This window comes from Thunnus albacares, chromosome 1 (assembly GCF_914725855.1).
Source record: "Thunnus albacares chromosome 1, fThuAlb1.1, whole genome shotgun sequence".
In the NCBI taxonomy this organism is placed as follows: domain Eukaryota; kingdom Metazoa; phylum Chordata; class Actinopteri; order Scombriformes; family Scombridae; genus Thunnus; species Thunnus albacares.
The window spans coordinates 33,138,557-33,210,645 of NC_058106.1; the positions used below are offsets into that span (position 1 = coordinate 33,138,557).

The following is a 72,089-nucleotide window of genomic DNA, read 5'->3' on the forward strand; positions in this document are numbered from 1 at the left end:
GGAGAAGAATGCAAGAGCGATTTTCTACGTTTAAAAATTAGGTTTGGACAAATCGGTTTGAACGAAGCTTAAAACAAAATAATTTTACTAGATTAATAAAAATAAAGGTTCTGTGAAAAATGAATTCTAAAAGTAAATAATATTTATTATATATTTTCTATATTTTCCTTGCCTCCCAGCTTATCCAGTTTTTTGTGTAAAGCCCTATAAAGGGGGTACTTGGTACTTACTACTTTCAAAAGACAGAATATACTTCATAATTAAAGCAGTGACTGTGTTTGAGTTCTTTATGGCAGCAAGCAGTACATGTTGAAAGTCTTACACAAATAATAATTTTATTATAATTACATAATTTTCTAAACATTTCCAAGACTTACACAACATTAAATGTTATGTGGACAAGCTGTCTTATTGTGTTAGTGTCCATGAACTTGTGAAGGAATGTCTCATGGCATATCTGGGTCAGGTTGAGGCCAGCACAAATCATTCTTAACTAGCAAGTAGCAGCAATACATTTCAGTTAAAGGAGAGAAAAAAAAACACCTAAAGCAAGGAAACCTTTTTTAAGATTGTCTGTCTATTAAAGTTAGGTCTCAGCATTGCACATGGAGATACACTAACACAAGATCAAATTTAAAGTTATAAATGAAGGTAGAGGCAGAACAGCCATCCCCCTCTGGACTCAAATTAATCATCTTTAAGTGACAGACTTGTGTTCTGAATTAGAGCGAACACTTGAAGGCCATTCTCAGCTCTTTCATCTATTTAAGGGGACAAGGATGCAATTAGTGAGACTGTCTTTCCAAGAAAAACAACACAAGCAGTCATTTCAACAAGTGCCTCAGAACTATATACAGTACGTTTATGTTCAAGTGACAAGGCCCTATAGTTGCTGTATTAATGAGGGGACCAAAAATGGGAAACTGTTTTTTGTATCTGATTTTTAACAACGAGTCAACATTATTTTTTCTTTTAAACCATGACCACAATCGTCCCCTAACCTTAACCTTGTGGTTGTTATAGTAACCATGACAACAAATTCCACAAACCTTAACACTTAAGTACTTATTTTAATCTAAACCATAATCTTTCCCTAAACCAAGTCGTTTTTGTGACCAAACCAAACCAGTCCTTAACCATAGCATTGTCACTTGTTTATTTTTCAAAAGTGCTTTGTGATGTGTAATGTATAATGTGTTTGGGAGGCACAGACAGATGATGTCCTGCTGATGGGCGTGTCAGATCAGAAAATGCTGTATTTCTGGAGTACATGGACCAATGACGTATTTAGTTGTTTAATTTGGAGAATTTAGAGACAAATATCAAGTATCTAAATGCCTGATACTGGTTTGTATATACAAAACGATCTCTTAACCACCAAGTAGTCTTTCTTCAGTTCAGTTCAATGTTCATTAACTTTTTTTTTTCCTTTTCCCATAAATCCAATTTAAACAAGTATAAACTGTAACAACTAACTTAAATGGCTATTATGATATTCACTTCTGGTTTGGTCAGGAACTGAATATTCCGTCACCCCCAGATGTCATTTTTAGAGCTGCAATGATGAGTTGATTGACAGAAAATTTATCAGCAATTACTTTGATTATCGAATAATTTTCATTTTAAGGAAAAATTTTAAATATTGGTTGGTTGTAGCCTCTCAAATGTGAGGATTTGAAACTTTTGTGTATCATATATGACAGTAAACTGTATATCTTTGGAATTTGAAGTGTTGAATGGACAAAATAAGACATTCAAATACATCACCTTGGGCTTGGGAAATTATACTGCAAATTCTGCACTATTTTCTGACATTTTATAGACAAAACAATTAATCGAGAAAATTCCTCCGATTGATCAGTAAACAAAGTAATTTTTAGTTGCAGCTCTTTTTATTTATTTAGAAATGCAGAATGGTCCAGATTACCTAATTAATTCAAGAAATGAGTCAGCACTGTTAAATTAGAGGAAATCTTTGCGTTGTTGACTACAGAAGAGGTGGGGAGTATACTGGAGTCAGTTGAGGTTTTAAAGTCACCAGACCAATAATTTAATATATTTCTAGCCATATTCATGATAACATGACTAACACAGTTCGCAAACATTATTTTATTGAAGCTTTTAGTTAGTATAGAGATTCAGATCTGGATTAAGATGGATGGGCAGCATGAGGAGGGAGACTTTAGACACTCATCCAATATCCAAATTTAAAGTGTTGGTGAATCCACTTTGCTACAGTTTATGGTGAACAAAAAAAGAGTGCCATATAGTTTCTATATGTTCCCCATAGATATAAAACACTAGATGCAATGTGTCATAATGACTGGCCATTCAGAGATGTAACATTGTGCCAGCCATCTTACCTGGGTCTCCAGTTTTAAACTTGCTGTAATTGGAATGTATGGTGAAAGAGGCTTATGTCCTTATCCTTGTATTTTTTTTTTTTTTACCAATACACAAATACTGTTTTATATTCAAAGTAATGAGTAATGAGACAACTGTGCCTGTCTAGAATGAACCAAACAACAAAGATTCTGGTAGAATTCTGATTATTATAGCTCCAAGAGAACAAATAATGCTTTCAATCATGAAGACAGTCTCATAATTGTGCATTTATATTGTCAACAATAATTTTATTTTTTTTCAATTTTGCCTGAACTTAATATGTAAGAACTGTCTTTCATGTGCTGAATGGCTAAGCAATATCTTTTATGTAGAAATGCTAAATAGATTCAGTATTATGGCCTATATTGGCAGGCAGTTACAATTAGAAACACACCTATTGTAATATATTAATATATTTATTAATGTCATGCCCCCCCCCCCACCACACTCACAAAAAAACTCGCACTCGCAAAAATGCCTCAAATGTTTCAAATTCATAGATAAATTCAGGAATAAATAAATAAATGAATAAATAAATAAATAAATAAATAAAAACAATTCTGTTGCTCTCGGGGAATGCCTCTCTCTGTTTGTCTGTCTCTCTCTCTCAGTGGTTCTTAAATTTTTGCCCCCTACCCACTCCAGCCCCGCCCCTTAAATCTTATTGCTGGAATGCTGTATACCTAATGACATGTGGAGCATTAATGTTTCTGAAGATAAACCATTAGGTTATATACTACCTCAAACAGAATGGTGATAAGAAGCAAATGTCTGGTGATCCTTCACAAACTGGCAGCATCAAAACTCCTACTTTAGATATTTGTAATATCATGTGACTTTTCCATACAAAGTCATGGCAACAGTAAACACCAGAACGTTACAGTTTTTTTTAAAAAACTGTCTCGACTCATGGTTGGAAACAAGAATCAAACAGTGGTCTCCTTTAGCAAAGTCCACTATTTTCCATCCATCTAACCATCCACCCAACCTGCCTCCTACTTGTAAGGCAAAATCATCTTATCAAATCATCTTTATTTTGACATCTTCTGAACAGTCACTTACCTGGGTCAAAATTACTAGTGCCACTAGATGACGTAAATATAACTATAGGTTGTTTTTGCCAGACTGAATTTTAGACCTAACCTGTCGTTTTTCTTGTGAAGACGGGCTTGATGGAACCACCAGCCCTACTCTGTTCTTCCTCTGTATGAGCAGTATGTCTCATTATACTGTGGGGCCTCTGTCGTTGTTAAGGCCCCTCGGCAGGTGTTACATGACAGGAGAGTGCTCACCTTCCTCACAACCCAGCCAGCAATGTATGTTGCACAGTTTTGGATAACAGCTGAAAACCCAGTGGGTACTGCTGTCTGGCTAGAATGCATCACGGTCATGGCAGCTGCTACACTGAGTGGTTCCCTAGTCTCCAGTGGGAGGGCATTACCAGCCTGGCCAGGGTCAAGCCTGCAGCGAACCAGGATCTCCTTGAAAATGCTCTGAAACTGGTTTGCATTGAGGTTGTTGTTCTAGCCTCCTGGGAATACAGATGTTTGTTTATTTAAAAATAAAATTACATTACTTGAACATTATATTGGCATTGAAGAAAAGCTCAAGATGGTCTTGGCAGAACTTGTATGTAAACTTTCGGTCTGCCTGCTTAGAAGATGCATCCTGGTCAATCGCAGGGATTGCAGAATTCTGTGGGGGGGTTGGGTGCAGAGTTAGTTCCCTCCACTGGGTTCAACTTCTGAATGCTGTTACTGCTGTTTAACTTCAGAGGTGCAACAAACTGGGCTTATGTAGCTGCTATCATTGCAATAACAGTGGTCACAAGTTAATCTAGCAGAGCTACTTTAAACTCATAATATATGTGGTTGTTTTTGCTTCAAAACAGGCTATGTGTTAGGGTGTATAACTTATTCTGAAAGCCACATGGCTCAGTGTTCTAGCACAATACACTGTAAGTTTTCCTTTAGATTTCATACCTGGTATTGAAACATGAGTGGGGAGTTTTTATTTTGAAGAAGATACAACAAAATATGGATAAGAATATTTCTGATCCCACAATTTCACTAAACTCCATAAACCATCTGTAAGCTAAATTAATCAGATGGATAGCCGAATCTATTAAATTATGGGTTATATAGAATTATAATCAGGTATTCGTGAGGTCAGCTACATTTCCTCTCTGTGGTTAGAACATCTGCTGTTCCCATGAGAAACACCTGACATTTACAAACAAAGGTAACCAGTTAACAGGAAAACCAGTGGATTTGTAACACCGGACCAGCTGTCACAACCAAGAAGAGATGCTTGGATTGCAGCACACACTCTCACACACTCTGTTTGCCTTGTATATGTTTCCCCTTGGACAGAGAATAAAACACTTAAAAGGTATTTCCTATCACTGCTACGCAGATGATATTCAGTTATATGTTTCATTTAAGACTCAAAACATAGCCAAATTGTCAGTTTTAAATAACTGTCTAAATGCTATAAAAAACTGGATGGTAGATCATTTCTTACAGCTAAATGCAGAAAAAACTGAAATGCTTATTTCTTCCCCTCCTAGTGTTGTCGCCAAGATAAGGGATGGTCTTGGGTCTCTAACCTCATCGATTAAACCCTCCGTAAGAAATCTAGGTGTCAATATGGATGGAGATGTTAATTAATGCATTTATATCATCCCATCTTCACTATTAAAACTCTCTTTTTACCTGCCTCATCAAAACATCCCTGGATTGTTAACAAGTGATCCAAAATGCTGCTGCTGCTGAACTCTTGAAAAGGTCTCATGTGACACCGTTCCTGATTATTCCTCACTGGCTTCCCATCAAATTCAGAATCCAATTCAAAGTTCTTGTAATCACCTGTAGAGCTCTGCATGGTCAGGCACCTGCCTACATTAGAGACCTGCTTGTGACATAAGGCTACAGGAGATCTCTAGGGTCCTCCGATCAGGGTTTTCTGGTTGTTCCTATAACTAGGCTTAAAACTAAAGGAACTGTGTTTTTGAGGTTGTAGCTCCTAAACTTTGGAACTCTCTCCCATTGGATTTAAGATGTGTGGACACTGTGGACACCTTTTAAAAAGCAGCTCAAGACCCATTTGTTCAGACTTACCTTTGTGTAATATTTCTATTTTCTATTTATTCTGTTTTTTATTGTGTATTATGTCTGTATACATGTTTTTGATTTATCTCTGTGAAGCACTTTGTGACATCTCTGCTCTTGAAAGGTGCTATATAAATAAAGTTACTTACTTACCTACTTATGTAATGTCATATCTAGTCTTTTATATCTATGGTGTTCCCGAGGAGTGCAGTGAGAATATTCAAATACTGATTTTGGCATTGATTACCATGGCAACAAACAAAAACAACAAACCAAAATTTGGGTCAGTCCTGGCAATGGCATCATCCTTCATTGGTACAGTAGGCTAGAACAGGCGTTGTGTGTGTACACATTATATACCAATTATTAATTGGCTGAGTTCTCTATGAGATAAAATACTGCCTTATGTGACCAGTAGTAATATGTATAATGAATGACTTCATCCTGAAATTGTGGTCTGCATTTATTTAAATGAAAAATATTATATCTACAGTAGAACTTTTGTTGATAAAATTCAATATATACTCTACCTGTAGTTTATCAACAAAATTACAAAACCAGTAATGATGCCTTTACCATTCAGATTTGATCTTAAGTCTTTTTTTTAATTTGAATGGAGAAGAAATTATAATCAAGAGTGACATGAAAAATTTTATATCATTGTCATCTTGGCTTTCATGCAAACTATTTCATGTTCCAGATAAGGTGTTTGCGCTGTTTGGGTCATTTCATTTTCAGAGTGTCAAATCAGTGCCAGAGGAAAAAAAAGGATCTGTCATAATATCACGATAATGCACATTCGCAAACAGGCTTTCAGGGACCCAGTATTCAGTCCACTGCATTAGGCAGGTCAATGAGAACAGAGCGCTTTAATTTCTCTTATCTCCATAATTACACATAATCTCCTAGTCTGTCAGTATATAAGATAAAAATAACAGGGTTTGATGGGTATCCTGCAGGGACAGAATGATTTAACTGGAAGGCTTTTCATTCCCTTTTAGTTCTTTTAGATAAGGCACGACTCTCTAATCTAGCATTTAGGACGTCTGTCACACGTAAATGAATCATCCCACAAGCACATTACTTGGCAGCCAGAGCAGAGGAACGATTCATGGAGGTACAGTGCTTCCATGAAATGACTGACAACTTGCCCTTGCTGACAAAAATGACAATCAAAAACACTTTAAAATGATTTCAGAGAAATTGTACATGTGTTTTCATTTTTTGTTGACACATGAATTTTGAAGTGCTGCCAACATTTAAGTGTAAGTTAAATAACACTTAAATCCATTGGCCTAGACATAGTAAATGTGGTCTTTATGCACCAAAAACCTATTTTGTAGTTTGACAAATAGTTTGACATTTTGGAAAACATGCTTTTTCACTTTCTTGCTGAGAGTTACTTGAAAAGATTGGTCCTGTCTGTGCATTAAAGTGAAATTATGTATTCTTTGCTGAACAGTGGCCACTGTGGATGCAAGTGGTAATTACAGGATAATAGTAAATGCTAAAAGAGAAGTCTGCCAAAAAGTAAACCTGGAGTCCGCCTGACTGCTGGAAACCAACCCAAAAAAAAGGGAGTAAACGCTCAAACATAGTGTGAGAATAGCAAAACTAGAGATGAGTCATAAAGTCAGTAAACTGACTAAGTAATATCTGTTACACAGCAATATCTATCTAAAGCTTGCTAACAGAGTCACCATTGGCTACTGGTCATACACGACCAAGTAAAGCTGTAGCAATGTTTTAGTGCTTATGAGTTTTAAGAGGAAGATTGTTTTGTTTTTGGGGTTAGGTTAGGTTAAATTATCGGTTAGTTTAGCATAAAGTCAGGGGACAGGGGTAAAGTTAAAAAATACCCCTACTAACAGCTCTAAAGCTCTTTAATTATCTTGTTTGATTAATGTGTACACAAAAAGAAATGTAAAAACAGCAATGTGTGTTTTTTTCAGGGAGTTAGGTGCTCTAACAAATTCTTTGATGAACAACAGCAGGAAGCAGACTTCCCTGAGTGTTGTCATCACAGTGATTATTGCCAGGCAACCAGTAGGGATGCTGTAGAGAAGTGCTAGGTTTGGCAACTGTTGTCATCAAGAAATACAGCACAACTCAAAAGTTTGGACACACCTTCCCATTCACCAAAATGAGAAAGCGTGTCCAGACTTTTGACCGGTACTGTCGTTACACTGCATAACTCCTTCTACCTCTTCATACTATGCTAAGCTAATTTTCTCCTGGCCCCAGTTCTGTATTTAACATATCTAACTCTCAGCAAGTAAATGAATGAAGTACTTTTCAAAATTTCAAGCTATTCCTGTACATGAATGTTCATTTCACTGTCAAGATTGCTGACAACATCCTGAGGATCACAGAGCACCTTCAAAGGGTAAAGCTGAGGGGAAATTCACTGACTTATTTTCACTCTTTGATTTACACTAATTGCTCAGTTTTCAGTGGCACTAAATGGTGACCTTATCTCATCTCAGACACAGGAATTACTGCATTTTAGTTTGTTTAAAATAATATAAAAATGTTATGTGACTGGGTCCACCTAAAAGACATATCTGAAGTCTTTGAACTTCTGCTTTTTATATTCTTTCATTTCTTCAAGTATGACTTTAGTGATTAATCTAAAATGAAAATCATGTTGACGTGCTTATTGTAAAATGTTGCAGTTTATTTATCAGTTGAGAGTGTGCTAGGGTGGGAAAATAATAAAACTTTCTGAGGTGTTTTGCTATGTTTTTGTATTATATATCTCTGTTGACAAAAGTTTTATTTAAATGTATTTGCCTATGCTAGTATTTTGCCATTTATTTTGAAGGATGTACTAACCTAGTTTACTGTCTGCTCCAGCTGCCATTCACCAGCCATCCAGCCAACAGATGTAGTCTACCACACAGCCAACCATCCAATGTTCAGCACACTAAATGATTAAGGACACAGGATAAGGATAAAGATGTGCCAGACTCATCTGAAGCTCACGTTAATCTGCTGTTGGCAGTGGAGTTTGCGCTGCATTAGCATTATTACAGTGTGTATCAGCTGGTTACAGGAGGTGGAGGTCTCCGTATCTTTGAGGACTGGAGCAGCAGTGGTATATGGTGAAGTGGGGCTAATGGAGACTTAACTCTATTAATTCCAACTTTAGAATTGGTTTAAATGCCTGGCAGTTTGGGACTGTAGAGGGATATTTAAATAAGTTAACTGAGCTGCAATGAAAAAACGCAGGATTTGTGACTTAGATAATTTTGTTGGCACATGGCCAGGATAAGGTTTTCACTAATGTCATGATTCAGAAATGTGCACCGGTCACGTCAAGTTGTTGATTGATAGCAGGTGACAATATCCCTTTAACCTTCATTAATTTATTCCTGGGCTCTTCAGTGATGTCATATTGTCTCTTCTCTAAGATCTACTACTGGAAGTCTAAACTTTATTTTAGTTACATGCTGAATATTACTGTTTTTACTGTGGAGGAGTGGTTGGATCTCTGATGTCCAGATGTCCTGCGGATTCTTCCAGATGTTTCCTGGGCCTGATGGAGTGAGTCATAGGATGCAACAATCATCTCAGTATCTGCTCTCACCCATATTACTGCGACATCCTTGCAAGTTTTTTACAACAATGCCAAAATAGCAAGATGGATAGTGGCATATCCTATTGAATAAACAAATATTTCAGTGTCAGCATGCATTAGCACCAACGTCATATGCACAAACACACACACATACAATGGAATGTGTCACTGATGAGCACACAGGCAACTTATCAACTTATGTTGTTTCCCTGGAGGCTTATCCTAACCATAACGGTTTTCTGCCAAACCTGGACACTATATTAATCCGAACGCTCACCCTAAACCCAAGTTTTAATCCTAAAACAAAACGGTAGTTCGTGGGGACCAAATTTGGATCCCAAGTTGGAAAGTGTGTGTAAAGATTTGTGGCCCCAAGATGTGATTAATGAAAGTCCCCATATGTACACACATGAACATATATGATCACATAAAGATCTATTTTTTGGTTGTTTGGAGGAAATTAATGTATGTAATCACTTAGAAGAACTATAGACATCATTAAAACCTCATATAATTTGAAAATGATTAATGATATACAGACTTGCTACATCATCAGTTATGCAATGTGTAAATGATTGATTGCTGTGCTGTACCACTTCTGAAAAAACTAAATCTGAATGTTATGTTAATTAGACTTGATCTTGCTTCACAGCACTTTACAACCACAATTGTCTTAAAAGTAAAGAGGTGTATTCTTTCATAAGTATAATTTGTTGTGATTTTGACAGTCACCTAAAATAGGTAGAAACTGACTTCCTAATGTGCTCCAGTGATAAAATGGTCCAATAATGTCATTGTAGTTGTATACGGTACACGGTTGTACAGTATACGGTATGTGTGTGTTCGTTTCTGTGTGTGTATACTTGCCTGTGTGTATGTTTCAAATGTCATATTGTTATATTTGTTGAGGCTATAAAGTCATTTATCAAATCTGTAACCCCATACATATGGATGCATGGAGAGAGGGGATATACAATGGCGTCTATTTGATTAAGGAGACCTTTGACAAAGCAGCCAGTACAGCAGAATGACAGCTGAAGCTCTGTGGGTTTACACTGTATAAAGCTCATCCTGAGGGACCAATGTCTAGTTGGAATTTCAAGCAGTGTGGAGCGCATACAGCAGTATTCTTGCTGCTGGAGAACTGACGAGATAGGTGCCTTTTCAGGTCACTTACATATTCAGTATAGGGCATGCATATTGGGCAGTTCTTGTTTGTGGTGCATACCAAACAGTAGCCTAAAACCTATTCTCTTCAACTGATCAGCATAAAGAAGCATGACAAACTCGTAGACCTGGCAAGATGCTATGCTGAGTAAGAAAAAGGAAAATCTTTCAGGCCTGTAGTTCTTTGGAAAATGAATGTAATTGCAAAGTAGGCACTTAGAGCTTTCCAAAAACTCTCCTTTTACTTACACATGCAGCAATTAGAACACTTTGTCCTGTTTTCCAAAACATACAGTAATTGCATCATCCGAATCACAAAACAGCCATGTAATTTGGTGGAAGTGTAATTGGAAACCACAACTGCAAACATTGAAAAAGTAATTTTTCATTAACTCTAATACTGCATTTTACTGCTTTAGGTAGATTATCAGACAGTCAAGCATTTCATTCATTTTTTTATGATGACCATTTCTTTATGAAATCCTAAAATATCCCTACAGTATAAACTAATCATGCTCCTGCTCCTGAGAATTAAATACGTCATTCCCTCATCATTTGACCACTTTAATACACATATGAAATATTATTCTACAGGATCTTTACTGTTGGATTTAAGAATCTATTTCTGTGAAATTTTCTGAAGTACTAATTATGATACTAACACTTATCATGAGATCAAACTTTCAACACTTTCTTTTTTGAAAGATAGTTGTGTATAGTCTGTGAGATTTTCAGTATAATGGATGCAATATGACAAGACACTTACCACAATAAGAGAGACAACATTTAAAAATGCCAGAAAGATAATTGATGGCATGTGATGGGATTCAGTTTCTTCTACAATAGTCAGGAATGTTTCCATAGATTATGTACAGCTCAATTAACAACGGTGTCCCACTCTGTCATTCAGAGTGGCTGCCTGAGACATCACTTTGCTATTGTCTGTTATCTCAAATTTTTATTTTTATTTTTTCAGGGACTGACAAGCTGGGCTTCTGTCTTGACTGCAGTGTATTATTTTTTCCAACTGGTCTAAAAGGCTTTTTGTTTGTTTGTTTGTGTTTTGTTTTTTTAAATTTTTTTAGCTTACCCGTGGTAGAATTTCCTCATCCAATAAAAGAAGATGTGATCTCACATTTTTATTTTAAAATTTGATGTTGGAGGTGCCTCTCTTTTACATTTATCTGTATTTCAGTGTATTGAGAAGTAGATACATCCAATATAGTAACAATAAATACTGTGAACACAATAAAGAATGTTATATTAAAAAGAAATGGCTGGCAGATGCTACAATAGCCGCAACATACTTTGAGATGCTCTGTGTTCTTCCTCCTCCTATTTTGTAAATAAGAACAAGACAATCCCTTGAAATCCTTGTGCACAGAGTTCCAACTTATGAATGAAAAATGCCAGACACAAAAACCCAGCTTCTGTCACCGTGTGCAGACTGGCATGAAGATGACGGAGAGAAGAACAAAGCCAGCTACCCCCCCTACACACACATTATTTAGCCTGGTGTGTTATGAATCTATTACAAATCCTTTTATAGCATGCTCAAGAAGAATAGTCTTATGTGATAATGCGCTGAAAGGCTATCGTGCTGTAGCAGATGCACAGCTTCAATGTGGGAGTGCGTCCCTTGACAAGGCTTCCACAAGCTGGGTTCATTGACATCAACGCTCTGGGGACAGCCATGGAATCAGAGCTGTATGGCTGCTGCCTCGCCAGCCTCCCTTTGGCACTGCTATAAACGCATCCAGGGGCCTTTCATCTGCAAGGTTAAGACAATACCCCAGCAACTTGAGGGAGCATCCAGGAAAGGGCAAATAAATGTGACTGTAAAGATGCACAAAGAGAGATGCAATCAAAGACCTGCTGGGGTGGACAAAAGCCTTTGATAGTGCATGTGATCTCTACAAATGAATAGTCTGCAAGGATGTCTTTTAGGGAAAAGGCTGTGTTGCCATCAAGAGAACAAGCGATAATTGGCATTGGTGGAAAGTAAATAAGTACATTTTCTTAAAGATCTCTTCCAGGCACATTATTGACATATCAAATCATATCATATTCTTTTGAAAAATAATTTGTATCTGATATGGATTTTACACAAAAAATTCAATTACCTCACTAAAATTTTGCTTAAATAATATCTCCTCCTTCTCATTGACAAATCCAGAATTTATGAATATGCAAGGATAGTTCACTTTAAAAGTTTAGCTGCTAGACACGATATGTCTCCTACCTCAGGGAAGAGTCCACACTCAGAGTTTTCACATCACACTTGTGTAAGTTGTGGTGGCACAAATCATGCTTATAGGTACACTCCTTATAACTCAGATTGTAGCTGAACAGAGAAATGCTCGCCCTTCAGCAGATGAATGTAAAAACAGCCTTCTTGTGTCAATCTCTGCACATACATCATTCTGCACAGTGAAGGTCAAACATCAAGTAAAGGAATTTCTGTTTTTCATTTTATTCACTACTTCCACTATACTATACTAGGAGGATGGGGTCAGAGGGAATGAATCCCCTCCAACTTCCACAAGACATGAAATTGTCCCCCAAATAACGTATTTCTGAATAATTTATGTAATTGAAAATATATATTTAATAGAAGCCGACTCCACTTTTGAAATAATTCACACATAAACACAACACTTTCCCTCTCTGTAGCACGTCAGAGTTGCATCTTCACTGAGTGGGTCTAGTGGCTGGTGACTGCTGAGACCAAGTAATTTCAGTCAAACAAAGATAAAGTCTACCCATCTGAGAACCCAACAGCCACCCAACAGAATAAAAGGTTTAAAAATGTAACCAAACTGTGTTTACCGCCTCAAGTGAATTAACTTATCCCCAGCCATATCCATATTTAGAAGTAGCTAGCTTGCTAGCTAATGTTACATTGATCATACCTGTAAAATTAGAAAATAAAATAGCCCAGGCATATATATATATATATGTTTGAATAGCATAATGCACCTTTATTAGAGATTATTTATTTTTTATTTATTTTTATTATTTATTATTATTTGAGACAGGTGTTTATATTGTAGTTATATTAATTTTAAAATTTGCATTCCGGTTTCTGATTGTTTGTGCCCCCCTCCCTAAGTTGTAATGAGATCTGCGCTGACCAGCTGAAACATTAAAATATGGCAATCTAACACCTTGAAATGACAAATTTTTGAAATTTTAAATCTCTAAAACACCAACCAAACACGAGCTAAGAAAAACAGGCCTGTTTTCAGCTTTTTGACAATGCTTTTAAAACAAATTATGTGGTTTATTTTCTCAGTCCATTAAGGGATATGTAGTCTTTCAATCTTAAATTTGGAGATACATGGTTTTCACTGGACAGCAACGTCACATGAATAAGATTTGCTGGATGATATTAATTATGTTATTGTTATGCTACTGCAACTAGACTGTGTGTTTGGCCGCTTCAAAATACAGTTTCCATTGACAGTCTAGAGTTATAATAAATATCTACAGCACCTAGTTTAAAAAGTTATTTGCAAGGCTCTAGAGCTGGTGAGTGAAGTCATCATCTCTAATCCACTCACCACGGTTTATTGATTGGTCCACCTTTCCACTGCTAGGCTCAATCTATTGTTATTAGAAGTTTTCCATACCCAAATCTTGTAGTAAAACTGAGAGTTAAGAAATTCACGTTGGCTTTGCAAAGCTCCTCGACATCTGTATGAAATAGTATTGGTGTCGTGTCAGCTATGACAGCTTGTCAACATCAAGAGCTTTCAGCATCCCAAGGTGAATCTTGGTATCACTGGAACCATGACACTTGAGAGCTTTTTAACTACCTCAGTGACCTCTGCCAGCGAAATGGGGAACCAACTCCCTTGAGCCCACCGTCATGATAGCCTGTCTGCTGTGAATCCAGCAAGGGAAAGTTCCTCAAAAATCCTCAGTATCCATGAGTCGCAAAGCCAGACTGTATCTCATGAGCTTAGTTTTTTCTGTGAGATTTTAGACTGTAAAAAAAAACAACAACTCAAGAATCGATTATGTGACAAAGAGAAACTCTGATGTAAAAGAATCAATATGTCACAATGAAAGGAAAGCATTAATGATTGTGGGTTTCTCACTTTTAAATAAACCATTTCATTTGCAGTTATTCATGATAATAAGGCATGGTTTTAATAATCAAGTCTGCAGCTGTAAGTGTTAATAAGCTGTCAGTAAATGAATTTTTGTCCACAACCTGACAACCCCAAAGTTGTTCTTATGAATGACTTATAACAGGTAGCCTATAAAGACACAAAATCATTAATTAATCACTCAAACCATGAATAAAACTATTGGTTATAAACCTTTATAAAGAGTACCTTATTAGAAGCAGTACCTTTCTATTAGTATACAGTACACATGTAGCGTGGAAATCACCCCACATCATTGCAGCCTAAACACATGATAACCATCTAATCAGTCAAAAACACATGCACATGGTTGTTATGCAATTAGACTGTGATGACATGTATTATTACTGATTTGTGCATTCATCTCGTCTCCCTTATTCTCTAAACCATTCTTTATCTTGCTTTTTGAGTCCTGTTTCCTTCAGACAGCGTGTTCTTTGCACACTCACATCATGTTCATTATCGGCCCACCCACTTCAGTAGGCTATCAATAACTGGGTTGCAGATGCCCTGGAGACGGGGCTTTGCAGAATCACAGAGCCCGAGGCGGTAATGCTGATGTGACGAGTTCACGTTAGAGAAACGTTCTGCCATGAAATCCCTCAAAACCGGCATGCTTGCTATTTTTTTTAAGCAGAATCAGAGTGAACTGAAATAAACTGTAGAGGGTACAGTATGTGGCTGTGGTTGATTGTCTCTCTCATTCCATTCATACAAGAAAAAAAAAAAACATAAGAAAACATGAAGTAGGCTACTCTCAGGTCTTTCATGTTGCGAAACAATCAAACATTTGCATACAATTCAAATTGAAAAAAGCTGATGGAATCGCTGTGAAGTCGCTGCCACACTGGCTGCGTGAAAAGAGCTGATTTGCTTGTGTGTGAAGGAGGGGGGGGGGGGTCTATGAGTGTGTGATGTGGCAGGCGAAAGACTGAGGATGATGATGATGATGATGGTGGTAATGTGTGTGTGTGTGTGTATGTGTGTGTGTGTATGTGTTAGAGAGAGAGCGAGAGAGAGAGAGAGAGAGAGAGAGAGGCAGGTGGAAAGGGGAGGGGTCTGGGGTGGTCCAGACAGTCGGTCCTTGTGTACCTCACACACTCGCAGCCTCTGCGCATCATTTAAGGGAAGCCCGGCTGTCGCTTTCCACGGTCAGTCTAACCGCCTGGCTGCCGAATAATAACACAACCGCTCCAGCGATACTCCACCACTTTTTTTTGTCCTTTTCTCTCTGTGTCCAAATCGTTCAACGTAAACCGGCTCTCACCGACGTTATATGGAAAATACGGGTCTGCCAGGCGCATTTATTCTCTGCTATCCGAGAAGAAGCGCACGGTGGAAAACGTTTATGAGGACTAAAAGAAACCAGCCGTGATTCATGGACGTCCATCATGAAAATACTACAGCTACCAACAAGGTATAAAGGAAAGAAGTGTTAATTTGCTCTATCATATTTGAAATATGATAAATATAATGACATTTTAGGTTTTATATTTTGTATAGAAAGGTTTTTGGACACTTGCTGGCTGGGTGGGATGCGTGTCATTTGTGCTGTGTTGTCTTATCGCACCATTGGTGAGGATGTCTGCATCGCGGAAAATCTCTGTCAGGAACCTGTTCACGCTGCAGTGTAGTCGGCTTTATCATTCACAATGCCTATGAGAAGAAAGCCTTGATGCTCTCTATAACCATAAGTCATCCATGATTCTATTCGTGGCCATAGAAGTCAGTATTTTGTATTGTTACAGCATAAAGGAAAAGCTCTCTCTCTCTCTATGCGTGTGATGTAGTCTCTCTGTGCAGTCAGAGAGGACATAGATTTTTATCAGCTCTTATAAAACAAGTCTGGTGTTTAATCTTTTTAAGTAGTATCACGCTACACTGTTCTTTTGGGTGAAAAGAGATACCCCGATGCATCATTTCTCTGTTGGACATCACAAATCTCATGTATGGCCTCTGATGTGATGCCGGTGAGCCTGTATGTTACTTACACCATCAAAGCTCCCTGCACCAGGCCCCAGTATATGATACTATTCTAAAAATCAATACTGAAATGGGACAAATTTCAGTGTGATTATCTAATTTTTCACTTGCAGCATCATTTCCCCTTGACATGACATTGGCAGCGAAGCTTTCTGCTACTGTTTACCTTTCTGGACTGGCTAAGACTTTTTTTTTCCCCTTGATGAACAAGTGGAATATAGTACAATGGTTAGACTCTCCAATCAGGCCAAATAAGGTCCTTGAATTAGATGCAGACATGTTGGAGTAGACTGAAAGACAGGGTGGATATGTAGAGAGTACTGCAGTATAATATAGTTTAGTGTACTTGGTGAAGTATTTTGTGTGTTCCTAAAAATATTTGAATGGTAACTTTTGGTGCATTTTGTGTGCATAGAGACAGACAAGTTGACCAGAACAGTTTTTACTATTCAGCCAAACTATTTTGAACATTGGTACAAGTTTAAAAAAAAAAGTCTTGCCATTTTTAGATACTGTATATAGCCTGTTTTGTGCTTCCACTCCACAGTGGTCTAGACTCGCAGACTGCCGTACATGTTTTGGCACTCAGTGTCATTTAGTTGGATGGGAGCCAACAGTTAGGGGCTTATTCCTCTCCTCTTTACATTACAGAAATTAGGCTGTAGCACAGAAACAGGAGACAAATTTAATTATTTTGTCACATGATTTGGTCTTATGGCATACAGAAAGGTTTTAAAAGGATATTCCGGTTCCGTTTTTGTACTATATAATTAACCCTCATCCCTGCCTATGCACCAAAGTGAATGAGAATATTGCCCCTTGGCCCTAGAATAAAAATTAAAATGCAGCCTACATAGTGCTGATTTTCAACCTACTGTTGACTCACCCTCAATATTAAAATCGATCACAATACAAGTTGATACACTATTAATTTGTATACTCAAATGTTATTCTATTGCAGTTTTCTCCATCTTTCTCAACTTTACTGTGTCATTGGGATATGAAATGTCAAATATCAATTGTCATTTTAGGGCTGTAAGCGATCTACTATGCAGTGTTTAGTTTGGGTAAAAATGCAAGAAAAGCTAATTGCAAAACTAAATCTAAAACTAACAAAATAACAAATACTGTAATTTCATTTCTTAGAATAAAGACAACAATTATTTGTTCACAGGGAGGACCTGGCATGGACCGCTGTGTCTAAATGAAGTGGCTCAGCCATGCAATGTTCCTGGAAGGCAGTGATTCTGCTGGCCTTGGCCTCCATTGCCATCCAGTACACGGCCATCCGGACACTCACCTCCAAGCCTTTCCAGCTGTGCCCGTTGCCCAGCCCCCAGAACTGTGGTCTGGGGGGGCAGGAGACAGAACCTCCCTTTGAGCGGGGAGCAGCAGGCGGTGGAGGCTGTGATGACTACCCTTACTTTTCCATCAATGCCACCCGTAAAACGCACATCCTGGTCCTGGCCACCACCCGTAGTGGCTCCTCCTTTGTTGGCCAGCTGCTCAACCAGCACCAGGAGGTTTTCTACCTGTTTGAGCCTCTTTATCATGTTCAGACCACACTGATCCCACGTCTGTCCCACAGCCGCAATGCTGCAGACCGGCGTGTGATGCTTGGTGCCAGTCGAGACCTCCTGCGAAGCCTGTACGGTTGCGACCTCTATTTCCTGGAGAGCTACATCAAGCCGACGCCCACCAACCACACCACAGATAAACTGTTCCGCCGTGGTGCCAGCCGAGCGTTGTGCCAGCAACCTGTATGTGATGCCTTCGGTCCTGCTGATGTTAATGTGGAGGAGGGGGACTGTGTTAAGAAATGTGCGTCTCTTAACATGACCTTAGCAACAGAAGCGTGCCGCGAGAAAAGGCACGTGGCAATCAAGATTGTCCGGGTGCCGGAAATTGGAGATCTGCGCGCCTTGGTGGAAGACCCACGGCTGAATATAAAAGTGATTCAACTCGTCAGAGACCCGCGTGGTATCCTGTCATCACGGATTGAGACATTCAGGGATACATACCGTCTGTGGCGTATTTGGAGAGCCACGGGGCGAAGGCCCTATAATCTAGACTTGAGTCAGCTTACAGTTGTCTGTGAAGACTTTCTCAGCTCTGTTTCAACTGGTCTCAGTCATCCCTACTGGCTGAAAGGGAAATACATGTTGGTTCGCTATGAGGATTTGGCTAGAAATCCACTTGTCAAGACAAAGGAGATCTATGACTATCTTGGGCTGCCTATGGATAAAAATGTGGAAGACTGGATACATGCAAACACTCGGGGTAGCAATGAGCCCTCAGCAAAACACAAGTTTGGTACAGTGAGAGACTCAGCAGCCAATGCAGAGAGTTGGCGTTTGAAACTGTCTTATGACATGGTAGAATACACACAGACTGTGTGTCAAAAAGTACTTCACCAGCTGGGATACAAGGCTGTGAAATCAGTAGAGGAACTGAAAAACATGTCCCTCTCACTGGTACAGGACAAAACTTTTGTACCTTTTTTGTAACAAAGATAGTTCTCTAATGACTATTTTTGATATATTTATAATTGTTGCCTTATAATTTCCTTAGTTTGTTGGTTTTGATTCTGTCATTTTGTTTCTTCAAATTTGCACTAAACTTTAAAGATTTTGAATGCACCGAGGGAACTATGGATGATTCCCCAATGTTACAGAACAGCACACTTTAAACACAAAGTAATCAAACAAGCTAGTTTACAAATGTCTCATTTATTTAGTTTTTCCATGAATTGAACCATGACAAGGCACCATCATCATTAATTTCCTGTATGCAAGCTGTTGTTTCAACAAAAGTAAAATATTGCCCTTCAAAAAAATGGGACAGGAGATGGGAGAGGTCTGGTAAAACAGACATTTTTTTAGACCTGTGATGGCAAATTTGGACTGTACAAGCCCTACTGTGCAATAAATACTGAATGTCGCAGTCAACCTTTACCACTATGACATTTCTATCCATGTGGGAAGAGAAGAGATACTTCTGACAGATGCCACATTGCAAAGGATAATTGCAGACAATTAATAGGCTCTCAAGTTAAAGGGACAGAATCCCACTGGAGGTCACGAGTGTTTCATCAGAGGATTTACAACCATCTGTGATAGACAAACATACACTAATGAGAGGTAATGCTGAAATCTTCATTATTGTGGGTATAGATTGCATCTCATTTTTCAAGATGATTAAAAACATGGATGTAGACATCATTTAGGTTCTAATTCAAGTAGACACTGAAGCTGATAAAGAACTGTATTTGTCAAGTTTATTTCTTTATTTTTTATTTGTATTGTCTATTTATTTTAAATAATTCACAGATTGAAATTTACAACAGCCTCTTCTGTCTTAAAGTAAAAATGTTTACGCCGCTGTAGTCCATAGATAATAAGACATTATCTCATCAGATAAACAGTAAAGGATTTCCTTGTTTCTGTGACGACTGATGCGTAATATACAGAGAAGGTATCAAAAAACACCCTGAAACAAAAATAGCGTGTGCGTTCTCTCTGAAGTGCAATGATGCAGCTTTTTGACAGTTCATGTGGGGATGTTTATCTTCCACAGGAAAATGTCATAACTGAGGGAAGTACTGTATGTCTTTGTAGAATAGGTTTCACTGCAAATCCCCATTTCCCAGGATGTGTGGATACTGTAGCTTATACAACACAACAACTGCATTTACAAAGTATGGCTGCATTAGATCACATATGAAAAGAGTATTACAGTGATACAGTGATGACTCTCCATAATCTGGGACAAATCCTCTGATCATTTTAGCAGCAGTTGGCGTGCTGTTACAACCAGGCAATGTTAAAGGGTAAAAGGTCAAGGCTGAAATACAGTACACACAGTCATGTAAAATAATGTGCCCTTTTTCTGTCCTACTGCTTATAATAATGCAGTGGACAGTTACCAATGCATGGAACAAAATGGTTTCTTTTTTTGTTTTTTTAAATATATAAATATAATTTCTGAACGGAACCAGACTTTTGGTTTTATATGCTCATTTTCATAATAACATTCCTGAACTCAAGCACAAAATAATAAGGTACTTGTTAGTATTCTGTATTGTAAAATTAACCACATTATAAGCTAGATATACATTAACTCTTGGACCATTACTGCTGCAAAAATAAATATAGATTTGAGTCGCCTAAAACTGGAATAAAACAGCAATTTTCTACTAAACATTCCCGTTTACCAGCTTATGCAGTGGCTAGTTTGGCTAATTGCCCATGAAAACAAGCTAGTGTGCAGATGACAGTGATCATTTCATGCTGTGCACTGTATTTCTAAACCTCCTTTTCCATAGCAACCTGAACTCAAAGTCAGTTTGCATTATGTAGCATGAAAAATGTCAAGGATGTGTAGACAAAACACAGCTGTGCCTATAAAATTCAGAGTAAACACCTATCAGAGTGATATTGGTAAACACCCTGAATTCATTTTGATGAGCATGTCGCATTCAAGACTTGCTTGGCTTATACGGCACAAAGATGGTAGAAAAATAAGTTGTTGTTGCCACTTTATTAAAGTAAATGTCTGTTTTAGGAAACAAACATCTATTATTAGGGATCCAAGCAGCGAGGCTTTGTTGCTTATTTTCTCTGCTAAAAGTGTTCGTGCAGCAAAAACCTTAGAAACAGAAAAAAAACCTACAAGCGCCAAAATTGGCAGGTGGGTTGCAAATTCCACCCACTACTCAGGCACATAAAATGACGCTCATTGAGCTCAAGGTGGCGCGGTAGTGATTAAGTTTACGTTTTCACAATTATCTTGGAAACAGCTTGGCCTAGAGTCAAAATTCTTTCATCATAATCGTCATCATCATCATTTCAATCTCTCAAGTCGTCTAAAGCTTTGCTCCACTGGTCTTCTGCTCTAAAAATGCCAAATTTTGCGACTTTTTCTCAATTCTCTCAAAATCCTATTTTCGACATCTCGTCAGAAACCGCAGGGTCAGTTGTCTCAAATCTTAGTCAGAATCATCTGTGGACTTTGCTTATCCTAAGGTTTTAAAGAAATTTACAGTAGACACAGTCATCACCAATGCATCATCAAATTTTCACTAAACTTAATATGTTAGGTCTTTCTTTCACTTTCTGTGGACGATCCCCAATTTTTATACCAATAGACCACTAGAGGGTGCCACAAATGCGAAAAGTTTATATCTCATAATTAGCTGCGTGGATTTGAGTGAAAATTTTTCCACATGTTCTATGATCATGGTAAATTCATTATATAAAGTTTGGTCATGATTGGCTTGTGGTCATTTTTTTATCAATATTGCAGTTAAAACCGCCAAAAATCATTTTAATTTCAATTTCATTCAAATGCTACCAAAATTGACACAAATATTCTTCAGATACTAGACACCATATGTTTCGATTAGTGTTCAGATGTGTCAAATGGTGGGTCCGCAATGATATTCAGTGTCTTACTGTAATTTGTACTGTAAGCTCAACATTTTCTTTTTCATCCAGTTTTTGAACAAATTTCATCAAAATCTTTGACAATACGCCCGAGAAAAGCAGGTTGATATGTGATTTTTTTCATAATTGTATCCCCAACAGTTAAATTGTACAGTGTGAGTCATCTCACTCGAGGATACAAAGGTCCTGGGTTCAAGTACCAGGGTGATCAAGTACTCCATGTGAATACTGTCAATTTCATTTCGCCTACTCTTCAAGCTTTTCAAGCTCTCTTCTCTAAAACTGTGCATTGTTCTTGGACCCCATCAATTGCGGCTTTCGCTATACTGCTGAGAATACAAAAACAAAATGAAAAATAATTCTAAAGTTACCTATCTTACCATAATTTAGAGGTTTTAAATTGCATTTAGTTAAGGTGTAACAATACTGTAGATCTCAGAAATATACAGGTATGATAATCAAAGTCCTGTCTGTCCTGAACACCGATAAAAGTTTTACATTTTTTAACATTGAATTTTCATTTCCATGAATGGCATTACTGCAGATAACTGTGCAGTCGAATAACATAGCGCAAAGACGTCTGTTGATTTCCATGCAATGACCACTTGTTTACCCATAAAATATACACCCTGTGAATGGAGCATCACACACCCGGGCTCATCAGTATTGGTGACCGGATGTCCATTGAGATGCAGAGCACAAACCTTTGATCCTCCTCTGTGCCGAGGCTGGAGGCAAGCTCTCTCTCTCCCTCCCTCTCTTCCTCTCTCTTTCTCTCTCTGCCTGTGCTTTCTCCATCATCCACCTCTTTCTTTCTTACAGAGATCTCAGGGGATTGTTCCTTTCCTTCAGTGCTCACTCTCTGTTTTTCCCTTTACCTCTGAATCTTCTGGATGTGCCTGGCATATTTTTAATTTTACAACTAAAAAAATGCTGCATATCCGTGGCTTGTGAACATACATATGATTTCTGTAGGATATTAGCAAAAAAAGCAAAGTGAACTCACCATAGAACACTTCTAAGCTGTTGTTTAACAATATCTCAGTCTTTAACCTGCATTGTTCCAGTAAATCTCTCTTTATAGGCTTTAATTGATTAATTAATACATCTGCAGTACCATCCCCTCAAAGCTAAAACTGTATGGTTTTCTATCTCATTTACTTATTCTAAAATATCACTGGAGACTTTGTCAGTGTCCTGCAGTTGAGCAATATTCTAGCTGACCATTCACACTTTGAACTGAACCTCTCAATTAAACTCAACTTGGCTTCTTGCTTTTAACGCTCAGCTGTGACAGTTTGCTAGTAACGGTGCACTTCCTCCACATGCCTGATCCCCGCACACAGTTTGCAGCCTGCCTCCCATGTGTCGGTGTGTCTCTGGGCTCTCGCTGAGCTGCTCGTGTTGTTTATTGTGTCCCAGGGCTGAACATATGGTTCACAAGCCCCTGGAAGAAAGTACAGCAAATCCCTCTCTCTCCATGTCTCTCTCTCTCTCCCTTTTTTATTCTTATCCTCTCATAATGTGACCTTAATAATCTGACCCTATGTGACTGCATGACGGAGCAGAAAGATATTTCTCTGTGCCCGCTGTTTACTGAGCTGAGCTGACAGAACATGTCCTGGTAGCTAAAACTACTCGTTAGTGAGCAAAGGCTGCTGCAAGAATATTCTTGAAGAGTGTGCAATAAAGTGATCATTCTAACAAAAGGAAGCCGAGGATGAAAATTTGCCGATAGTACTTCACTTGCCTTTCTTTTTTTGTCTTCATTTGTGTGTGTGAATCTGTGAGTGTGTGTAACTGCTTCTGTTCTGCTGCTTAGTGGGATATAGTGTAGTTTTGATGTGAAAGGCTCACTGAGCTTAACAAATTGTATGAATTATGGCACTTAAATGTGTCAGTGACACTGTTGCTGAGGCACTTGGTGGATATGTTATGCAAGTATTTCCATGTCCTGACAAGCATGTATTGTCTTTGACCCCCAACACTCCACCTTTGTGGATGATTTGCGATTGCGCTCGACTCTGCATCTGAGCAGCAGGGATGATTCAATCAGTTGTTGCTCAGGTGACTGCTGACGTTCTTTTCAACAAGGCACTGTGAATGAGAGTTGAGCAGTGCAATCAAAACTATTCATATGAAAATCATGAGATTGTTTTGTTCGACTTTTCTGCACAGGTTGTCCAAGTTGTTATTTGATTGCTGGTAAAATGGCAGTGGGCGAGCTGGGCTTTGCCAGGAATGATATGAGCAGCTTAATTGAAGCTGTCAGTAGGTCAGCGTAAGAGAGGCGTAGCAACCAGGTCATTATGTAGTTGCGCCATGATAGGTTTAATGGGCAGAACAGCTTTTAAATGAAATTTTAAAAAATGAAGTATTTTCTGTAATATACAAACTAGAACAGTTATTCCTGTGGTAAAATTTGGGGGTTAGAACAAATTTAAATTTCAGCTTGGACTCTTATTTGTAACATCTCATTCTAACACACAGGATCAGTTAGCATTTGTTATCGCATTGTTGCTGGATACTTTAAATGATGCACGAAGCATGCTCCCGAAACATTTCCACGCCTGGAATGAATATAAAACATACAAACTTGTAACATGAACAGTGAATAAATTACTTTTCACATTAACCATTTTTTCCAGATTTAACAGTGAATACATTTAAGCATTAAATGTTACAGTGAGCATTAACTTATTTTTAAATAAGTGGGTGGAAATGACACTGTCCCTTACATGCTCTGAGCTACAGCTGCAACTGGCAAGCATAGGTTACTCTCTCTCTCTGTCTCTCTTTCTCTCTCACACACACACACATACACACAAGCATTCACACTGAGGAGCCATTGATGGTTAATTCCCCCGTGGAAATGTGGGTATAGGTAAGTGAGAGGGTGTGTGTGTCTGAATGTGTATATGTGCACGTAGTGTCAGACGGGCTGGTCAGTGCAGCTTACGTCACTGTGGTCAGCTGTGGCTCTCTTTGCTTTGCTGCCGTTGCTCAAATTCTCCCCTTGGCTGGCCTGAAAAGCTGAAATGAAATTAGCACACACACGCAAGCAAACAAGTATGAGCAGTCATGAGCTAAAATTGAAACTCTGAGAGGTCTGGGAATAGAAGAAACATGGAAATATTTCAATTCCGACATTGTGTGACATTTGTGATTCACAGATATACAGCTTGTAGATATGTGGTATGTATTTGTTACCAGCACAACTTTGCAGAGACTAAACTTGGGCAGCACAGTATGTGTATATATTCTTAGCCAAGGGTATAAATCCTGATCAAACTCTCAACTACCAAGCTCACATTTGTTTTCTCAGACATTTTGGCTGTAAATCACAGCTCCAAGGGTGCGGTGATGGAGTGGTGAATGAAAGCAGTGATGTAGGTCTGAAATATGTTATTTCATGTAAAAAAATAGTTATGTAATGGAACAGTCTTACATACAATCTATTTTTGAACATGTTTTTTCCTCCACATCTACATTTGGAGAAAGACCAAGAATGTATTTCTCATAAATCCTTGCTGAGATGAGCACTTTTGAGGATTTACTGGCAAACTTATGTAGCCTGGCATGTAGATATCTGCCTTGTCTTTGCATCAGAGCTCCTGCCAGGCATGTATGTCAGAGTTTCCTCCAAAGAGAGGTGTCCCCTGACATGTCTGGGATTCTGACGTACAACATATGTTCTCCTATTTCAGCTCTGTGGTAAAGGCTGGCACAAGTAGTGCCCACTGTGTATATTTGATTTGCATTCAATATTCACTATAAATACAGTTTCATTTCATTCAATATAGGCCACCTCTTAGATCTTAAAGGTGCAGGGTGTAGATTTTAGTGGCATCTAGCGGAAGGGACTTGGCAGAAATGGAATATAATATTCATAAATATGTTTTAATTAGTGTATAATCCCATGAACATAAGAATTGTTGTGTTTTTGTTAACTTAGAATGAGCCCTGTATATCTACAGAGGGAGTGGATCCTCTTCCACGGAGCCCACCATGTTGCACCACCATGTTTCTACAGTAGCCTCGAATGGACAAACCAAACACTGGCTCTAGAGAGGGCCTTTCTGCATTTAGCGAGTTTTGCAGCCACCGTAGGTTCTCCTACACTCTTAGAAGAGAGGGTGAGGGCGAAGGGTTTTCAGTTGGTTGCAGTTTGCAACCTCACCACTAGATGCCACTAAATATTATACACTGGTCCTTTAAAGCTGTTCCAAATTAAAACACTTGAAAGCAAATTATAACATTACAGATTAATATATTATTAGCTTCAACAACCAGCAAATACATAACATCCCTATAATTTGGTAATTGGTAAAATGGAAAAAAAAAAAAAAAAAAAAAAAAAAAAAAAACCTGTATTTAGGCCAGTTTTTCTCTTCAGATTTACAGGATGCAGGATTTCCATCTTAATGAATGTAATAAATACATGGCAAAATAAGGCACTGTAACGCTGCATAACACAATTTATTATTCCAAAATAAGTCTTACAAATATTTACAGTATAATGGACTTAACTTTAGTCAGCAACAGACATCAGCTACTTAAATCTGTTGATGAGAACTTGCATCTTACCTATTTAATATAAGTTCTTCAACACTGTTAAAGGTCGTTGCCAAGTGAAATGATATAAAATATTAACAACATTTTTTGACATCACCAAGTAGAGAATGGTATAATGTTTTTTTTGTTTTTTTTATTCCCCACAGCCCAAGTTTACATACTCCAGAGATCTCTTAAACACACTTTCATATCCATTAATTTAAGTACCCCTCATTAATTTGCTCTCATGGTGAAATCTACTGCATAGCTGAAGAGCTAAAGGGAAATCAAGGCACATTACATGTAGAACTTGGTAAGATTATCTGTTAAAACCTGATCAAAGTAGTCTTCCTCATGGCTTACTGTATATTATATATGTATATGTTTCCTGTTGTGCCATTGGTCATAGGTAAGATACAGTGCAAAATCATGTTTTTCATACTACTGATTTATCTGTCTTTTTTGTCAATTATGTCTAGGAAATAATGTAGACTTTATGGGAAACTTACACCTTCCAACTTTATCTTAAGAGCAAGCAGACCATTTGAGGACCCCTATTACATTAACTGAGGTCAAGGAGGCCATCTTTGGTGTGGAAAGAAGAAAGTTCCCGGGATGGGATGGTATTCTGCTGCAGTTTTACTCAACATTGAATGAACTTGAACAATACATGTAAGATATGATTCTAGGTGCAGTTGAATAGGGCTCCCTTCTTGGCAGGGTCAACATGACTTTAGTCCTACCTAAATCAAATAAGAACCCCACTTTATGTAGAAGCTATAAACCCTTAAGCATTTCATGTGCCGAAATAAAGACATATGCCAAAATCTTGGCCTCCAGGATCAAGACACATATGACCAAACTTGTGCATCATCACCAAACCGGTTTTATAAAATCCTGCCTGACAGGAGACAGTATTCGCAGACTACCTCATGTGTTACATTTTTCAAAAGACATGAAAACACCCTGTGCTGTATTGTCACTCAATGCAGAAAAGGCCTTTGTTCGGATTGATTGGCAATACCTATGGGAGGTGCTTGTGAAGTTTGGCTTTGGTCAGGGCTTCATTAAGCTGGTTAAGGTATTTTATACAAATCCTTCAGCCATAGTGACTGCCAACATCTTATCTACCCCAATTTTCATCTCTCGAGACAAATAAAAGAGAATATCGCCCACCCCCATCAGCCACAGCACCTTGTTTACTCTGCTCTGCCTTCTAAACTTGCAAAACGTCAGCTTGGTCCAAATGTGTCCGTTTTACTGTCAAATTGGCTGCTAGTAGAAAATCACACTAAGACTTGCTTAAAATGGCACTCTCATTGTCCCATATTTAATAACTAATCTTATTACAGGAGGGGCCCCTTTTCAGTTTTCACAATGGTCTACAAAAGGTGTTGATATCTTGTCAGATATATGGGATGACAAAGGAATGAGATCATTTAATGATTTGTGCTTTGTGTATAATGTCCCCAAAAGATCATTTTTCTTTTACATTCAGTTCAGGCTAGCAATGTAAACCTATGGGGTCCTGTGAGATGTAGCTTTAACAACTCATTCACTCCATTCTCTGCTAGACGTGAGAGGTCAAACTAGGAGGCTTAGTATCTAGGATATATTTACTCTTAAATTCTGTCCTCAAACTACTGGCAGTCCATCAAATTTGGAGTGGGGATCTTGATTGTTCTGTGGATTACATTTGCTGTTCATCAATCTGGAACAATCTAGACAGTACTTCCAAAAATCCCAACCACAAACTGATAAATTTAAAATTCTACATAGGATGTATCTCACTCCCAGGAGGCTCCATTTGATGAAGCTCATATCCTCTCCTGTCTGCGAGCTCTGCCCTAATGGGGACACTGGAACTTTTCTGCAAATGTATTGGACTTGTCCAGGGGTAGTGTATTTCTGGAAAATGGTAGCTACAACCTTTTCTGACCTACTTGATATTAAATTGTCTTATTGTCCAAAGCTGCTACTATTGATTGATACTTCCTCTTTAGATCTCTCATTTCATTAGACACTTTTTGTCTGACAGCAGCAAAAAAAAATGCTAGCACTTCACTAGTAACTTCCTCATTTTCTCTCCCAAAATCATCGGCTACAATTGTTGTTAGATATTGCATATATGGAGATGTCATTTAGCAAGAATGCATTATATCAAACAATCAACCATTAGTGCCTGGGCTTCCCTTATTGAGAAAGTGAAAGATCGTTTGTGTACACACACTACGTCAAAGACCCTATATGATTATCATCATGCAAACAATACCAAACAGCTATCTTCACATTTCAGCATGCCTGTCATGTAATCATTGGTACGTATTGTTGGGTAACTGTGTGTAAATGTTGTTTGTTACCCTTGTTAAACAATAAAAAAGTTGATAAAAAAATATGTCTAGAAAACTGAAAAGAGTCAATAAACTGCAACAAGTCCTCATACCTAAATTACAAAATAGGTAATTAATTCAGCGCAATCCAAAATGAACCATGTGAGCATTTGATGAATACAACCAAATTTCTTGGTCATGGTTAAAGAAAAGTGATGGTTTATTACATCGTGGGTCTTATTTTTGTTGTTCTGGTCTACATTTCTATCAGTTATTACAATACTATACTGACGAAAGTCATTGCTGAGATCTGGGAACATGGTGGCATCACTGAAACGAAGTCAAAACAACAAAAAAGCAAAAAATTATCAGACAGGTTGTAAACAGCAACAGGTTTTCCAGAATATAAAACCAAAACCATAGCCACAGCCAAATTATAAAACCAAAAGTGAGTGCTCGTTTATGTTAATAATAGTCCCCTAATTGCACAGGACAACTATGTTGGTGCACATCTGTGGAAAGTACACAAAGTCAAAGTTTAACATGGAATTTGGTGTGTGACTTTTTTTTTTAGTTTGGGTAATAAATGCATTATTCACCTCATTTTTTTGCATTTAATACAAGCATTTGTGTAAAACCTGTTTGATTGTGTACTGCTCATGTTCTGACCAATGCAGTCATTGTTATGGTGAGGACAGCATCACACAGTAAGCTACACGATAAAGCTGTACAGCCTAATATATGCTAATACATTGTTTTGCTAGTTGATAATAATGAAGAGCAGCCACAGAAGTACAGCAATGAACCACATGACCATGCGTGAGGAAATAGAAAATAGAATTGCTGGTTGATGTAGAGATAATTCAGGCCAGAAAACATCATCTTCCACTCTACTTACCACCACCAGCTGCTTCTACTGTTGGCACCAGGTAGGGCAGATCCATGGATTCATGTTCATGCTCTGTGCCACTTTACACATTGTCGTGATGATACAAAACATTTCCAGATCTGATCTGCCACTGAAGCACCACCCCCAAGAGGAAACTGGTGCCCTTGTGTGGTAGGTACAGATTTGCCATGAGCGAATATATGCCACCTTAAATAAACCAAAGGGAGCAGATGATGTTAAAGCTCAAGAGGAAATGAAACATCTGCTTAACATATGTTTCTCTTGTCCTGGAAGAACTGTTGAGCAATGTCTTAATGGACCATGGAAATGGTTCGATTGCACTGTACAGAAAATGTCTTATGGAACATATGTATATTTTTATACTGAATGACCATCATTCACACCTCAGTATGAACAGTATGTATAATTGTAGTGCCAACCAGCATTTCATTGACACAACAGGATAACATGTAAAACTGTGAAAGTACAGCACCATGTGCCTTTTACTTGGTGTGAGATTCAGCAGCAGCAATTCCAACCCTTGTAATACCTGTCACCAGAGACTCATTGTACTTGCTGACAGTCTTTACTTCAGCTCTCCTCCTGGGTAAGGTGATCTCTGGTAGAACCTTGGATTGCAATGCTTCCCTGTCTTGATGTAAGCCCAAATATTGTAAATTCTTTATTAGTTGCTCCTGTACATTGAATGAGGAAATTAGGTGATTCCTTTCATTGTGCAGCAAAGCTAATGGTTTGATATTCATAGAAGATGCATATTCCTTTCCTTTAGTAGCATCAAGCGCAAACATGTGTATTTTTACACAAAAAAAGCTAATATTATAAGAGTATATATATATATATATATATATATATATATATATATATATATATATATATATATATATATATATATATATATATATATATATATATATATATATCTTATAAATCCACCAAATTAAATGATTAAATAGGTAATTTGACCATGCAATCCAGGATGACACATAGAAGTGTTTCCTGATTCAGCACCCTTATCAGTTCTCCGAAACTGTTACAAATCACTGTTAAAAAATAATTATACTTTATGTTGTGAAAACGCTATGGTTAAGGTCTGGTAGGTTTAAGCACAAAAACCACTTGGATAGGTTTAAGGAAAGATCAAGGTTTGGGTTTAAATGATCACTTTGTTAGAGTTAGATAAGGTTAAGGTTAGAAACATGGTGTGGGTTAAAGTTACTACTTTATTAAAGTTAGGCGACCTTCGTTGCCATGGCTACAATAATAACCACAGGAATAAGGTTATGGTTCGATCATAGTTACAGTTTTTAAAAAACTGCCCCGACTTGCAGTTGGAAATGTGACACTCACGGTTAAAAAACAGGAAATGAACCAAAACCAAAACCAAAATGAAGAGCTGAAAGTTGCTAAAAAAAACTCCATAGAGCTACTACTAGCGACCCCTTTCACATACAAGTAGTCATGTGATCTATTGTTTACACTAAAATATTGATTATAGCAGCTTTAAGTTTTGTTAATACAATATGTTAATACTACATTAAATAGGACACTGTTACATTTCGTCTGGAATAGGTAAGTTTAGTCTTGAATCACATTTCCTTGGTGTTTGTCAATCACTGATCTTTTGTTGCATTAAGGGGTCTTAGCCTGCAAGACACACTAAAGAAATATTTCTCTTCCCTCTTTACATTATTTAGTACCCAGAATACACCTCACTTTCTTCTCCCTGTCTTGAATGTCTTGTCAGCGCAGAGCTGTGACTCAGCCCTGTCTGGATAGCAGAACAGAGGTTTTGAGTCCTTGAAATGCAAGGATTGTGTATGCCCGCTGGCAATGTGTGCAAGAGCCGCACGTACAACAGTAGCACTGGGTAGTAACACTATTTGTATACTGTAATGTTGCATACACATACATTTTAGCACGTTAACACTTACATACATTCACACATACACATACAGTATGGCTTGAGGCAGTCTCTGTCAGACTTTTTTGGAGTCAAACCCTGATTGCCTCATTCAGCACCAGTTGATGATTTCTTCTGAAATATGTGCAGTAAGTTTTGATGATAAATTTTATCCTGACATACGTTAAAAAATGTGCCTAACTACTGTCCAACATCTCTTGATGAATTGCATAATTATACTGTTAGACAAAATCCAGCTTTATCACTTTCTAAGTTAAATATTTATGTATGTGACAGAATTTGTCAGAGGAAAATAATTTTGTTCCTTTGTTTTAGGAGAATTGCCACGTACTTTTAAATTATTGAGATGTGCAGTCACTCGTACCTTACACATTATGAGGATTCTACACCAGAAATCTAGAGCACTTCTTTTCCGACATGCTCAATAAAATGGCAAGAATAAATCTGCTCTGCAATTACTGTTCACCTACTGAAATGTCACAGGGCAGCGGATGAATTAAGGTTGAATTTCAGTGATATTCTGCTTTAATACCCCAGCCACAGATGCGGTTCTCTTGAATTTCTCGTTCTCAGATCAATTTGTTGTGGTTGCTTTATTGGCAAACACAGAAATGGATTTGGCAGGGAAAGCCTGTTACATATATACCACGTGTCACACCTTCCTTTTTTTGGCTGTTTTCAGGTCATTCCTGACAACAACAGCTGTAGATCATGATATATTTAGAAACGTGAGACAAGGGGGAAGGAAGCTCCTCTGCTGACGTTGGTAGCACTGAATAGTGAAAATAGAAAAAAAGGGAAAAAATGAATTATGTCCCCTCTGGTCAGATGTTGACAGAAGAAATGTAGGGGAAAGCAGCATGCATTAGCCATGTGTTTAAACTCTGTGAGCTTTTAATGTCATTGAATCCACCATTAATTACTTCATAATATTTTGATCTGTAAACCACAGATTCATGACTAATCCTGCTAAATGTAATCAGATAGATTCAGGAGCACTTAGATTTATCTTTTGCTTTTCTGTGGTGAATATGATAAGTGGTGGACATGAAGTACACTTACTCTTCTGCTACTTCATACTTGTACTCCACCACAATTTAGAAAAAAATTGTTCCACTCTTCCACACAGCTATGACAGCTATAGTTACTTTGCAGATTAAGATTTCACATAGAAAACATGATCCGTTCATAAAATCACAATATTTGTAAAAGTACCAGCGTGTACAATTTGTTCTAACTTGTCACGCCACCACATACCAATTCTGCAAATACATTCATGCATCAGTAATAATACCACTGAATGTGAATTTGATAAATAATGTTAACACTTTGAAAAGGGACCACATAACACACATCTTATTTTTGATACTTAAGCACATTTTTCTGATAATACCTTGCTTGACTCTTACTTTTTAATATTTTTGCCATTTTTATGCAAATAAAGGATCTCAATACTTCATCCACTACTGCATCTGAGATACAGATGGGTGACAAATTAAAGGAAAAAGCAGTAAAGGTCTGAATGCTTTACCCCTACAGTGAGGGGATCTGGTGGCTCTGTTATGTTGTAGGGGGCATTTTTTGCATGGTTTGGGTCCACTTGTCCCCTTAGAGGGAAGGGTCACTGCAAATCAATGCAAAGTTGTTCTGAGTGATCACCTTTATCCTATGATGAAACATTTCTATCCTGATGGGAGTGGTCTCTTCCAGGATGAGAGTGCCCCAATCCATAGGGCACAAGAGGTCACTGAATGGTTTGATGAGTATGAAATTGATGTGAATCATATGCTATGGCCTTTGCAGTCACCAAGATCTCAACCAAATTGAGGGAGAATTGTGAGATTTTGGACTTACGTGTGAGATAGCGCTCTCCTCCATCATCATCAAAACACTAAATGAGGGAATATCTTTTGGAAGAGTGGTATTCATCCCTCCAGTAGAGTTCAGAGACTTGTAGAATGGTTTTTCCTTTAATTCGTCAGCCATCTGTATATACAATGAGTAGGGTTTCTCAATTCATCCTTTTATTTATAGAGCAGTAAACACACTTTTATTCATAGAGTGCAGTTCAGAGAGCTTACACAGCAGAGGACATAGGAGACAGAAGTATACAGATGCAGGGAAAAGAATGAAGACACTTATAATACAATGAGGGAGAAATGGTAAGCATCTCAGTGAATTAAGCTGTTGTGAGGCTATATACAGTATACATCTTAACATGGGTCTCCTATAGCTCGCTTTTTCTTTCCTTAACCCTGTAATGCCAAGTGAATCATATTTGATACATGAGTTTTTGAGATGTCTACATCATCAGTGGGATATTTTTTTCCTGAAAAACCTAATGTATGCAATCAGATACATGCAGTGCACAGATAATCCACCAAGGTGCAAAAGGCATGCAACAGAGGACTTCAGTTGAGACGTCCAAAATGGACACCGTCAATCAGTGACCCACATGTGGTTTTGCATGGATATTTTTGCCAATTTTGAAAAAGTTCAGGTAAGAAAACTTTCATGTATTATTAATATTTTTTAACTTGTTTTATACTAAAATCGTGTTGAAAATGTGTGTATCAAATTAGATACAGCAGGTATTTAAGGTGATTTATCTGTAAATCCGTCAATTGTTATTTTATAAAGCAACATACTTTTTACTTATTTAAACTTATAAATTGAGATATTTATAGCCTATATTGTACTTTTTATGTATGCAACCTGCTGTATCATTATGATCGATGACTAGTTGGATGTTGTTATGGCTCACTTGCTAATAATTGTCTTTTGCTCATTGATATTCACTAAAAACTGATCAATTCAGAGAAGAAATACACAATAATATGTTTTGGTGTCTATTTTTAGATGTCAACAAAAAGCAGAGTGTTAAAGACTTAGCTTAAGATGATTATGGATGGTGATTCAAGTGACATGGAGCAATTAGGGGAAGATGATGATGATGAAGAGGAATGGATTCCTACTGCAGTGTGTACTGAGGGAAATTCAGATGGTAGTGTTGAGGAGGACTTGCAAGATGAAAGTGTCAGAAACATACAAGTTCATGGGAGGATGTGACCTTCTTGATATACCATCTGCACTTTACAAGTTCAGCTTCAGATTCCTAAGATAGTTTATGCACATTTGGTGGCACACTGTCACAGTGACAGTAATCAATGCTTGGAACCTCCACAGAGGAGACCAGAAAAAACTGAAGCCCAGGTTTAAACCCATGGCCCTGTGAAGGTTTCAGGCTGCTGTCGGCACTTCACTCACAAGTGCAGGAAAGGGCAAAATCAAGTGTGGCAGACCACTTTCCTCTCCAGAAGCAGGGTGAACACCCTACTGCAAAAGGCCAACCTCTAGTGTGCTGCCTTATGTGAGAAAGGACCATTTCCCAACATGGGAAACCGGACACAGAAGCAAGCACTGCACAGGCAATCACTTCTCCATTGTCTACTTTGGGAAATGTAAAGTCCATCTTTGCCTGACCGAGAACAGAAACTGTTTTCGCCTACCACAATGCAAAATAAAGAGGTTGTGAAACAAACAATGAATCAAAAAATGAATCAAACTAACTGGAGGGTTCCTCTTTCACCCTGTCATTGGTGGATTTGTCATTGCTGCATTATGAAGCTTCAATGTAGCAGCTACAGAATATATATGACACAGGAAACTCAGAGTTTAAGGGGTTAAAAAATGTTGTTTTGTATGTTTTTGTTTGATTTAAAAATTATGCTGTGAGCAATACATTGCAAAAAATTCTGGATATATCAAATATAATACTAAACAAAACTCAGGTATGCAAAGAGTTACTTAATTTCCTTTTTTAAAATTTGTCAGAAGGTCCAATAAACTCTCCATTTTCAAAGAATTTGAATTTTCTGGCAATCATTTGATGGTTCAGGCTTTATAGGGTTAAGGCCACATCTCACAGTCTTCCTCAGCAGATGCAGTCTACTCAGTTGACATGGAAAAAACTAGCAATCCAGCCATTTAGTTGAGCATTTTTTGTCAAACTCCTATAATGAACTTTAACCTTGAATATATTGAGGATGCTTCCATAACCAGGGAGTTTCTGATCAATATACACAAGGATTAGGATATATTAAATGGACAAGGAACTTCATATACTGTATATACAAATAAACAAGACTATGATGTAGATTTGTAAACAAACAGTAAGCATTTGTCAGTTCTATAACTGTCACAGAATCAGTGAAAGTTGTGCCAGCATAATGTGGCCCATTTATTGGATCCATTTGAGATCCTGGCTGGAGTATTCTGGACCATCTGGATTGAAGCAGAAAAGCATAACTAATACCGTAATACTGTGAGTTGCAATAATCAAAACGAGGTGCAGTTATTGCATGACTCTTAATAGATGTGAAAATGTAAAATAAAATATCTGATGCTGGGTGTGATTTTGACTCAGGGGAAAAAAGAAAAAAAAAATCATAGCACTGCATAATCTGTTTGTCACATTTTAAACCAAAATAAACTTTAAATAACCCTGGTATTAAGTCAGATCAGACATCAAAGAGATCAGACTGTCATACTCGAAGCAAGTTAAGGTTTAGTGTTTCCTAAGTGCAAAAAAGAAGAATGGACAATGTCTTTTGCAGACCCACTCCAGTCACAGCTGCTTTCCTTTATAGCCACCGCTTCCCCCATTTCCTCCTTGCCTCTATCTTGTACAGAAAGAAGATTCAAATACCCCAAATAATCAGCAGAGGAAAGTACTTTCCAGGGAGAAAATGTCATTAATCCAGTGGTTAACAACCAAGAAGGCATTACTGTCTTGGGATGAAGCTGTGGAACAGTGGGCCTCCGGCTGTGCATAGCTGAACAGAAAATCTTGCGTCATGCTTTTTTGCTGTAAAATAATTGAAAATCCATATCTATAATTACATAGAGCACACTTTTTACCAGAAGAGCCATAGTACTGAGAAATGTTTGTGGTGTCACATCAGCAATGCTCCTCATAAGAGGCATTTTGGAATACACTGAGAAACAACCTACTTTGTCTTTCAGATATGAGGAAGTATTGTACTTTTAATTGATCATTTTCTTTGTGAAGGTTTTTTAAATGTCCCAGCAACATCTGTTCACAACTTATGGTTATAGTAGTAAATGATGCTGTACTGCTCATCACCAGTCTTTTTCAGGCAGAGGTGTAAAATAACATTTACTTAAGTATTGTATGTAAGTACAGTTCTGAGGGACTTGTACTTTCATGCCACTTTGTCTCTGCTCCTCAGTATTTCAGAGGAAAATGTAACTTTTTAATCCACTAAATTTTTATGACATCTATATTTTCTTGTTACAATGCAGATGAAGATTTTTACAATCCTATAAAATATGATTTGTTATATAGTAAATTAAACCACCTAATAGGAAGAATTAGCTCCACTGTAGCAAGCTACAACATTAAAATGCTGCTAACATGTTAATGCATCAGTAATAATATCTCAATAGTATAATATATTCTGTAATAATGTTACACTAACAGAGGTAATTTTGCCTGCTTAGTAATATTAACCATTTTTTACTTTAGTCACATTTTTAATGCAGGACTTGCAGAGTAATGGAATATTTGTCCATTGTGGTTTGCAGGTGTTACTTTGACTGTAATTATGCAAAGCATATACATTTTATAATTATATTAGTAAAGCTGCATTAATTCCTTTTTTAATTACAGGAAGTCATTTGATTCATTGCTAATAAAAGACTATTGATTAGTGGAGCTTAAAGACTTTTTTGGACAGAAAAGCTGTACAGTCAAAGCTTTTGCCATGGTGATTTAGTGCCAACTTGAAACTCTGATTGCATTGCCTGTTTGTATTTCCTCATAAAACTAAGCTTGCAAAGCTGACAGGGCCGGAATTGTTTTCTTCGGGCTTCTGTATTTGGACTTTCCTATCTGACAGCATGGGTAAATGCAGTATGTACTCTAAGATACTTCTGTCAGTACGCACAGTACCTTAGTACCTGTGCAAGCTATAATTATTGTGATTAAAATTAGAGCTCAGGCTTAGATAACAGATGCACTTGTACAATCAATAAACACATTATACAGAACATTGATTCTACCGTAATCACTGTCATTATTTTATGTTCTGAGCGGTCGTGGTAAGACAGGATAGCAGTTGTACTTTCAGTATTCACCTTTTTTTTTAACTTTCTTTCTTTCTTTAAAGGAGGAACATCATGCATCAAGAAGCAAAATTAAACAAACTCTCCAGAGGTAATAATTCAGATTCAAATTCAGTGTGAATAATACAACATACTCATCATGTCAGTCCCTGATTGCACATGGTTAGCATAATGGATGCACGTAGCAAAAACGAAAATAATATTATTGCACTTTTTATAGTATATTTTCAGTCCCTTGGAGTGGAAGAGGAGTGTTGCAGAAATCTGACAAAAGAATCACAGCCCAGACTGCTGCAAAGCCACAAAAGCAAAACACTTCTTCACTGCTGGAGGTTTTCGGATGGTTGTCTGGCCACAGTGGGGTCATGGTGACAGGATGGAACTGAGTGATGCATCACATGACCTTCATGATTCAGTGACCCTGGCGACATTTGTTTCTCAGCTTGAAAAGGACCACTTCCAGCAATCATCAGGGCAAGAGAGACATCTGTGGTTTTCATCATGTGGAGGGCACTATGAAATATATTTTTCGGGGTATCTGTGTGTGTCTATGTGTGGGCGGAAGGGGACAACTTATTGTGGTATTGCCAGTGCTCTGCGTGCAAACCTTTCTCCCTCCAGCCACCTTCTGCTCCCTAATTGCAGCATGTCCACAATCTGACTGCATTCACAGATGGATGAATGTGTGTTTGATTTCACCCTTCCTGACAAAAAAATCATTACCTAATCGGAATTTTTCTTTCAAATAGTGCTTTAACTTTCAGCAGAGAGATGAACATTGTCTGATTGCCACTTTGGTTCGCACTGCGTTTGCCTCCAGAGATCAGTGTGTGCTTATATTTGTGTGTATCTCTTCCGCTGATCTCCCCAGGCACAACCTGCCACATTGACTTAGCGGATCAATCCACACCTCGCAGGTACACCAGATGGGTATCACTTTGACTTTAAAATTCTATGCTGCCACTGCCAGAGTTGGTTTGTGTGTGACAAGCAACAAAACAAAGCAATAAATAAATAATATATAGGGCAACCTTGACGCAGTATGCATCTATTCAGAAATAATGAAGGGGTGACTCACAGAGAGAGTGAACTGGACCATAAACAGGACTTGATGTTATCTGCCTTTCATTTCAGGAGACATTTTATTTTACTTTTTTTCTGACCAAAGGAGATGGTGCTGTGCTGCAGTTCAAAAATTCCTTAAATGTTGCTTCCCATAAATGTGTTGCTTTAACCCAAAGCCACATAATCATATCAAATGAGTTTATGTTTTAACAAAGTCATTTGAGTGCATCAGATATTCCTTCTCTTAAATAATGAGTTTACCAGTGAATGTACTGCACATTAGTATGTTCTTAATGCATGTAGCATGCTCAATAGAAACACTGCAATTCTACATCTATATACACATGATAAATTGCAGCATAAACACATATAATATCTACTTTGAATACACTTTTAACTACTTAAAATGAAGGAAGAGATCGTATGAAAAATGTTGACAATGAAATCTGTGGGTTAAAGAGTTATGGGGATACTGCTTCTGAAACAACACATTAATGTTGTATTTTCTTATCTCTGAGTCTGAGATATCTTTCTGTACAAGGCCTTTCTGTACAAGATCTCAAAACCTGGGAAATGAAACTAAAACTATCTGCATGTAAGCAGGTAAGTGAGAAAATGATATTATTTTATTAATTTTTATTTTAATTTTGGGTGAACCAACCCTTTGAGCCAAAGCTACCTGTCATCCCATGCCACAGGAATGCATAATGCAAGGGATGAAAATTTAAATTTTATGCTGCAGTAATGATGTATAATGTAAAAGAGGTCGCTCATAATGATGAACCCACAGAGAATTATCACCATCTCTTCAGTTCCTCTCAGCTCTATGGAGAATTCTGGCATCTTTCAGCTCTATTGTTTTGGTTTTACCGTTTTGATTCATTCTCACGACTTTCATCAAATCATCTAACCCATTCAATCAGCAGCAGGCAGCTGTTTCCAGTGAAAAAACTTTGACAAACCCAACCTGCCAAGCACCAAATTGCAAGAACTAAGTGACTAGTTGGTGATCATAGCGGAGCACTTAGGAGCAAAAGAACCAGCTATTCACTCTCTCAAAGGAGAGTGAATATTGTACTTACATTCATCAGGTGGCCAGAGACACAACTCCAAATGAATGCTAATGTTGCTCTGTGTCTGCTGGATGTATAAATAGGCTTTTTGCTAACAGTTGCAATGTCTCAAAAAAAAATCAGTTAATGGAAGTTTGAATCAACTTTTAACTCCTCAAAAATGATCTTGCCTGCTCATAGTGGGTCCTAACCCTCAGGTTTGAAAGTAGCAGTACCACAGCACAGATAATGGATTTGTCTTTTTGAGGTCTCCCAACAAAGCTGAGATGTCAAAGCTGTGCTTTTTCTCACTTATTTCTAAATGAATAAAGCTTGAATTCAGTTAGGTTCAACATATACACTGAAATTGCACACTTTCATGTGCAGTCCTTGAACCCTAATCCAAATTCATAACTGACAAAGGAGTATGTGTGGACTTGAACCTACCCTGTCAAGCTGAAGGACAGTACATTTTTCAGCCTTCAATAATAAGTTTAGAAACATCAATGACAGGCTCTTATAAACTACTATTTTAAAAGTATTTGTAGTATTTGAGTTCTTCTTTCTTCACAGAGAGTGAGTGGTGATCTCTTCAGATGATATGCAAGGCACATCTTGCCACTGACATACAGGGAATTGGATGTCCCAGCAGAGCCTCGGGCTGCATGTGCTTGACTGCACCCTTCTGACATCACCCATCACTCTTTTGTAGCTGGAGACCTCCTCTGCCCATCATCCTCTCCCTCTCTGCAATGTTTCTGGCAGAGTTTTGAAAGATGAGGGCTACCCTGGGGACAGCTCACCCTGCTGGGCAAAATTGCCAGTCCAAACCTTTTCCTTCTTCCCCAAGAGAAGTGGAGCAGCAATGCAGCTTGTCATAAACTTTAATAGATTAGTTTGGAGAGTAAAAAAATAAATAAATAAACTACAAAGATGATCGGAGAGCCATTTAAAATGGAACTGTCATTTGATAGCTTTTAATTTGTTCCTGGTTTGTCATATCTCACTTGTCTTTTTTTTTTTACTTCAATAACACTGTCGTCCCTTTCCCAATTCTGTTATTTTTTTCAAATTTTAAACACCATTCATATTGACATCCCATCACACATATCCCTTTTTTTCTCTCTTGTTGTCTCACTCTCCTATTTTTTTGTGATAATTCATTTTTTACGCTTTTAAGATTGTGGATTGTAAAGCTCATGCTGTGCTGAACAGCAGTGCAATTGGAGAGGGAAATAAAAATAGCCTGGCATGTCAGCAGGGGTTTATGATGGCCTCTTTTCCTCAGAGAACTCCTATTAAGTCCTACCCACATCTTATACAATAGACTAATGGAGCAAAGCCTGCAAAGCTAGTTCAGTCTGACGACTCAAGCAAGTAGTTTCTCCACATTGAGGGTGGATGTTTCTCAATCTGGTGGGTGTTTCTACATTCTTGGTGCAACTCTGGTTGTAAATCAGTCCCATGAATTCCATCACGGAAGATCAAGTCGCTGCTAATTTTTGGCAAGCTTGTTCTTTTTTGCAGTTTTCATTCAAACTTGCATATGCTTGCATGTTTTCAGTGGTTGGGTGAGCTTCAATTCCAGTGTATATGTTAAGTCATGAAGATGCTGATGATGCTAGCTGTCTGCTCAGTTGTTTGCAGTCTTGTAACAACAAAATTCTTGTTGATTGGTTTCCTATTAAAGTGATCACACTTCAGCAGAGGCACAAGCTTTATTTTGCGGTGGGTTGTGCACTCCCTAGCCAGTCATAATGTTGGCAAAATGAATGCTTCACAAAGAGTTCTGCAGTAGCACTGCAACTTCTCACATACAATCAATATGTTTTTTCACAATAAATGAAACAATGTTCACATTCTGATTCGTCCTTGTGCCAAGGCTTTGTCATTGGTCTTTCCTCAGGCACTTCTAAAAAAGACATTTCAAAATGAGAATATCTGAACATAAAACAGCAATAAAGACATGGCAAACATTACACTGTATGCAGCTCACGCAATTCACTGTCCTGCCAAAAGTTTCACATTATAATTATCCACAGGTGCCGGTGACGAACTAAGATTTGCTGCAACGAGCCAGTAAAGGCAGGGAAGAAGAAGACTGCAGACAAATATACATGGATGTAAACAATGCAGGCTTCTAAATGATTAACAACTGGCTTTGCAAATGTTTTATGAGGAAGGAAATGCATTTAATACATTAGTTAGACCTGAAGGATACACACAGTCATCTTTACTGTAAGATGTTGGGGTTTTAGAGTGGGATTTGATGTTATGGTGCAATGTATATTTGTGTCCTTTTGATTAAAAAGGGTCTGTTAAATACTATTGTTTATTGTAGTACACAACACCTGGGGATGGTTGCTTATTCTCTATAAAAGAAAGAGCATAACACTTTATTAGTTCTTTGATGAGGGCCTGTTTGGTGAAACACATCAGTATAATAAAATAAAATGGTAAACTGAGGCACTGCAGCAGTTATGTGTTTTTGAAGTGCTGCTATCTTAGTTCATAAGTTGTTGTCACTTAAGCAGAGGAAGCACACCTGTCTTTCATTGGATGTAATCACCTAATGGGTTGCTGCTCTCAATAGTAAGTATAAGCAAGAAAAAAATGAAAGAATGTTTTTTTTTCTGGACTAAATAAGATCACTGACATATGATCAGAGGCTTTTTTTACCACTCTGTCCACAAATGTCTCCTTCCCAAGCTTTGAACATCTGTTCTCTGCAGAGATGGCAGATTCATCACTGCAGTTCATCCAGAGGCCATAACATTTTTTTTCATTTTCAGATTGCAGCTATCTCAGTTAAGTAACAACACAAGTGATTTCTATTGTTAAAGAAACTCTGTAGTGCGTCAGTTTTTGTCTTTTTCCACCTGCTTAGTGGCGAGCACATATTGCCCATTTTTTTAATTAGAATATCAGACAAACTTTGAAGGAAAAGACTTGCCCACTCATTCTTAGTTTAGCTCACATCTGTGTGATTGACATCATCTAACAAAATGGCACTCCACATCAACTTCCTCTTGTCCACACACATCAATCATGTAATTATGGGCTGAGACAATGCAGAGCGGGTGGTGAGTGGTGGTGACTCATTTCAAGACTGAAACAATGTAGAGTAGACTAGATGCAGTTAATTTAGTGACTCGTGTGTAAGTAACTACAACACAACAGCAAAAATATTGGCAAATAATTTCAACATTGACCATATAAAATACTGCATGCCACAACAAAGCTTCAATATTTGGGACCCTACGTTCCAGGGCTGAGTTCAGGATATCTCTGTCCTGATATGTTTTTCCATAGTTTTGGTTTTATAGTTCAGCACAATGTGAATCTGACATAATGAATAAGGTTAAAGTGTTGACTTGTGCTGTGTAGTTTAAAGACATTTATAGGTCCACATGGCTGTTCACATCCATATTGGGTGAACAATTCAGAACTTTATCTTTTTAGACCAGGAGACAGTGATGCAGGACGATGATGCATAGTATACATTCATTCCCGAGTCAGGGCTAACTAGCAGTAGATGATATATATATATATGTTCTAATATAGATTAGATGGTTTGTTGTTTTGGCTATATTGCTTCAATTTATTGTCACCACATAAACTTTTGTATTAGTGTTTTTTTTTCACTTTAGGCACAACCTGGAATGTTGAGATCTTGGTTTGGGGAAGGGGGACTGATGACCTAACTTCTACAGTATATTGTGCTGCATTGTCCCTCAAGTCGGGGTGTAACACGCAGTAATTTGATTTCAGTAAAAACACAGCAGACACACTGATAAAACACATAAAATCTGCCCTAAAACATCCAATCACTGCAGCTGCCATTATTACAGGTTTTACCCTGAGACTACCTCCACAGATCGTTTACTGGTGTAGTTACATTATGACAGAGCAAACATGATTATTATTGTATGAGGTAGATGGATGCATTCACACCTGTACACCCTTGGCCAGAATGTATCTCAAACACAATCAGATTTCTACCTACCTTGAATGTTTCTTGGGTACATTTACAGTTGGCTTTTTTGAGATTGGAAGTAAAAGTTTATTTCTGCTCAGTGGAAAAATGCATGTTTACAAGAAGGTCTGTATGTCTTCATTAGCAACCATCTTGCAGTTTTGTAAGCAGACATGGCTGCAGAGTTTTTCAAATGTTTTTTTTTTTTTTTTTTTTTTGCATTTGTAGTTTAAAACTTGAAAAACATTTTAAAAACAAAACTTTTATTATTTTTTTTACACATCTACTCGAACGCCAGCTGATCCTCACTAACTAACACAAGCAGCTAATACTCCCTTGGCCTGCTAACGAGCACCCCTATCACTCCTTCCTTGTAAACCCCTGAAGCCTCCACCCATTAGCGGTGACCCTTCCAACAGAGCTCCCAGTGTTTTGAAGGACAGGAGGCAGAGGCCAGAGCCTCCCAGACCAAAGCCTGGATTAGTTACTAATCCTTGGAGGTATTTCTCTCTCCCCTGCCACCCCCTGCTTTTCAGGAATCTGCTTGCTGCATGACTTAAATTTTCAAGGGAAGGGAGTTGAACAGAGTGATGTGGGAGTCTGCAGAGCAAAGGATGGGAGTAAGAACTGGTTAGTAAAAACATTGGACACCTATAGAGAAAATATACGGTGCAGTATCCTGTGGCATTCTATTTAGGATACTATACATGCCTGAAATCTTCATTCTCACTAATTTCACTGAACTCTTCCATAGCCAAATAATTTCACTATCCTGACATTTTTTATATTAACAATAGGATTGTCAGCTAAATTGTGTATCCATGCAATTGTATGAAAAGCTTCTATTTCAAACAAAATGTGAATCCTCTGAGCTCAAAGCTTGAATGTTGAAGTGGTCCTGACTAACTGATGGTGCCAGCTGCAATCATTCATCCGCCATTTAGAATTCCCAGTCATCTACACTGCATGCATGTTTATGTTCAAAAGCTTACTTTATCCTGAATATGTTTTACCGATGTACCAGTGAAAAATGATAATTGCCGGTTGTTTACATGTTAATGCTCCATGTGTTTAATCGAACATGGTCAAAGCCATCCCATCACATAAAAATAACCACAATCCTTTGATCTTTAATTTGGGTTACAGACATATTGTCTGATGGATATATGCCATTATACCCACATGTGAGCGCTTTATGTACACTAAAAGACAAGCCCTTGCTTTTTTTTTTCCTTATCACTGAATGTGTATTAGCTTCACATGAGCCATGATTGACAGCCTTTGATGAGGGCACAATAATGACAATCATCATCACATAACCATCTCACTAATTACCGTGTCATAATCACTGCCATCAAGGAATTCAACGCTGGGCCCTCATTTGCAGAGGGTAAAATATTCATGCTCTTCTGGTGGAAACTGAGCAGTCTGAATTTTAAAATGATTACACTCTAAAATCTCTGGAGGGACGTGCAAAGGAGGAGCAGTTCCAATCAGTAATTCTGTTTTTGCTTTATCTAAGTATAGTATCCGATAAAAATAGGGCATGGACCCATAGATTATTTGCAAGTAGACAATATGATTGCACAGTACTCTCACTCGTACATTTGGTCAAATGACATCAGAAGGAATATCTATGAAAGGGAAATTTCAATCACGAATTTGTCAGAAAGACTAGAGTTGTTTATTTGTGAGGCCCTCTTTTCTTTTTGCCCCTTCCTCTGTTTCTCCAGTAGAGCAGATTGGATTATACTGAGCAGAGGCAGTAGAATTAGTGTTGGATCGCTGCGTTGCATATGCTCCCCAAGGAGGGATGGTCTTGAAGAAAGGGTGTGGGTGTGTGTGTGTGTGTGTGTGTGTGTGTGTGTGTGTGTGTGTATGAGAGAGAGAGAGAGCAGATGGTTGAGTTACTCAATGTTCAAACATCCCTGGGCAGTAGTGGGGTTCACATTGTTGACTCTTCGCTTGTAATAACTGCAGTCACATTTCTTACAGCCACATTTCATGCTTTAGTGCGTGGATGATGTACAATAGGCTTGTGCGTAACTTCATAGCTGCAGTGATGGTGTAGATTCAGAAGAGGATGATCTAAATCTCACTCTATGGAGAGAAGATTTTCTATACTGAATTTTTAAAGGAAGCATGAACCCGAGGCTATACAAGTTGCTCTCATACGATGGGAAAGTTGTAGACGAGGAGCAGCAGGACAGCTGTTTGCTGCAGCAAACTACATTTTATGGTCAAACATATGTGGACACTCATGTCCGGTTATGGGAAATCTTTATGCTACAAAAACAGTATATCAATCCTGTCTCCTAGATGGTTTGTTTATATACAACTAAATTGCAACAGCAAACACGTTTGGGAAATGTAATGCTGGCTTAATTACATTTTCTCTCAACATAATGAGAAAATGTTGTTAATTAACATATTTGGCAAGTTGCAAAAATGTTGATACTGAATGTATGAGTGAAATGTCCAGAGACTAGGTACCTAGTTCTTTTTTTCCCCACCAAAATGTTTGATCTTGCAGTACATTATCTGCTAGTAAAAACTCCAGCATCATTAAACTTAGGTACTGGCAGCACTTGGTTAAGGTTACGGAAGGATTACATTCTTGGTTTAATACCGAAAAAAATATGCAGCGACTTGAAGCAACATGTTTGTTGACATTTAAACGAAACAACAATGCATCTTGTACACCTGCCATCCACCCACACCTCCTCGTTCTGACTTCAGTGCAATATGTTAATATACCGCTTTGTTCATTCGAAAAAACGTTGGCAGCGACTACATTTGCCAATGCAATGTAAATGGGAAACAATTTAGTTGTATATAAATGTAATCTCTAGGAGACAGGGTCAATGTAGGATATTTTAGACACCTTTGTGGCAACAGTTTGGGGTTGGCCCCCTCCTGTACCATCATGAAAGGGAAATATTTTTTTTCTGACTGTGGAAGAACTTGACTGGCGTGCTCATAGCCCTGGCTTCAACCTCATTGGATACCTTTGGGATGAATTAGAGCACTGACATTGGGCCAGGCCTTATCATCTAACATCAGTGGCAGATTTCACTAACGCTCTTGAGGCTAAATGGGAGCAAAATCCCTGCTGCACAAAATTAATGCCTGTGGTTTTGTAATGAAATGTTGAACAATCACATATGACTGTAATTTTCAGGTGTTCACATACTTGTGGCCATAGAGTTCTGCTGTTTACATTCTGCTGCTGTAAAGCAGTTGCTTTTTCCCTCTTTGTGCCTGATAACACCTTGCTACCAACACTTTCTTGGCTCACAGCCATTGCCACATCTGATTAATGCCTACCCGCTCAGACCTCTCCTCTTCCTCCACTTGCTCTCTGCGTCCACGACTGTTATTAATAGTGGGAGCATAAAGGAGACTTGTTGTGGCACAGAGATTAGGCAGCTTGCAGTGGCCCACCTGCTGACCCCAGGTGCTCTACCACCGACTATCTAGACACAGTTCCAGTGTTGAAGTGATTTTGGAAAGCAGAATGAGGTAGGTTATGGCAAGACCTCGTGTTGATTATAGTGTGTGATAGTGAGATTCTTCTTTCAAGATTGTTTTCCTGTTACATGGACATTATTCACAGTCTTTGAATAGACTGATGAAGCTGACAATGTCTTAGCAAAATCTCAATGTTTGCTTCAAATTAGGGAAGAATTGGCCACTACCAATTAACTACCTCAGCTGGTAAACATCCATAAATCTAATAGCTTAGAATATGTATCATAACAACAGCTGGCACATACATACACATTGTAGACTGATGAGTTAAGCTATGCATGGCAGTACTGCCCTTAGATATAATTGTTGTCAGGGACAAGGTGGCCAGATGTGAATGGTGCTATAATTAACTCTCAATGTCTGCTATGTAAGAATCAGGAGAATGCTGATGTTTTGAAGCAGCTGCCAGAATTCACCGTACACTGTGTTTATAGTCACTGAAACAATAGCTTTCAGATCATTGGGGGGGAAATTCTGAAAATACTTAAAATGAAAAGTCTTACTTACACTGTTACTCTGTATTTTATCTGTGAGTAAAATGACTTCCTACATTTTTCAGAGAGCTTGCCTGGACTTGCTGCAGGTGGGTAGAGAGGAGAGGAGGAGGAGGAGGAGGAGGAGTGGAAAGAGAGACGGAGGCAAAGATAGAAATAGTGAGAGTGAGTTTCCATCTGAGAAAAAGTGAGAGTCACACCTGCACTGAAAACATGTCTTGTGGCAGCTGCAATGCAGTCTGGTCTATTGAGGTGACTGTCAGTGGAGGAAGTGGCATCTTTACCTCTTCTAAAGTGGATTTCTCCCTTTATGAATGTTCAACGTGGGTGCGAAATGGCTTTTCTGGAGAGGAGCATATGATCTGTGGGACTGACATCAAAAAGTGGCATTTATTTGATGTAGTGCATTAAATGTCTGAAAATGAAGGGACATTTTCAGACATTTAATGCACTACATCAGAAACTTATCAAAAGAATAAGAAAAAAATATACAGCCAAACTAAAATGGACCCAGGGTTGACAGGCAAGGGATTTTAAAGTGACATTTTTATTCCATGATAAAAGGAACAGCAAGACTATTGTTGACAGCAGTCCCCTGTGCTTAGAAACATTACAATAAAAGAACAAAGTACTGTGGACCGAGCTTCTCAGCTGAATTGAATTACATTCAGCTTTGGCATAACTATTATTCAACGCTTCCCCCTCGCATATATGATCACGCAACAATTCATGTGACATTTACAATCAATTTCATCCATCAATAATGTTCTTTGGATTTTTTTTCTTTTTCCTGCGGAGGTGTTTTTGCTCTGAAAAGGTCAGAATGAACCAAAATAATCATCCCTCTCTTTATATGACTGTCATAAGTGGAATTTTAGGAGCCAAAAAAAAAAAAAAGAAGAAGAAGAAAACAATGCAATGCTAATTCCAAGCTTTGACAAATAAGTTATTTTAAGAACAAACCACTGGCATCATTTCAGAACCAGCATGTTACTGTCTTCAGCTAGCAGACAATGCTCTTACACTGTGTACATGACTCATCTTAATGAGTAATATGCAAAACAATACACACAGAATCCACACTAACACTTGTACATTTGATATCGGTATTATGTGTCTGACTCAAGACAGTCACGGTTGTTTTTCTATACAATTACCATCCCCCCTAAAATTAAAGAAAAACTTTCCCAGTCTCTCTTCCTAGTCTATTTGATTTTAGTTGTAATAACCCTTACACCGGCAGTAGATGTGTAGACATTGATACATTATGTTTTGGCATATGTTGGCTTTCTGTTATTTATATATTATGATGTTGGATATCTATGTTAAACATTGTCAAGGTTCCAAAACTTGAGGTTAACATATATAGAAATGCTTCCTGCAAGTCAAAAGAGCAGGCTTCAATCTGCCCTGACCGCTTTGTTCTGTAGCCTTGGTTGCTAAGGTTGTTGTTAAGGTTTTCCCATGTGTTGTTTGCATCCACTCTCATATTGTGGGTTTGATTTTGGCTTGAATGTGTACGGATGTATTTGTGAAGTTGACATTTCCAGTAAAGAACGAGAAAAAGTAGCGGAATCCTACTGGTACTGTTTGTTTCATGGTTTGTTGACGTAGCTGAGGGGAAGCTTCCAGAAGCTAACCAGTCAGAACAGAGTGGGCTCATCGAGGAGACAGGAGCTAAAACAGCATGTTTCAGAGGCTGAACAGAGAGGCTGCATTAAGGGTCGGTATAAGATGATTAAGGAGTTTTCGGAGCTGTAAATCATGCAAAGATATTCCAGTAGAGCTCCACATTAAAAATATAGACCTGGAAATAAGCATAATGTGCCTTTAAGCAACATCAATTTATTTTGAATAAAAATGCTGTAACTCATGATGAAAAAAAAAAATCAAGTTCTCATGGCTGACCACAATTTATATATCAAATTAAACATTCCATTGATCGATGAGGAGGCCGGATGAGCAAAATGTTCATTTTGGAAGTGTTAGACAAGTTACTTGAAAATATTATCAATAGCTCATTAATAAGAGCTCATTAATAAGTCATTTGTAACATTACTCATAGCATTGCTTTCCACAATTCCCAGCCCTATCAAATGTGTCTTCCAACAACTCCAAAGCCTCCACACCCACAAGTTCTGTATTCAACACATACAAAATTAGGAAATTGTGTGGATATTTTCGTGCGTCTGTGCTTGTGTGCACATGCATGCATTTATTCCCCAGCATGTTTTGTTGCCACCAGCAAACAGAGGAAGCGTTAAACTCATTGCCTGGCCTTGCGGCTGTTGTGTGTGATGGGACTTCTTCAAAGTGAGTGATTCTGATTTAGTGGTTATCTGCAGAATCCATCACTCTCACTATCATTTACTATCCCAAACCACAACTCTGAACCAACCTTCAGCCTCCCTGGAGAATTTTGTGTTTTTATTTGCCCTACCTCCTGGGCAGCCCCAAAGGCATCGTTCTACAGCATCCTTCAAGGTTGAAGAAAGGAAGAATTAGCATTTTTCAGTTTTTCTCATTTTGAATAAGCAAACTTTAGTAACACCCAAATCCATTTCACTTTTTCCATACTTCCTACCATTACCATATTGTTCCATATTGGTTGTGGATTATTGCATTTGCAATTATGATGATCTTATCTTTAATCATGATGGAAATAATTCCATCATGTTACAGCATCATGTTATATTCAGCTTTCAGTTTTTTTGCTCCTACTGCACTGTAGCGGCAGCATTTTGATTTTTTTAAATAATTGTTGGCACACTCTTGACATGGTGTGTAAGACTTTATTACATCAGGGCCACAAACTTGTTTTTTTGGTTTGCAAAGCCTTTCTTAGACCTCTCTCTCAGCTTCTCCTCTATTGCAAAAAAGATGATTATTCCTTTATTTAATGGAAGGATATTTAGGCACATCAAAAACATTCACATATCCATTACTGTCAGAGCAATTGGGGAACTTTGGGTTTTATTTGCATAATTATGCCAAAAATATTTGTCTGATAGATGTGCTTAAAAGTTAAATAAAAGAGACCCAATGATTGAGCCTTGCAGAACACCACACTGCAGAACCCACATGTCTGTAGACATTAGGGAATCGAGATGCTGCACAATTTCTTTGTTCAATCATCAATCAACAGCATTAAAGAGGCCATATTATGCCCCTTTTCCACAAGTTAACACAGTTCCCTGGGGTCTTAATAAGATGTATCAACTGCAGCCTTTTCATCCTGTCTAGACGGCCCTGTTCAAAACGGCCAGTTTGAATGTAAATAAACTTAGATTTTACTGTGATTTAATTACAATAAACGCATCAAAAGGATGCCATAATAACTACATCACGATGTTGATTTGTAAAAAGCCTGAATTCATCCTTTGTCAGGTCTGTCCACATGACAACAAGCAAATAATTGTTAAAATGCTTGTTTTTTGAATGGAGTTCAAATCGATTAGAGCTATGCTAACATTGTAGCTGCTCCGTCCACACTCAGAATAACATCATCTAAGGGTGTAAATATGGCAGCGACATTATTGTTTATACACATGGATACCTACATACTGTGTAACATTAAAATCTTATAAACTCACTGGCATTTAAGATGTTTATTATTGATGACAGCAGCTAAAGTGGTGTGTGACTCTGGTGTTAGCTCCAGATAGGCTGCGAAGCCAGTTTGAAGATAAATCCACTTAATCCCAAAAGTTTAAAAAACAAAGTCCTCCTGCTGGCAAACTGCTCCGTATCAGAGCAGAATCAGGTGTTTATTCCTCCAGAAGATAGATAGACAGGCTCTGCTCCTCAGCCGGCTCTCTCCTGCAGAGCTCACCAGGACTCACAGCCATCTGTCAGCAAGCAGTGGCTCTGTCCCCCGATCCAGCCCTGTCATATGGGTGAATTTTTCGCCCTTAGCTTAGCCTAGCTTGGCCCCATGTGACGTAAGAAGGGGCAACAAATCTGAATGACTTGTTGAATCACATGAATACAGAGCAAGCTAGCCCACACCAAACTGACTGGGTTATTTCACAGCTTGTGTGTTAGTAGGCATATCTGAGACCCAAATACATATGCACAAGCACTGAAAAAGTGAGTTTTTCATAATGGATGGAAGTGTCAGTGACTAATAATGAATATATAGCCAACACATTGCATGTTAGTGTAAAGGAGGTCAGGCTTTATTGTTGCAACAGAATTGTTCAGTTTATCTACAGAAGTATCAAATTGTGGTCAAATTACAACTGATTTGAAAATGTAACAATAAATAAATGTAGTTGTAACTTCACATACTACAGCCTGGTATAGGTACATAACAAAACCAGATGACTGAGTTTCTTTTGACTTACAATTATTCTGAATTTGTATTGCATTGTAGCATCATACCTTTTAGTAGTGCAGCTGCTTACAACCACTGGAGTAGCTGTCCATTCAAATGTAAGCAACATTTAAAACATATCATGTCATCATACATATCTGCCTTGTCATATGCTTGTTCAGCTTTGTCTGTCTTAAGTCAAAGCCTGAGGTTGAGTCTGGTTCTGCTGATGCACTGTTTTCTGTAGTCAGGGAGTGTGAGCCAGTGAGGAGGAGGATATCATTTGCAACCTGTGTTTACAAGCCCTGGACAGAACATGCCTTTAACTCCAAATTACACAGGCCCCCACTGTTCTCAAAAACACATTAAAATAGCTGCTTGGGGCATTGTTTAGATCTTAATGCAGGCCAGTCCATTCTGCTGGTAATATAAAAGGTAAAGGCAGCTCCCTGTATTTTTGCTTTTGCTTTTTCTTCAATATCAAGGTAAACCATTTTTATTTTTCAACAAATACCCTGGTTTTGGATTAAATTAAACTCATTAAGGACAAAAACATTGACTCTATAAAATGTGATCCTGAATAAAAACCTTGAACTGGGACACTTCCTTTTGGCATGCTAGGGGTCAAATGATGTGTCCTATACGATATATTAATGCACTAAATAGTGTGTTTAAGACCCTATTCATAATGTTGTGTGTATTATTGTGTTTTAGAAATCACCACACAAAATAACCAGTCCTGTGTTGTCTTTGGCAAGTTGACAGAAATCTCAGGACATCCAAACAATGTTGTCTATTCATTGAACATAGACGACCAAGACAGAATCTGCCAGATGCTGCTGTCAACACACACACCTGTCGTTGTCAATGGCTGCAGGCAAGCTCAGGGCGTTAAGTGGCACATCAAACTGTTTTGACACCACTGACCAGCTCCAAGCCTCAGCTTAAATGTCAGTTTTGGAGAATTGATGTGGAGAACACAAACTAAAATTTCAAGTTAAGTCCTTGTGCTGGTTGTACACATCTTTTGCCGAGCATGGAAGATTGGAAATGGGTTTATAGTTGTCAGGACTTCTTTTTTCTAGACTCACAATTTTTGCCGAAAATGTTGAATAGTCATACAATCAGATGTCCATCAAAGCAGCAGAGATGCTATGTTTTCCTTCTACTGTAGCTCAAAGAGACCAGAGTACAAACATTTCTGAATCAGGGGTGTAAATCCCTTTCAACTACTACTGTATTCATATTCTTTGAGGACTATCAAAAGGCATTCTGGGAAATTCAGGAAATCACAAACCTAGCCAAAATACTGAAGAAGTGGACATGACAGTTTGAGGTAAAGTAAAATACAAACTACAGCATTCTATTGTACACAAAGAACACCTGGAATGCATTTAAAAGATATGGCTAGTCTTTGGAGCTGTTTCTAAACAAAAATAAAGTGTCCAAACCCTTTCAGGCCAAGGAACATCACCCAGTGCAGCAGTATCTCACATTGACATGTTTTTAATTGTTTCTGGACAACAATTGAGGTATACGGCACAGAGGAATAAAGTAATAAGTAGATCATATCATTGTTGATTTGGCTCTGCACATGAGATTTTTTTTATCCTTTTAATAGTTACAATGATGTCTGATTTGACCATGTGCTGATTTGACCATTTTTCTTTCCTCTCATCCGTCATCAGGACTGATATTTGCTTGCTATCTGGGTTGGAAGTGAAACTGACCAGTGACTCATAGAGCAAGAAAGCACAGTACATGCCAGACCTCAGTCCATCATGAACATCTACTATATCTGTCCAGACAAGCCAATAAGATAATATACCACTGCCCAAATAGTGTCCTTTCTATGACCTTTGGTTTACTGCAGATGTTTTTGAACTTTTTAATGTAAATTTTGAATGTGCGAATGAAGAAGAGAATGTGTTACATTAGCAAACACTAATAGAAATGCAATACTTTGTGACTAACATTCTTTGTTGCTTGTTTTTTTATTTGCTTGACTCATTTGCATATCATGTGTTACATATTTTCTTTTTCTTTATGCTCACTACATGTTTGTTTTTCACATTAAATTATTAACACAGAAGGTATTTCATGTTTCATTGAGTATCAGCTTTGATGATGTTGTTTCCATGAATAAATGAACCAAATCATATACATATACTCTCCCTCTCTGAGATTCATATTATACTTTCTTTCAGAATAATTTGCGAGAAGATGAGAGTAGGAAAATAAAGAGAGACATAAAGGAAAAGGGTCTAGCTAACATTATAGGACTACTGTGTGTGCTTGCCACAGTTGAGTATGCTAAGAGTTTGGACATAGTGGATTCATGCCTGGAAAAAGGCTGTATGAAAGACAGAAAACGAAAATTGCTCCTCAGTGAGCACATCCAAGGTTGAGTCTGTCTGACTGGGCTGCTTACATAGAACTAGCTATGCTCTACTGTGTTCAACAATTTTACAGGTATAATATGGCTTGAGGTTCTCAAAAGTTCATACCAATTGAGACCATCTAAGGTATATTCACATAACCCCATGACCAGTTATGAAGTTTCTTTCTTTCTTTCTTTGACCTTACCCCTTTATTATCATTGATAGTGCTTATATTACAATATATTACCTTCTGCTTATATTACCACTTCTACTTTTCCCTCATTTGAATTTTTATGTTCTACAATACAACTATCCACTTTTATAAACTGAAATCTTATCTGAAGAAATGCTCTGAAAATATGATTTCTGAACGAGAATTGCAACTCATTCAGGGTTTCCTTCAAAAAAGGAACACACTTCTGTTTTTGAAAATCATTCTTTTTAAAAACATCAATAGATGATTTTTAAGAGAACAGCAATTTAATATTGCATGGGACTGATCATTTGCAGGGTATCAGCAGTTATTTGCATTTGTAATTTTAGGGTTTTGGTGGGAGTTCGCAACTATGTCCAAATAGCAGTCAAAAATGAAAAAAATGAATTTTCTCACAGAAGTCCAGATCCCAAGATTGTAAGTGTGTTTCTACAAGACACAAATAAAATGAAGACGACCATGTTAAAGATGGAAGAGCAAATATAATTTCTGTTGTCACTTAGAATACATTCCGTGAAATTTCTACTGCGAAAAATCAAAAATTCCAAAGAATGTATGAAAGTTTCTCCCAAAATAATCATTGCATTGTTCAAAGCCAGAGGCAGAAATTCAAACTGAATGTGAACATAGCACATATTCTTAGTTCTTGGTTGCCATGTCATGTTTCATAACCACTGGTACCCTGCTGCACTTTTGAAGCTACTTTGCTGTTTGAGTTATAGGTGCAATGATAGATGGTGATGGTGGACAAACAATCATGATGGGAGCCTATGCAGGCTCAAAGGATGACAATACAGGAGAGGCTCATTATCTGAGCAATTACATTCATGGTTCTGAAACAGCACCTTCCCATCAGTGAAACACTAGTGATCACTTGGAACAGTGGAGGATGGAGAAATGAAGGTGGGACACAAACTGTAGCTTTTTCTTCCTCTGCTGCGATACAGTGTACTTGAAACATCAAACAGCTATCTCTCCTCCATTTAAACCTTTGGGAAATCTTTTAATGTGGTTTTGTTCTTTTTACTTAATACATTTAAACTGAGTTGTCAGTGTCACAAACTGGCTCAGGAATGTGACAAGGAGGGAGTCCATGCAAGAGTATACTTAAATATTTATTAAAATTAAGTTAATAAAACGAGGTGTTTAGAACAAAGTGCAAAACCAAAAGAAGATGATGCAGGGTGGACATCGGCAGGAGGAAGGGAGAAAGAGAGTGACGACATGGGCTAGCTTTTATAGCTTGGCAGGCCCACGTGAACCATACTACGCTGATAACTCTCCAGTGTCAGCCAATATCCAGAAGGCTGCCTCTGTGACAGTGGGAGGGGCATCACATCAGTGTAAACATATTTGTTTGACTGTCTACCATAGTACAAGCAAATACAACACTCTTGAAGTGAATAAACCTTGTGAAGCTTATTATATTCCATTTTTCTTAAGGCGTTTATTTTATGGGACCCTATGGGACTTTTTGAGGCTTTGGTTTTTGATAGTGTTGTAATGGACTGCCCAGAAGGTAGGGAAAAAAAAGAAGAGCATGTGAACCAACTCAGTTAAGAAGAGACCACTGGTTTTTATTACGATAAAGGTCTTCTAACCTCAAGGAAGCAGTAATATTAACCCAAACAACGTTTCCCTAAACTCGACTGTGCTTTTTTAAAACCCAAACCATGACCTTTTCCTAAATATAACTAAGTGATTTTTGTGCCTAACCAAACCTTAGCCATTGCGTTTATTCTTCAACAGTGATTTGTAATGGTTTTGGGAAGCACAGACAAATTATATCATCCTATAAATTACTTATAATTTCAGGCGATAGGAGTGTGAGATCAGAAAATATTTGAATGTGTCTTGTGAGGACTTCTTGATATTTTTCATGAAAGTCAGGGGCTCACCAATGTCAGCAGGATTCATCCTCTGAGAACCATGAACGTCTGTACCAAATTTTGGGCCAATCCATTTTCACATGATAAGTGAAGATATGATCCCGCTGTTAGTGCTAGACCATAGACTGTAAAAAAAATATGGACGTAGTCACCATCACCCATTGGTTTATGAACTGCAGTTTTGAAGCCTCGAGTGTAACGATTTGACCATCGCCATCTTGGATTTGACCGTCACCATGTTTGATTTTTGGAGCCAGAAGTGACCATATTTGGACGAGAAGGTGGAGCTGACCATAGCGCTAGCTGCTAGTTTGGTTAGCATGGTGCATGTACAATCTATGGTTAACAGTGATAATGCTAATGCTAATTTTCACTAGCCAAAAACAGGCCTAAAACTGTTAAAACAAAATGTACTCACCAAAAATCTGACTCATTGGTGGGTCTTTTATTACAACCAAACACTGAACAATACTTTTTAGGTGACCAAAATGTTACAATTAACTGTCATGAGCTGAAAATATACCATGAAATAGCAGCAGGTACACGTATACGCTATGGTTATGTTACGTAATCAACATTGTCGCCATGGTAGCAAGTAAGAAGTGAAGTAGGGTCATTTTCTCATAGACTTCCATACAATCAGACTTCTTTTTGCAGCCAGTGGAGTTGCCCCCTGATGGCCATTAGAGAGAATGCAGGTTTAAGGCATTTCCGCTTTGGCTTCGTTTCTCAGACTGGGAGCTACTGAAGTGTGCTAGACCTCTGGGGACCACAATTGTCTTTACAAAATTTTATGTCAATCCATCCAATAGTTGGTGAGATATTTCAGTTTGGACCAAAGTGGTAGAGCAACCGACTGACCAACTTACAGACGGGCTGACCTTGCCATCCCTAGAATCATGCTGCTAGCATGACCAAAAATCTTAATGCAGGAAAGACAAGCATTTCATGGCTGATCAAATAAATGTTTGAATATGTAAATGCGGGTGGACATAATATAAGAAACACATCTCAGGAAATGCAATAAAATTGCATGGTATTTGCTGGGTTTTTATGTTCTGCATATCCATACTGTGTGTAGGGGTGAAATGCGGTAAAATCAAGACAAGTACTAAACAGAGTCCAGTGTGTCAGGATATAACATCATAAATCATTCATACTAAAATGTAGCACTTGCGCCCCACAAGGGTAATTTTAGGGTCTATTTAATAACACAGTTACTTAGTCTATATGACTTATTTGTACTGATGTCTCAGTACAAATGTATGCTGTAAGCACATTGAATAACATCAAAAGTGTCTTTATGACCTCTGCCATGATAAAAATGGGTCAAAACAAAATGTATAATGTATGAATCGACAATATATGAGAAACATGCAAAACTCTAGTAGGGTTCCACAAGTAACTTCTGGTGAATTCCTCCACTGACTACAGTTACAGGTCAAAACATGGTGACATATACAGTACATGTAACTGACACACAGACTAACTTCACCATGAAGTCTCTTGGGATACATTATCTCTTTTTCAAGGGAGACCTGGCCAAAAAGGCAGGATAAAATAGGTGTCATAGATTATACTTAGGGTAGCAACTGTAATGTCAAAATTGAAATTTGTCTTGTTTTTAGATTCATGAGTTGTTATTATGTTTGTCTATATGGTGGGTTGTGGTGAAACACTCAAAACACTACTTGTAGACACAATATTAACAGTGTTTGTCTAGCTAACAATTCTAATACCATAGTGTTGATCCTTCACTAAAGTAAAGTTTATATTGCACCTTCCTTCAGTACAGTGAATGCAAGCAGTTGTATATTTTCTTTCCATATAAACAATCTATTGCTTGTGTATTTTTTAATTGACATGAGTGACATAATTGTGATTATCAGAACCAGAATCAGAAACAGGTTTATTGACAATTAGGTTCACAAATACAAGGAATTTGCCTTGTATAACAATCAAAAAATAGAAGGTCAGAGAAAATACAACTACCTATACAATGTAAGAAAAAATACAATTACCACAAAAGTCAGGTGATCATAAACAATACAAATAAAATTTTACAATAAAAATCAATAAAAAATATATTTTTTTAAAGTTTAAAAGTGCAGTGTGCAAGATTCAATGGCATCTAGTGGAACAGACTTGGAAGAAATGGAAGAAATGGAATATAATATTCACAATTTATTCAGTGTATAATCACCTGAAAATAAGAATCAGTGTGTTTTCATTACTTTAGAATGAGCCCTTTATATCTATAGACGGAACAGGTCCTCTTCTACGGAGGCCGCTATGTTGCACTGCCATGTTTCAACAGTAGCCCAGAACAGACAAACCAAACACTGACTCTAGAGACAGCCTTTCACATTTTTTCGCAAGTATCATGGTCACCATAGGGAGTGGGGGGCAGGTATTCAGTCAGTTGCATTATGCAACCTCACTGCTCACTGATGCCACTAAATCCTACACACTGGTCATTTAAAAATTATTGTACAACATATTGACAGGGAATGTGAAAATGTTCACAGTATAAACACTGCATGTAATGTGCAAATGTGTATTATTCAGGTTAAAACAGTTTCCAACAGTGTTCAATCCACAGGCTGTCATACTTTTAAAGCTCAAAGCCACCGGACAAAAATAATGTTTCCTTTAGAAACTGCTGTGTCTTGATACAGACATGAAGAATGTATGTATGGAGTGAAAAGTCATTTTTGCTGAAATTTCATTTTTCTTGTCAATGTATCACAGAGAAACACTTCAAAGCTCAGCAGCCATTTCTAGCAAACACCTCACTATCGAACACACATTTCATCATTTCTTCTGGAAGCCTCTTTTCTCCCACTCTTTTTTTAAAACAACATTTTGCTCCTCTTTATTCTTTGTTTTTCTAATCCTACGCTTCGTTCATACACTTATGATCGCTCACTTATTCTTCTGATCAGTCCTCCTCTCATTCTCTCTCTCTCGCTCTCTGTGTTCACTAAGCTTTTAGAAAGAGGGGGCGAGAAACCCCAAAGCATGAATCATTAAAAGATGTGAAGAGAAAAATAGATCACTGCAGATGCACCTGCAAAAATAACAGCGTGCAATGAAGGGAGAGGGAGATGGGGACAGAGGGAGGGGGGGAGGGTAGCATTTGGCTTCACTTCTCACAAGACAAAGGATCTGTCCTGTGCTTAACTGCAGCAATTCTGTCTATACATGCCTTTATAAGCAAGCCAGCATGAAATAGACTGCTTACCATTTCCTTCTACATTATACTCCAGTTTGCTTGCTGACAATGCAACACCTTTGTTGTTTTTATACTGCTTAGGTTTATTGCTGCTTTTAACATGGTGCTGTATATACTTTACTTAATGATTTGAAAATCATTGTCCAGTTGTTCATGGGATTTTTCTATTGCTGATACTGTCAGTAAATTATGGAAGAAAGGACAAAGAGCTTAAATTTTGGTGAGTAAACTGGTAGGTGTGCACCTCACACTCTTAAAACATTGTGGTCTTAGTATACCTTAGGGTGACCATATTTTCTAACAACCAAACTGGGACCCTTAAGTGTACCACACATGAAAAAATATGTTTTGTCTCCCAAAATCCACCAAAACACAAAACACAAGGATTGCATTGGTGTAATATAACATATTTATTGATTGTCAGATACTTTAAAAGAAAAAATTTTTAACAAAAAAGTTACAAATCCCTCTGTGGCCTATAAATAACTTTATAGGCTATAACATAAAAACACCTTTAGTTCAGTGTTTAGCCATGTTAATATGATATTTTATATCGGCATTTCTACTGCGCGCAACTGAAAATGTACTCTTACAGTGTGTGCAGAACACAGCATTTTAGTTGCCGGGTACTTGACGAAGTAAGCCTCCTGGAGCTCTTTAGAAAAGACCGACTCTCTCTTCAGCATGACAGCTAACCGTTAGCATACTGACAAGTTCTGTCAGAAAGAGCCGCAAGCGTCATAGACTAGCAACAGCCTTGACAACGACACATTGATTGATTGACACACAGACAAATCAGTGTTGAATTCAGACGCATGGTGCATTGTTTATGTTTTTATATTGGGTTAGGTAATAATGAGTGGGACAGAAAATGATAAATGTCTATGTACGCGCTGAGACAAGTATAATATTGTAATTATTTCAATTGTGGTGATAACCAGGACAATTTGATGGTGAATGTTGAAAACCGGGACGTTTTAGTGTTTTACAGATACTTGTCAGGACTCGGGACATCCAGCTTAAAACAGGGACAATCCCGGACAAAACGGGATGTATGGTCACCGTAGTATCCCTTTCAGTATTTCTATTTTTCTCTCCATCTACACATGAAACATTCACACCTGTTCTCTGGGTATTGTCAAAAGTAATAAAGCAGTTTACCAACTGAGGTAGAAGTCAGGGAGGCAGAGTGAGAGAAAGCTAGATACACAAATATACACATCATCCCAAAATAACTTGCTGAATGATTTAAAGTGTAATTTTCCACTTTCATTTAGTGTGTGTGTATGTGCAGTCATGAAGCCTACATTAATAATGTTTTCATGGAACATCTGTGCGAGACGAGTTTTTCATGGCGATTTCATCACTTTTAGATTTAAGCTTTAAGGGAGAGAGGTTAAATTACCTGTCATTAGACCACCTCTATTTCCAACTGTGAGGAAGAGACATTTGGGTAATTATTCTTTCAGCTCCTGTGGCGCATCAGACAATTGTTTTATAGCTTCATGTGATGATGGCGTGCTTCTGGATGCACCGTCATTAGATTTAGCTGTGATTAGAACTGTGTTAAGACCAGCTGAAGTGATTAAGACTTTGTTGAGAAAGGATTCTCCCATTTGTTATAAGGTTTAAGGAAGAATTTCTCACAGCCATTATATTTAGGGATCCAAGCCGTGAAGCCTATTGTATTTGTTAGGATTCTTCTTCATCTTCTTGACTTGGCCTACAGTCAAAATTCTTTCATCATTTTAATCTCAATTCATCTGCATCTGGGCTTCTGCTCTAAAAATGTTCTCAGTTATCTAAAAATCCTATTTTTGACGTGTCTTCAGAAACCACTGGGCCAATTATCCCAAAATCTGTCAATCTGTTTTGAAATTATATATTTTTAAACCTGTGTTTTTAAGTTCAATTTTACATACATGCTCATAAATCAAAATTAGCTTAAGCTATTGTAACCAAACTTTGTGCATGTATTTGATGCTAGGTTTGAACTTCGCTACACAGCCCTGGGACATTCTGCCACTAGGGGGCTCCACAAATCTGAAAAATTTATATTTAATAATTAGCTGTACAGATTTGATTGATATTTTCATCAATATGGAGTCAAAATTTCCAAAATCATTTCAATTTCATTGTAGGTCCTAGTGAGCTGAAATTTTTTTCAGCACATCCACTGATATGTGACAAAAGTTTGCCTCACTGCAACCTTCAGAAGTCTCTCACTCTATATTTTTCAAAATATGCAAAATAAATGATGCCAACATTGACATAGAAATTCTTTGGATACTAGATATCATATGTTTCTAATGGTGTTCAGATATATCAAACAATGAGTCTGCAATGACATTCAGTATCTCACTTTAATTAGTACTGTATGCTCAACATTTCACCACATGTTTGATCAAACTTCACCAAAGTATTTGACAATACACCCGAAACCAGCAGAATGATGTGTGATTTTTTCATAATTATATCACCAATATTTTGATGTGATGTCATTGCCTCAAGTTGTGAGAAGGAGTGTGGAAACCATGTCTCCCCAGTGGCGCAGTTAGTAAATCACCCTCTCTGGGAATACAAAGGTCAAGGGTTTGAATTCACTGATGGCCAAGTCCTACTTATCAAGAATGTAGCAATTCATGCATTTGTTATGTTTTCAAGTGCTTATTGAGGTTATATTAAGTTGAAGGTTGCCTATTGTGACCCTGTGAAATTTTTTTCTTCCTCTTATTTTTCTCTGCTAAATGTGTTTGTGCAGCAAAAACCGTAAGCCCTAGAAACACCAAAACTTGCAGGTAGTTTGCAAATTCCACCCACTACTCAGGCACATATACATACATATAATGACACTCATTGACTTCAAGGTGACACTGTAATAATGAAGTTTACGTTTTTGCACTTATCTTGAAAACAGCTTGGACTAGAGTAAAAATGTTTTCATCATTTTAATCTCCCAAATCATCTGAATCTGATCCTCTGCTCTAAAAATGTCAAATTTTGCAACTGTTTCTCAATTTTCCCAAAATCCTATTTTCAACATCTTGTCAGAAACCGCTGGGCCAATTGTGCCAAAACTTTGTTAGGATCATCTACATGCAGCACTGATCTTAAGTTGTTAATGTAATATCGATACATTCATATATTTCAATTATACAAGCCAATCAATTTTCATCAAAATAGCAACAAATGTAGTTATGTGTAACACGTCTTCACTGAAGGTCATAAGCTACATCAAATGTTTCTGAAAGTCAATTTATATACCTTAACAGTGCATCGGCATATAGTGATAACCACAATAAATTATTTGAAAGAAAATCAAGAGTTTTGCTTCAACCAAATAAGAAACAAGCATTGAAATGCTTGCAATCTGCTTGGACCCCGATCACTGCCGCTTGTGGCTATATTTTTAATAATCATCAGTTGACTACACTCAAAACTCTTTAGAATGAACACAGCAGCCAGGTCTTAAAACAATCATGTGGACATTTTAAATTTCATATTAGACTACCATCCTTTGAAGCTATTCTTTGAAGTGGTGAAGAAAAAAAAGAAATTTGAACATACAGTTCTGTAAAAACTGGTAAATTCCATCTGCTGATGAATATCTTAAATGTTCAAAAGCTCAAAAACAGCTACTCAGTGGACCTTGAGGTGAAATTAAACATTGGATGAGAAATCCTATAATTTAATATTTCATTGTATCATTGTATGCATGTGCTGTATCGGCTGAAGTGGCAAGAAAGTGGAATTCTTGAAATGTTAAGCGTCCACATCCAAATCTGAAGGTTATATACAGTATATACAATAATCTCTTCATATCGTTTTTAACTTTAAAGGGGACATATGCACATTTCTATATTTATATTCTGGGGCTCTAATGAAATATCTCTGCATGATTTACAGTTCAAAAACTTCCTTGTTTATCCTATACTGGCCCTTTATGCAGCCCCTCAGTTCAGCCTCTGTCTGAAACAGCCCATTTTAGCTGCTGCCTCTTTAAGGCCCTCCCGATGAGTCCACTCTGTTCTGATCAGCCTTGGTAGACTCTTGGCAGGTTGGGATGCTACATAAACAAACAAAAGTAACAGGATTTCACTTCTTTTTCTCATTCATCACTCAAAATAAAACTCAAACTTTTGTGCAAACAATCTGATGTCATCACAAGGAGGAAGTAGAGATAATATTGCAAACAAAGCGTTCAGAGCAAGCTGAAGCCAGGCCCATAGCTACCATTGAGGACACTGAAGTCATGTCCTTGGTATTTTTCCTGGGTCTTAATTTTTTTAATGTACTGTGTATATTTCTTAAAATGATAAATTAAAGTGACAAATTGCTAAAACTACCTAGCTGTATGGTGTGCTGTGAAGAAAGGTCGGAAAAATCTCACCAATAGACACCAATTACTTGTTACATTATGTAACATACATGTCACGAGTTGTGCATGTACAGTACAGTCCTGTCATTCTATTCACTCTGTGTGCGAGGGGGCTGTAACCTACATACATGCAACACTTACTACAAGATCAGTCAATACTATGTATTGATACAGGTTAATACAGATTGCACTTTCAAAGCACACATGACTGACCTTACCAATATGGTATTGGTAATATGGATGATACAAATCCTCTTACATAATTTGAGAACAATATAGAATGGCAATAATAAGGAGGGGCGCTCCGATTATACAGCCTACCTCTCGAAGCAAGATTGGTCATTTCCATGAATAATAGGCCTGGCAATAGCCTTCCATAGACCATATTCCACCTAACTGACACACTCAAAACAAGTAACTACGAGTTACACCACAGAAACAGAAGCGACAACTGTGTTCAGGATCTGAGCTCACAAAGCTTTGAATAAACAATTAGCCAACTTTGCTGCAGTCAAGCTGTCTGTGTATCGCCTACTCCAAAAGTATGTGGGCTTCGTGGTGATGAAGGATTGCATCAGGGCATATTGCCTATGTCCAAAATAAATATGTTTGCATGTATAAGAGAGACATCTGTCTCTTTCTGAGTCATTGTGCTGCTAAACATTTTGCAATTACAAGATTTCTTTTTTTCTTTTGCTTTCTAATGCTTCATGTATCAAAAGCTTTGCAGACAGGAAATGTACAGGAAATGAGGCACAGATAGATAGTCGTGTGTCTGGCACAGATAGATAGTCGTGTGTCTGGTGATTGTTACCAAAATGTTTCAGTAATGCCTCATTTGTTACTATAATTCATTAATCAATAATGAGAAATACCTCTTCTTTTTTATTTTATTGCAAATAAGAATTAGATTTATTGTATTTTATTTCTTATTTTAAAGGGTATATTATATATTTTTTATATGTATTTAATTAAGATATATTAGGCCCATGTATCTTTTCAACAATTTTATACAACTTCCTTGAATCTGTGGAACAAGTTATTTGTTAGGTTTTTTTGTTTGTTTGGTTGTTTTTTTTCAATCAAAGTTTGAATCAAATTGTAATTTTCCAAGTCAAAAATTTTCCAACACCTCCTCCTACCCTCCATTGAACACACCATTTTTGGTGTGTGCAGCAACCACCAAATTTAAAATTAATTATTTCTATCCCTGCCTGGCTACCCCACACCCAACAGTAAAAATAAATAAATAAAAAAAACACACACTGGGCAGTAGGCTACAGTACATTAGGTAAGCAGTGTTCCTGGTTCCACAGGTATTTTATACACTAATTTTTCACTATCATGTGTAAAAACTGAAAGATACTGCTCCTCTGCTTAATTTTTTTGACAGTGACAATGATTTCAATGCAATAAGAAATTGAACTGAAAAAGAGTAATTTTCAAAACTGGCCATATTTGTGACTTTTCTTGTGTTGGATTCTAGTCCAATTTTCATCTATGTGTTGGCACTGACATTATTTCCTAAGTGATTATTTTTACTCTCAAAATGCATTAAATACATAGACTTATACTATAGTCTCCAACATTTTCTTGGGGGGGCATGCTATCGAACCCCCTTGGCAGGGTTAGAACTCATGACCTCAGTATTTCTAAAATCCTGACTCCAGCCCTGGCTGAAGCCCTGGGTTTTGTCTTGCAGCAAGCATTTTTACTTATGTTCACCACGTTTGGGAACTTTAACCATGTTTAACATAGACATCAAAAATTATAACAGTATAAAAATAACAGAAAATCACAAAAAGCATAATATTTCCCCCTGAAATAATATTGTCCATCCAGCATCAGTGCAATAACAAGTGCTGTGAGTGACTTTCATGTGTTTTATCCAGTATCCAGTAGCTAACACTCAACTCCATCGCCCCCTTAAAAAGGAAGATAATAAAATATAAGAGGTTAGCTCCATGGTATAACTCCCAAACCCGCAAATTAAAGCAAACATTGTGAAAATTGGAAAGGATTTGGCGTTCCACCAAAGTGAAGAATCTCGCTTAGTCTGGCAAGATAGTCTTAAAACATATAGGAAGGCCCTCTGTAATGCCAGAGTCGCCTATTACTCAGAATTAATAGAAGAGAATAAAAACAGCCCCATGTTCCTTTTCAGCACTTTGGCCAGGCTGACAAAGAGTCATAACTCTATTGATCCATGTATTCCTATAGCTCTCAGTAGTAATGACTTTATGAGCTTCTTTAATGATAAAATTCTAACTATTAGAGACAAAATGAACCACCTCCTGCCCTCAACAGGCACCGTTCTCTCCCAAACACAGGCACCTTAGAAACAGCTGTAAATCCTGACATACATTTGGACTGTTTTTCTCCAGTCGACTTTTCTGAACTAACTTCTTTGATTTGTTCAGCTAAACCATCAACCTGTCTCTTAGACCCCATCCCAACTAGGTTGCTTAAGGAAGCCTTACCCTTAGTTAGCACTTCTTTACTAGATATGATCAATCTGTCTTTAGTAACAGGCTATGTACCACTGTCCTTTAAAGTAGCTGTAATTAATAATAATTAAGTAATTAAGAAGCCTACTCTTGATTCAGGCATTTTAGTCAATTATAGACCTAAATCTAAACGTCCATTTCTCTCTAAGATCCTTGAGAAAGCAGTCTCTAATCAGTTATGTGACTTTCTACATAACAATAGTTTATTTGAGGATTTTCAGTCAGGATTTAGACCACATCATAGCACAGAGACAGCATTGGTGAAAGTCACAAATGACCTCCTTACTGCATCGGACAAAGGACTTGTCTCTATACTTGTCCTGTTAGATCTTAGTGCCGCATTCGACACAATTGACCATCAAATCCTTTTGCAGAGACTGGAACATTTAATTGGCATTAAAGGAACTGCATTAAGCTGGTTTAAGTCCTATTCATCAGACCGATTTCAGTTTGTACATATTAATGATGAATCCTCCATGAAGGCAAAAGTTAGACACGGAGTTCCACAAGGCTCTGTACTTGGACCAGTTCTATTCACCTTGTATATGCTTCCTTTAGGTAATATTATTAGGAAACACTCCATAAATTCTCATTGTTATGCAGATGATACCCAATTATATTTATCAATGAAGCCTGATGAAACCAATCAGTCAAACAAACTCCAAGCATGCCTAAAGGACATAAAGACCTGGATGAGCTGCAATTTTCTACTATTAAACTCAGATAAAACTGAGGTTATTGTGCTTGGCCCTAAACACCTTAGAAACACATTATCTAAAGATATAGCTACTCTGGATGGCATTACCCTGGCCTCCAGCACCACTGTAAGGAATCTGGGAGTTATCTTTGATCAGGATATGTCCTTTAACTCCCACATAAATCAAATCTTAAGGACTGCCTTTTTTCACTTACGTAATATAGCAAAAATCAGGCACATCCTGTCCCAAAAAGATGCAGAAAAACTAGTCCACGCATTTGTTACTTCTAGGCTGGATTATTGCAGTTCCTTATTATCAGGCTGCCCTAACAAGTCTCTAAAGACTCTCCAGCTGGTCCAGAATGCAGCTGCACGTGTACTGACTAAAACTAGAAAAAGAGATCACATTTCTCCCATTTTAGCTTCGCTACATTGGCTTCCTGTAAAATCTAGAATAGAATTTAAAATCCTTCTCCTTACTTACAAAGCCCTTAATGGTCAGGCACCATCATATCTTGAAGAGCTCATAGTACCGTATTATCCCACTAGAACACTGCGCTCCCAGAATGCAGGCTTACTGGTGGTTCCTACAGTCTTTAAAAGTAGAATGGGAGGCAGAGCCTTCAGCTATCAGGCTCCTCTCCTGTGGAACCATCTTCCAGATTCGGTCCGGGTTGCAGACACCCTCTCTATGTTTAAGAGTAGGCTTAAAACTTTCCTTTTTGATAAAGCTTATAGTTGGGGCCGACCAGGCTCGCCTTGGATCAGCCCTTAGTTATGCTGCTATAGGCCTAGACTGCTGAGGGACTTCCCATGATGCACTGAGGTCCTCTCTCCTCCTCCTCCTCTCCATCTGTATGCATTCATGTAACATCAATGCATGTCACTAACTTTGCTTCTTCCCCGGGGTTTTTTTTTGTGTTTTCTCATCTCACAAGAAACCCTGGGTTCTGGGCCGGGTCTTCGTGGTCCTTCGCAGTCCTGTTGGCATCCTTCCCTGGCTGCTGCTGTGTCATTGTCATTGTTGTTATGATTGTTGTTATGATTGTTGTTATTCTGTCCCCCCCCCCCCCTTTCCCTCTTTCTTTCTCTCTCTCAACCCAACCGGTCAAAGCAGATGGCCGCCCACCAAGAACCAGGTTCTGCTTGAGGTTTCTACCATTAAAGGGGAGTTTTTCCTTACCGCTGTCGCCAAGTGCTTGCTCATGGGGAAATTGTTGGGTCTCTGTAAATTAAAGAGTACAGTCTTGACCTCCTCTATGTGAACAGTGCCTTGAGATGACTTTTGTTGTGATTTGGCGCTATATAAATAAAAACTGATTGATTGATTGATTGATATCATTTGAAGAATCCCTCCCTCCCTAATACATCTTGGCCTTGTTGGCTCTAAATACCTCCAGCAGTGTATGTGTCCATTAGTGTGGCCATGCACAGCCCCCGCAGCTGGATAAAGCAGGATGAAGGGGCAGTGTCCACTCCCTCACCAGTAAGGTAACATAGCAATTGCTGATTATCTAACAATAAAGCAACAATTCTCTGTCTGTGTCATTTGTCCCAATTGCAAGCCTGTATTTATGTACATACATATGTATGCATGTATGTATTTATGTGCGTGTACTGAATGTATGTATGTATGCATACTCACATATCTGGAGAGCCGTTCATCTGATCTACTTCACACTTTGCTGGTGTATTGCTGGGGACACAAGGACATGTAGTGTTGAACTTGGTGCAATCTAGACAAGCGACACATTCAATATTAATATTATACAGACAAACAATCTAAGAGCCCAATATGATCGATACGCAATATGATCGAGCCCAATATGAACTGTGTTCAGGATCTGAGCTCACAAATTATTAACCTACACATTTTAATAATATGACATGTCCAAACTTTTGCACTCAGAATCAGAATTTCTGCTCTGACATTTTCAGTGGTAAAAATATTCATGGTGGGAAATAGGAAAAAATACATTATAATAAAGTTACACTGCACAGCAGCAGCTTTGAATAAACAATTAGCCTACTTTGCTGCAGTCAAGCTGTCTGTGTATCGCCTACTCCAAAAGTATGTGGGCTTCGTGGTGATGAAGGATTGCATCAGGGCATATTGCCTATGTCCAAAATAAATATGTTTGCATGTATAAGAGAGACATCTGTCTCTTTCTGAGTCATTGTGCTGCTAAACATTTTGCAATTACAAGATTTCTTTTTTTCTTTTGCTTTCTAATGCTTCATGTATCAGAAGCTTTTGCAGACAGGAAATGTACAGGAAATGAGGCACAGATAGATAGTCGTGTGTCTGGCACAGATAGATAGTCGTGTGTCTGGTGATTGTTACCAAAATGTTTCAGTAGTACCTCATTTGTTACTATAATTCTTTGATCAATAATGAGAAATACCTCTTCTTTTTTATTTTATTGCAAATAAGAATTAGATTTACTGTATTTTATTTCTTATTTAAAGGACATATTATGTATTGCTATGTATTTAATTAAGATATATTAGGCCCATGTATCTTTTCAACAATTTTATTCAACTTCCTTGAATCTGTGGAAAAAGTTAGTTGTTAGTTTTTTTGGTTTGTTTGTTTGTTTGTTTTAATCAAAGTTTGAATCAAATTGTAATTTTCCAAGTCAAAAATTTTCCAACACGTCTTTCTTCCCTCCATTGAACACACCATTTTTGGTGTGTGCAGCAACCACCAAATTTAAAATTAATTATTTCTATCCCTGCCTGGCTACCCCACACCCAACAGTAAAAATAAATAAATAAAAAAAATACACACTGGGCAGTAGGCTACAGTACATTAGGTAAGCAGTGTTCCTGGTTCCACAGGTATTTTATACACTAATTTTTCACTATCATGTGTAAAAACTGAAAGATACTGCTCCTCTGCTTAATTTTTTTACAGTGACAATGATTTCAATGCAATAAGAAATTGAACTGAAAAAGAGTAATTTTCAAAACTGGCCATATTTGTGACTTTTCTTGTGTTGGATTCTAGTCCAATTTTCATCTATGTGTTGGCACTGACATTATTTCCTAAAAGTGATTATTTTCACTCTCAAAATGCATTAAATACATAGACTTATACTATAGTCTTCAACATTTTCTTGGGGGGGCATGCTACCGCACCCCCTTGGCAGGGTTAGAACTCATGACCTTAGTATTTCTAAAATCCTGACTCCAGCCTGGCTGAAGCCCTGGGTTTTGTCTTGCAGCAAGCATTTTTACTTATGTTCACCACGTTTGGGAACTTTAACCATGTTTAACATAAACATCAAAAATTATAACAGTATAAAAATAACAGAAAATCACAAAAAGCATAATATTTCCCCCTGAAATAATATTGCCCATCCAGCATCAGTACAATAACAAGTGCTGTGAGTGACTTTCATGTGTTTTATCCAGTATCATTTGAAGAATCCCTCCCTCCCTAATACATCTTGGCCTTGTTGGCTCTAAATACCTCCAGCAGTGTATGTGCCCATTAGTGTGGTCATGCACAGCCCCTGCAGCTGGATAAAGCAGGATGAAGGGGCAGCGTCCACTCCCTCACCATTAAAGTAACATAGCAATTGCTACTTATCTAACAATAAAGCAACAATTCTCTGTCTGTGTCACTTGTCCCAATTGCAAGCCTGTCTTTATATATATACATATGTATGCATGTATGCATTTATGTATGTGTACTGAATGTATGTGTGTATGCATACTTGCATATCTGGAGAGCCGTTCATCTGATCTACTTCACACTTTGCGGGTGTATTTAATCTGTGTATAATAGAATAGTTAGTTTCTTTCCTATACTAATTCACACTTCACATCAACAGTATTCGTTTTACTATGTACTGAAGCAGCAATATTGGAGGCAAAGCAACAAGCTTGTTCTGAACAGGCACGTTTTGAACAGGCACTGCACTAGTACTTTTTAAAAATTAAGGAGGGCCTGTCTTGAAATCAACACACTTGGCACAAAGTAATTACAAGTAAGGAGGTTTGTGTATGAACCAGCAGTCTGTTTGAAGTACTGTAACTCAAAAGAACCAAGCAGCAAGACATGCCTTATCTGATAAAGATCAGCATCATTATTGAAAATTGATTTTGAATTATGAATATACATTGAGTAGCCTGGGCTCCCTTCTGTATAAGCCAGTGACAAGAGTGTTTTAACACTCATAAACTTCAAAAGGGTTATGTCCCATGCATTCTCCACTATTTCCCATGTATTTCATCAGATAAAGTCTTCAGGTTTCTCTTTATTAACAATGGGGCATGCTGTTTTGGTGCATACTGTATATCAGCATCTTTCAGATGATCATCAGATTGTCTCCTTTGAACCAGGCAGAAAACACACTCATCATATTTAGCTCAGGAGGGCTACACAACACTTCTGGCTGGCTGTGTTACTGCCATTGTAAATGGATTTTACACTTAAATTCTGGTTTCAGGCTTTTTTTTAGCCATGTTAGCGGCATGACTCTAGGGATGGCAGTGCCAAGCTATCATTTTGGTCCAGGCTGGAATATCTCAACAACTGCTATGATATTTTTTACATTTGTGGTGCCCAACCTTGATGATTCCTTGACTTTACCTCAGCAGGTTGACATTTTTGCCTTTCAGAAAAAATATCTTGACACCTTTTAGATGGATTGCCATGAAAT

At 37.8% G+C, this 72,089-nt stretch overlaps 1 protein-coding gene and 1 long non-coding RNA gene across 2 annotated transcripts; one reads left to right on the forward strand and one right to left on the reverse strand.

Moving 5' to 3' along the window:
* The first annotated feature begins 15,397 nt into the window (after window positions 1-15,397).
* Window positions 15,398-19,719, forward strand: chst1 (carbohydrate (keratan sulfate Gal-6) sulfotransferase 1). The gene is made up of 2 exons (XM_044361195.1): window positions 15,398-15,813; window positions 17,554-19,719. Exon 2 carries the CDS (start codon window positions 17,600-17,602, stop codon window positions 18,884-18,886), a length of 1,287 nt encoding a protein of 428 aa, XP_044217130.1. The 5' UTR covers window positions 15,398-15,813; window positions 17,554-17,599; the 3' UTR covers window positions 18,887-19,719.
* Window positions 19,720-25,904: 6,185 nt separating this feature from the next.
* LOC122988697 lies at window positions 25,905-52,624 on the reverse strand. Its single transcript, XR_006404868.1, has 3 exons — window positions 52,610-52,624; window positions 44,058-44,064; window positions 25,905-26,043 (listed from the first exon to the last, which is right to left on the reverse strand). It is a non-coding gene; the product is annotated as an uncharacterized LOC122988697 (long non-coding RNA).
* Between the last annotated feature and the right edge of the window lie 19,465 nt (window positions 52,625-72,089).

Coding starts and splice junctions, on each gene's coding strand:
- chst1 (XM_044361195.1), top strand. CDS start 17,600: ATGCAATGTTCCTGGAAGGCAGTGATTCTGCTGGCCTTGGCCTCCATT.